Below are 72,089 nucleotides of genomic sequence, written 5' to 3' on the forward strand. Positions count from 1 at the left end.
CCGCCGGCTCACGACGACGAGAGCATGGCGCAACCACTGCCGGCACCATCAGAAGCCGAGCGACACCGCGACACCCACCGCCATACCGATAGGCGCGATGGCCCGGACATCGACGAGCCCGCACTCGCCGAAGGCGGTTACCTGCCTTTCGAGGTTGGGTCCCCTACCTTCACCCGCAAGCTGCGGCAAGTTTGTTGGCCATCCGCTCGCACGTTCAAGCCAAAGATACCAGAGAAATATGACGGAAGACAGAACCCGGCAGAGTTCTTGAGCATCTACACCATCGCTGTTCAAGCTGTCGGGCGAAGAGATGAGAAGGTGTTGGCCAAATACTTCCCTTTGGCGCTCAAGCCGAATGTGAGGTCTTGGCTGATGCACCTGCCGGAGAACTCTATTTCGTCCTGGGTTGACATGTGCCATGAGTTCATTGGCGCCTTCACGGGCGGCCATCAAGAACCTGGGCGGTCCAGCGACTTGCAGCTCCTTCCACAGAAAGAAGGAGAGACCCTGCGGAAGTACATGCAAAGGTTCACCCGAGTACACAGGAACATTCCACACATCCACCCGGTAGCTGTGATAGTTGCGTTCCAGTCCAACGTGCGCAATTGTCGAATACGTTCCAAGATGAACGTTCGATTGCCCAAAACTGTGAAGGGGCTTTACACTCTAGTGGACAAGTGTGCCGGGATAGAGGAGGGGAGACGGCTCCCCGGAGAAGGGGATGGCGTTGACATCGACTCGAAAGATGATGACGAGGCCACCAGTCAGAAGAAGAAGAACAAGAAACACAACAAAAGGCGCAAGGATAAGGCAGTGATGACCGTTGAAGGATCGGGCACACCTAGTACCGGCAAGAAGGCCAAGCCAGAGGCGTCCGGCAAGGAAGTTGCCACGTGCACTGATTTCCGGGAGGCCGCGATCACCGAGAAGGCTGGGAAAGGTGATGGGCCATACTGCAAGATCCATCGGACTAAGGGCCACGATCTCCAGGAGTGTCATCAGGTCGAGCAGCTCGCCAAGAAGCAGAGGGCTGAATATGAGATGCGTGATAAGGAAAAGGGATGGAATGGCACTGGGGGAAGGGCCGAGGCGGCGGAGCAGGCCGTCCCGGAAAAGCTCCTCAGAATCAAGGAAAACCCGCCAGGGGCCGTGAGAAAGATAATTGCAATGATGAGAGTGATGGAGGAGATGAAAAGGAAACCAGTGAGCAGGAGTTCCAGAAAGCCACTGACGCCCTATGCATTGACGGGGGTGCATCTTTGCACTCCTCTCACCACCAACTTAAACAATGGGCGCGTGAAGTCAATGTGGAGCCAGCGGCAGATTCTCGGAAGCCACTCAAGTGGTCGTGACGCCCATCATCTTTGATGGAGAGGACCACCCTGACCGTACCACCGGGGTAGGGTGCTTGCCGTTGTTGGTCTCACCAACAATCCGCAACCTCAAAGTCACGAAGATGTTGGTTGACGGCGGGGCCGGGTTGAATCTGATTTCTCCAAAGGTTACCAGCAAACTTCAGATAGCAAAGGAAGAGCTTGACGTTACCGGCATGTTTCAAGGAGTTAACCCCGGCAGGAGTTGTCCTAAAGGGAAGATCACATTGCCGGTGACATTCAGGGGAGAGTTGAATTAGCGAACTAATGTGGTCGACCTCCCCCTGCCGTACAATCTGATCCTTGGTCGCCCAGTGTTGTGGGAACGAGTCTGACAGTAAGAGTAGGGGGTACGTAGCAGGAGGCAGTGTCCTAGCTACAGCGAGGTTGTACACACAAGTTTACGAGTTCAGGCCCCTCTCGGAGGAGGTAAAAGCCCTACGTCTCGGTGTCGCTGAGCCTTGCCGACTGGATATGTGTTGAAGTTACAGGGGGTGTGAACCCTTGTGCCAGAGGGGAGGGGTGGCTTATATAGAGTGCGCCAGGTCCCTCGCAGCCCTTAGTTACACAAGGGTTCAATGTGAGTTATAACTTGAATGTTACTGGTAACGCCCGTAGTAAATGATCTTTATGACGACGAAGTGATTGCCTGACCGTTGCCATCCTGGGGTGACTTTAGGCCTTCTGTACTCCGAGTGGGTATTTGTATGGTCGAGTGGAATTGGGATATCCGAGTGGAATCTTCCGTCGAGTGGATTGCACTTCAGGGTGGTTTCACTCGGTATTTCCTGTTGTACTTTGTATGTCTCTGACTTTAGGGCAGTGTCCTTGGGTAGGGTGTCTAGGTCAGGCCTAAGACCCTACCCTAAGTACATGTCATCCTCATTAGCCCCCGAATGGATTGAGGACCGAGTGAAGAAGGGTTGAAGTTGGTACCGACTCGATTCAATGCTTTAGAGGCATTTCATCAAAATCTTGAAAGCATACTGGAATTTTAACCCTGCATCAGTTGCCTTGATCGATTCTGGTCTCTGAGATCGCCGAGTGAATTATGCTACAAGTCTTCGAGTGAGTTGGAATGTGATATCTTTGCCACGATCGACTGTCATGCGGTTCCCGGTGAAGGAAATATGCCCTAGAGGCAATAATAAAGTTGTTATTTATGTTTCCTTATATCATGATAAATGTTTATTATTCATGCTAGAATTGTATTAACCGGAAACTTAGTACATGTGTGGATACATAGACAAACATAGTGTCACTAGTATGCCTCTACTTGACTAGCTCGTTGAATCAAAGATGGTTAAGTTTCCTAGCCATAGACATGAGTTGTCATTTGATTAACGGGATCACATCATTAGAGAATGATGTGATTGACTTGACCAATTCCGTTAGCTTAGCATTTGATTGTTTAGTATATTGCTATTGCTTTCTTCATGACTTATTCATGTTCCTATGGCTATGAGATTATGCAACTCCCGAATACCGGAGGAACACTTTGTGTGCTACCAAACGTCACAACATAACTGGATGATTATAAAGGTGCTCTACAGGTGTCTCCGATGGTACTTGTTGAGTTGGCATAGATCAAGATTAGGATTTGTCACTCCGATTGTCGGAGAGGTATCTCTGGGCCCTCTCGGTAATGCACATCACTATAAGCCTTGCAAGCAATGTAACTAATGAGTTAGTTGCAGGATGATGCATTACAGAACGAGTAAAGAGACTTGCCAGTAACGAGATTGAACTAGGTATTGAGATACCGACGATCAAATCTCGGGCAAGTAACATACCGATGACAAAAGGAACAACGTATATTGTTATGCGGTTTGACCGATAAAGATCTTCGTAGAATATGTAGGAGCCAATATGAGCATCCAAGTTCCGCTGTTGGTTATTGACTGGAGATGGGTCTCGGTCATGTCTACATAGTTCTCAAACCCGTAGGGTCCGCACGCTTAACGTTTGGTGACGATCGATATTATGAGTTTATGTGTTTTGATGTACCGAAGGTTGTTCAGAGTCCTGGATGAGATCAGGGACATGACGAGGAGTCTCGAAATGTTTGAGACGTAAACATCGATATATTGGAAGGCTATATTCGGACATCGGAAAGGTTCTGAGTGGTTCGGGTTTTTATCGGAGTACCGGAGAGTTACGGGAATTCGCCGGGGAGTATATGGGCCTTATTGGGCTTTAGGGGAGAGAGAGAGGGGCTGCTTAGGGCAGGCCGCGCGCCCCCCAAGGCCTAGTCCGGATTGGACTAGGGGGAGGGGCTGCGCCCCCTCCTTCCTTCTCTTCTCTCTTCCCCTTCCTTCTCTCCTACTCCTACTACTTGGAAAGGGGGGAATCCTACTCCCGGTGGGAGTAGGACTCCCCAGGGCATGCCATAGTAGAGGGCCAGCCCTCCCCCTCCTCCACTCCTTTATATACGGGGGAAGAGGGCACCCTATAGACACACAAGTTGATCATTGATCTTTTAGCCGTGTGCGGTGCCCCCTCCACCATAATCCACCTTGGTCATATCGTCGTAGTGCTTAGGCGAAGCCCTGCGTAGGTAGCTTCATCATCACCGTCATCACGCCGTCGTGCTGACGAAGCTCTCCCTCGAAGCTCTACTGGATTGTGAGTTCGTGGGACGTCACCGAGCTGAACGTGTGCAGATCGCGGAGGTGCCCTACGTTCGGTACTAGGATCGGTCGATCGTGAAGACGTACAACTACATCAACCGCGTTGTCATAATGCTTCCAATTTCGGTCTAAGAGGGTACATGGACAACACTCTCCCTCTCGTTGCTATGCATCACCATGATCTTGCGTGTGCGTAGGAATTTTTTTGAAATTACTATGTTCCCCAGCAGTGGCATCTGAGCCAGGTTTATGCGTAGATGTTATATGCACGAGTAGAACACAAGTGAGTTGTGGGCAATACTAGTCATGCTGCTTACCAGCATGTCATACTTTGATTCGGTGGTATTGTTGGATGAAGCTGCCCGGACCGACATTACGCGTACGCTTACGCGAGACTGGTTCTACCGACGTGCTTCGCACACAGGTAGCTGGCGGGTGTCAGTTTCTCCAACTTTAGTTGAATTGAGTGTGGCTACGCCCGGTCCTTGTTGAAGGTTAAAACAGCACATACTTGACGAAATATCGTTGTGGTCTTGATGCTTAGGTAAGAACGGTTCTTGCTCAGCCTGTAGCAGCCATGTAAAACTTGCAACAACAAAGTAGAGGATGTCTAACTAATTTTTGCAGGGCATGTTGTGATGTTATATGGTCAAGACATGATGCTAAATTTTATTGTATGTGATGATCATGTTTTGTAACGGAGTTAGCGACAACTGGCAGGAGCCATATGGTTGTCGCTTTATTGTATGAAATGCAATTGCCATGTAATTGCTTTACTTTATCACTAAGCGGTAGCGATAGTCGTAGAAACAATAGTTGGCGAGAGGACAACGATGCTACGATGGAGATCAAGGTGTCGCGCCGGTGACGATGGTGATCATGACGGTGCTTTGGAGATGGAGATCAAAGGCACAAGATGATGATGGCCATATCATATCACTTATATTGATTGCATGTGATGTTTATCCTTTATGCATCTTATTTTGCTTAGATCAACGGTAGCATTATAAGATGATCTCTCACTAAATTTCAAGGTATAAGTGTTCTCCCTGAGTATGCACTGTTGCGACAGTTCTTCGTGCTGAGACACCACGTGATGATCGGGTGTGATAAGCTCTACGTTCACATACAACGGGTGCAAGCCAGTTTTGCACACGCAGAATACTCGGGTTAAACTTGACGAGCCTAGCATATGCAGATATGGCCTCGGAACACTGGAGACCGAAAGGTCGAGCATGAATCATATAGTAGATATGATCAACATAGTGATGTTTACCATTGAAAACTACATCTCACGTGATGATCAGACATGGTTTAGTTGATATGGATCACGTGATCACTTAGATGATTAGAGGGATGTCTATCTAAGTGGGAGTTCTTAAGTAATATGATTAATTAAACTTTTAATTTATCATGAACTTAGTCCTGGTATAGCATATCTATGTTGTAGATCAATAGCTCGCGTTTAGCTTCCCTGTTTTATTTTTGATATGTTCCAACAGAAAACTAAGTTGAAAGATGTTAGTAGCAATGATGCGGATTGGATCCGTGATCTGAGGACTATCCTCATTGCTGCACAGAAGAATTATGTCCTTGATGCACCGCTAGGTGACAGACCGATTGCAGGAGCAGATGCACACGTTATGAATGTTTGGCAAGCTCGATATGATGACTACTTGATAGTTTAGTGCACCATGCTTTGTCGGCGTCCGGGGAACGGGGGTCCCCAGACTTGCCTGCCTACGGCCCACGGCGTGGCTCCACCAGCGGCCCCGTACGGCCCATCTTCACCAACAAACACTCAAGACCCTCGCGAGGGGCCAAGCCTCGCGAGGCGGACGACACAAGACCTCCTCAGTAGCGGCCTCACCAGGTTGGCTCGCGAGGGGTGGAGAGATCAAGGCAAGGGACACCTCGCCAGGTTCAACTGACGCAAAGCCATGACGACTGGAGCCAGGCTGGCGCCAGGCGGGCGCCAGCGCGCACAGTGTCCTTGTTTCCTCTTTGGTGCTAAAGGGGCAAGCGCAGGCGAGGAGTCCTGAGGCATCAGGCAAAAGTTTTCATATCAGTGCAACGAGACCAAGACTAGTAGGACGGCAGGACGAAGGTCACTGTGGAGCCCAAGACGGCGTCACCACCAGAGCCTTTGGCAGGCGAAGACCACCTTTAGTCAGGATAGCTTGTACTAGTTGTCCCCCTTCAAACTGTCCGTTGTGGCATCCCTTCCCGCTCAATATTTGGGGAGAGGACCAGGGCCTCTATAAATAGGACTAGCCACCACAGTAGGAGGCAACGGATTCAGATCATCCTCACCCACACAAGTCCGCCAAGCACAAGAACACCTCACCTCAGGAGGCTGTTCTTCCCTTGTACTGTTCATCCTCAGCCCAAGAGGCAATCCACCACACCACACTGGAGTAGGGTATTACACCACAACGGTTGCCCGAACCAGTATAAATCTTGTGTCTCTTGTGTTGCGGGTTCGTCGAGCTAGGCTTGATTAGGCAGGGGGAGATATTCGTGTGCACCCCAGTGTTCGAACCTCGTGGGTTTTGCCGGAACCCGAAATCCGACATTTGGCGCGCCAGGTAGGGGTGCGCCGAAGCTTTCCTTCCGTTGATCCGCGTCCTGTCACTTCGTCGCATCCATGGCGGACGCTCGTCGAGCCCGCGCTGAGCGTTGGGCCGCCCTCGCCGCCCACGTCGCTCAGACCGCTCCTGTCGGCGGGCCTCCCCATCGTTCCCCGTTGCCTGCCGCCAACGCCGCCACCGGCCCGGCGGGAAACGAGCAGCAAGCGTCCTCGCTGCACCCCTCGGTGCGGCGGGACGGCCGCACCGCCACTCCGTCGCTGACCCCGGCCGGCTCGTCGTCTCACGCTCATCGCGCTCCCACGGACGCGCAGGCCGCGCTGCTCATGGCACGCGAGCTCCTGCGCTACCGCCCCGTCGACGACCTCTACGAGGACTGGCTGGACCGCACGCCGAGCTCATGAGTGCCCCAGGGGGCTCCCCTGCGCCATCTCTCTCGCTGCCTCACCCTCCGCCAGCTGTGGGCGACGTGGCGCATGGGGCGCCTCCACCGCCCCTGCACCAAGACGGCGTCCTGGCGCCAAGGCGTGCAGCCCCCCGGCGTGACCCACCACGCCGGGCACCTGTGCAAGAAGAGGGAAGCTGCCAAGAAGTTCCTCGTCCGCAAGAAAATGCTCCCGCGCTCCCAGCACCACTACAACAAGACACCAAGGGCAGGATCCACATCAACAAAGGGTCCCCGTGGCCACCGCGGGCTGCCGCGCCTTCACCCCTGAGCTGCGTAGCGTCGCGTGGCCGGGCAAGTTCAAGCTAGACCTACCTCCTCGCTACGACGGCACCCCGGACCCCGCAGAGTTCCTGCAGCTCTACGAGCTGAGCATCGAGGCGGCCAACGGCGACGAAAAAGTCATGGCAAACTGGTTCCCCATGGCTCTCAAGGATGGCGCTCGCTCGTGGCTCCTGAACCTGCCCCCGGGATCGATCTCCTCCTGGAACGAGATCGCGACCGCTTCGTCGCCAACTTCCAGGGCACTCGCGACCGCCCTCCGGCCGCGGGTGACCTGCGCCGCATCAAGCAGCAGCCAGGAGAGACCCTCCAGAAGTACATCTAGCGCTTCAACAACGTTCGCCTCAAGATCCCCAAGGTAACGGACGAGGCCATCATTTCCGCGTTTTCTGATGGCGTCCGCGATGTCAAGATGAAGGAGGAGCTCGCCATCCACGAGGAGCTGTGCACGACCTTGGAGCTGTTCGACCTGGCAACCAAGTGCGCAAGAGCTGAGGAAGGGCGCCTTCCCCTCCTCGAGCTCCCGGCTGCCGACCCTGAGGAGAAGAAGGCCAAGGCCAAGGACGTGAAGCGCAAGGGAGTGGTCGTGCTTGCAGCGGAGCCGGAGATGAAGCGCGGCCGGGACATTCCCGAGTCGTCCAAGAGCAGTCGTCCGTTCTGCGCCTTCCACAATGTCCACAGCCACAACACTAATGACTGTCAAGAGCTCAGGGACATTCGGGACGGACGCCTCGGTCGACGCCCCGAGCGCAACGACCGGGGCTACGGCCGAGGAGGAGGACGTGGCGGAGGACGCTGGGACGATCGTGGCCCTCGACAGGAGTGGCACGACCGGCCTCGCGAGGACCGCTGGCAGGACCAACCTCGTGAGGGCGCCTGGAGGGATCAGCCTCGCGAGGACCGCACCCAGGGCAACGCTGGACTTCCTCCGCTGCCGCCACCACCAAGAAGGAACGATGACCACCATCAGGATGAGGGGGCTGGGGGCTTCCAGGAGCCGCGTGCTATCGCCTGCATCTTGGGCGGAGCTCAGGCCCCAGCCTCTTAGCGTATCTTCAAACAGTTTGCTCGCAAGGTGAACATAGTCCTCCCCACGCTCGAGGCCACACGCCCGCTTAGGTGGTCCAAGTGCGCCATCACCTTCAGTTCGGTAGATCAGCTCAAGTGCGCGGCCACTGCTGGCGCCCTCCCGATTCTTTGCTCACCCGTCATCAGCAACGTGCAAGTCACCAAGACCCTCATCGACGACGGCGCAGGGCTTAATGTCTTGTCCGTCGAGACGTTTGACAGCCTCCAAGTGCCATACGATCAGCTTCAGCCTACCAAGCCTTTCTCAGGAGTAACCGACGGCTCCACCACCCCGATAGGGCAGGTCCGCCTCCCTGTCACCTTCGAGCAGCGCGACAACTACCGCACCGAGCTCATCGACTTTGACGTAGCCCACATCCGTCTGTCGTACAACGCCATCCTCGGGGACCCGGCCCTGGCCAAGTTCATGGCAGTGACACACCACGGCTACAACGTCCTCAAGATGCCAGGGAGCGGCGGAATCATCACAGTCCCCTGCGAAGAAAGAGATGCGGTGTGCTCCCTCGAGCATGCCTTCCAAGCAACGTTAATCGAAGACCCCGACAGCAATGCAGCAAAGTACCCTCCTGAGGTCGCCCCCAAGAAGAAGAAGCAGCTACTCCGCACAGGGCCTCAGGAGAGCGGCACCGCAAGTGGAGCCACGTCAGGATCGGCGCCCGCGCCTGGGGCGCCTCCCTCCCTCGCATAGGAAGGCGCGCCCGGCGCCCTCCTCGGGCAGGGTTCGGGGGCTCTCTTCTGGAGGGCCTCCGACCTTGCCAATATCACGAGGGAGGCGCTCGGGCACCACGTGGAGGCGTGCTTCGCAGCACGTTTCCCTCAGGAGGACATCGGACGAGGAGCGGCCGATGCTCAGGAGTTCATTGCCAAGACCACTCAGGAACTGCAGGATGCGAGAGCCATGCGCGGCGACCGCCGCTCACCTGGCGCGGCTCCCCATCCAGGCAACATCCCAGGGCTCAACAGGGCCGCGTCTCAGGAGCTCTTCTGGCCTTCACGCGTGGGACGCTGCGAGTTCCCACCTCACAGCTACGTTCGCATGCCTTTTGGCCTGCCGAGCGTGGCGTCCGCCTTCTAGCGCAACCTGCGGAGCATCCTGGCGGCTCAGGAGGCCAGGCATCACACAGTCCTGGCGGAGATGGAGACGGTCAAGGAACCGCCTAGACCCCCAGAGCCTCCCGAGGCTCAGGGTCCCGGTGGCTCGTGAGGAGCGACCCCTTCACTATGCGTCTTCAGCTACCCCAACATTCCTTCAACGGCAGAACCAGGTGACATTTTCCAAGTTTATTTAGCTGGGAGCGCCCCACGGGCTGCATCATTCCCAGGCCGCGTAGGTCCATCCCTGCGGCATGTATATCTTTACATCTTTAGCTTACTCTGTTGGGGCGCCCCTCGGGCTGCATCATCCCCAAGCCGCTCGGGTCCGGCCCAGCGGCACGTATCGTTCTTGCGTTTACCTAATCCCATTCGCTTTCCATGCATAATCTGTCTATGGTTATCACCTGCTTGATTGTCACCCACCACGGGAGCTACACACTCTGGCACGGCGCCTGTGCTCGGGTCCGTCCCTGTAGCGCCGACAAATCTGAGTGGTCGAGCTCTGGCTCGCGGCACGCCCCGTGCATGTCACCTCACCAGGCCCTCAGTGCCTTCATCTTCTTGCAGGGCGACCTACGGCAGACCGGCAATCATCGTGGCAATCTGTGTTTTCCCTCGTGCTGACCTGCAGGAACCTCCCGAGACGACATCGGGCGGTACCACGGGCTCCTACTTCTTCTCCCATGCGATTCACTTGTGCGTTAAAAGGGGGGCTCCTGAGCATCGTGACTCAGGAGCTCTTACTGGCTCTCCAGCCCTCACCCCCCGGCCTTGACCATGGCATCGCGACCTGGCATACCAGCGGCGGCTGAGCTCGCTTGAGGGCCGGGACCTGAGGACGTAGAGCACAAAGGAGAGCATGGAGAAGAGGGGGAAGCACGCATGGGCCTAACCTAGCTGCGCCACGGCCGCCGAAGCACGAGTCTGGCGCAACACAAGGAAACGACTCCAGACTACCAAGATAAGTTTCACGCTCGGATCAACCAATCGCCACAACAAAGGATTCTCACTTGCTGCAGCCCTGTCATGGCAACGTCGCCTCCCTTTCTTACCTCCCGGTGGCCGCTTGCGCGCTAAAGGGGACCTCCTGAGCATCGCGTCTCAGGAGCTCTTACTGGATCTTGGGCCGCTCACCTCCTGGCCTTGACCACGGCATCGCGACCTGCCATACCAGCGACGGCTGCAGCCTGCCTGGGGACCGGGACCTGTCAGCGTAGAGCACCAAGCCATCGCAAGGATAGAAAGGGGAGACTGAGCTGAAATAGGACACGCACCCGCACAATTTCATAATAAGGATAATATCAACAAAAGGTGTTACACGCCCTTTACACACCCCCACGGGGTTCGTTTCGATTCCTCGCAGGGAACAAAAGAGGGGAGTTCCTAGGAGCCCTATCTACATGCGCCAGCGCAACCGACGCCATCGTCAATAGTGGGACACGGGAGGCCGGCGCCAACCCCATCTAGATCAGCGACAGCGACGGCCGGACACCGCAGCCTTGCTCCGGGCCCGGCGAGAGCTCGGAGGCACATAGCTGTCGTCGCTCATCTCCGGGGTCTCGTAGAGCTCGGGAGAGTCGCTGGACTCTCGAGCGCCGACGCTGCTGCTGGAGGAGCCACTGGAGGAGCCAACGGCGCGCCCGGCGCTGGCCGCTGCACCGTCCCGACGACCCCCTACGGGGCGGCATTCCAAGCGGCGGCCTTCCGCGTCGAAGACCTTGAAGAACATCGTAGAGGCGACGTCGTACCTGAAGTGGATGGCGAGGGCGCCTTCCGCGCGGCAGACCCGGGCAACCTCGCCCCAGCCGCGGGTCATGAAGATCTTGCCTGGGGAGACGGTCTCGACTTCCGCTCCAGTCGCCGGGGCGTCGCAGTCGGCGTGCTGCAGCCAAAGCTCCAGGGGCCCCTCGGCAGCATCTCGGTGGAGAAGAACTGCGGGAAGCGGATCCAGGTGCGCGGGGGCATCGCCGCCCACATCACGAGCTCGCGCAAGGAGTCCGCGCGTGGACTCCTGGGGCGACAGCGTGCATCACCGCGGCGCGGCAACCACGGCCTCGGCGCGGGCGGCGGCGCTCGTCGCCTCCTTCTTCGGAGCCCTCCTCTTGGGCGTACAGAGGCAGCGGGTACCCGGGGGGAGGTCGCTCGTACCAAGGCCTCGTCACCTCCGGCCACACGACCATATCGCGGCGGTGGCTCGGCCTCTTCTTTGGCGGAAGTGGCCCGGGCTCGTCGCGGGGGGTTTTCCCCTTCTCGGCGGCCGAAAACCTCCGAATAGGCACCATGGGAGTCACCACTAGCAATGGAGCAAGAAGGAAGGAGAAGCGAGTGGAACAAGAAGAGATGAGCAACGGGGGCTTTGCCCCCCTCCTCATTTATAGCAAGAGAAGGCCAACCGGCGATCCCCACGATCACAGGTAATGATGGTTTTCTCTGCATGCAGTAGGGACTCGTCAAGTCAGGCAGTTGCCGAGGCAGCATGGGGAAGCGGAGACGCCCATGTCCAATCAATCACCACGTGTCGACCAAGGCCACAGGTGTTGGGCCCGTGGCGCTCCGCACTTGCGCTTTGGCTTCGCCTTGAAGCTAAGTCCGAGCGCACCTTGGGCCCGGGGGCTATTGTCGGCGTCCTGGGAACGGGGGTCCCCAGACTTGCCTGCCTGCAGCCCACGGCGTAGCTCCACCAGCGGCCCCGTACGACCCATCTTCACCAACAAACACTCAAGACCCTCGCGAGGGGCCAAGCCTCGCGAGGCGGACGGCACAAGACCTCCTCAGGAGCGGCCTCACCAGGCTGGCTCGCGAGGGGCGGAGAGATCAAGGCAAGGGACACCTCGCAAGGTTCAACTGATGCAAGCCGTGAAGACTGGAGCCAGGCGGGCGCCAGCGTGCGCAGTGTCCTCGTTTCCTCTTTGGTGCTACAGGGGCAAGCGCAGGCGAGGAGTCCCGAGGCATCAAGCAAAGGTTTCCATATCGGTGCAACGAGACTAAGACCAGCAGGACGGCAGGGCGAAGGTCACCGTGGAGCCCAAGACAGCGTCACCACCAGAGCCTTTGGCAGGCGAAGACCACCTTTAGTCAGGATAGCTTGTACTAGTTGTCCCCCTTCAAACTGGCCGTTGTGGCATCCCTTCCCGCTCAATATTTGGGGAGAGGACCAGGGCTGTTGATAATATGCCCTAGAGGCAATAATAAAATGGTTATTTATATTTCTTTGTTCATGATAATTGTCTATTGTTCATGCTATAATTGTGTTATCCGGAAATCGTAATACATGTGTGAATAAATAGACCACAACATGTCCATAGTAAGCCTCTAGTTGACTAGCTCGTTGATCAACAGATAGTCATGGTTTCCTGACTATGGACATTGGATGTCATTGATAATGGGATCACATCATTAGGAGAATGATGTGATGGACAAGACCCAATCCTAAGCATAGCACAAAAGATCGTGTAGTTCGTTTGCTAGAGCTTTTCCAATGTCAAGTATCTTTTCCTTAGACCATGAGATCGTGTAACTCCCGGATGCCATAGGAGTGCTTTGGGTGTACCAAGCGTCACAACGTAACTGGGTGACTATAAAGGTACACTACAGGTATCTCTGAAAGTGTCTGTTGGGTTGACACGGATCGAGACTGGGATTTGTCACTCCGTATGACGGAGAGGTATCTCTGGGCCCACTCGGTAATGCATCATCATAATGAGCTCAAAGTGACCAAGTGGTTGGTCACGGGATCATGCATTACGGTACGAGTAAAGTGACTTGCCAGTAACGAGATTGAACAAGGTATTGGGATACTGACGATCGAATCTCGGGCAAGTAACGTACCGATTGACAAAGGGAATTGTATACGGGATTGATTGAATCCTCGACATCGTGGTTCATCCGATGAGATCATCGTGGAACATGTGGGAGCCAACATGGGTATCCAGATCCCGCTGTTGGTTATTAACCGGAGAGTCGTCTCGGTCATGTCTGCATGCCTCCCGAACCCGTAGGGTCTACACACTTAAGGTTCGGTGACGCTAGGGTTGTAGAGATATTAGTATGCGGTAACCCGAAAGTTGTTCGGAGTCCCGGATGAGATCCCGGACGTCACGAGGAGTTCCGGAATGGTCCGGAGGTGAAGAATTATATATAGGAAGTCCAGTTTCGGCCACCGGGAAAGTTTCGGGGGTTATCGGTATTGTACCGGGACCACCGGAAGGGTCCCGGGGGTCCACCGGGTGGGGCCACCTATCCCGGAGGGCCCCATGGGCTGAAGTGGGAGGGAATCAGCCCCTGGTGGGCTGGTGCGCCCCCCTTGGGCCTCCCCCTCCGCCTAGTGTTGGAAACCCTAGGGGTGGGGGCGCCCCCCACTTGGCATGGGGGGAAGCCACCCCTTGGCCGCCCCCCCTTGGAGATCTGATCTCCCAGGGCCGGCGCCCCCCCAGGAGGCCTATATATAGGAGGGGGAGGGAGGCCAGCACCACCACAGCCCCTGGTGCCTCCCTCTCCCTCCCGTGACACCTCTCCCTCTCGTTTGAGCTTGGCGAAGCCCTCTCGAGATCCCCGCTACTTCCACCACCACGCCTTCGTGCTGCTGGATCCCCATCAACCTCTCCTTTCCCCTTGCTAGATCAAGTAGGAGGAGACGTCTTCCCATCCGTACGTGTGTTGAACGCGGAGGTGCCGTCCGTTCGGCACTCGGTCATCGGTGATTTGGATCACGACGAGTACGACTCCATCAACCCCGTTCACTTGAACGCTTCCGCTCGCGATCTACAGATGTAGATGCACTCCTCTCTCTCGTTGCTAGATGACTCCATAGATTGATCTTGGTGATGCGTAGAAAATTTTAAATTTCTGCTACGATCCCCAACAGTGGCATCATGAGCTAGGTCTATGCGTAGTTTCTATGCACGAGTAGAACACAAAGCAGTTGTGGGCGTAGATGTTGTCAATTTTCTTGCCACTACTGGTCTTATCTTGTTTCTGCGGCATCGTGGGATGAAGCAGCCCGGACCGACCTTACACGTACGCTTACGTGAGACAGGTTCCACCGACTGACATGCACTAGTTGCATAAGGTGGCTAGCGGGTGTCTGTCTCTCCCACTTTAGTCGGAACGGATTCGATGAAAAGGGTCCTTATGAAGGGTAAATAGAAATTGGCATATCACGTTGTGGTTTTGGCATAGGTAAGAAACGTTCTTGCTAAGAAACCTATAGCAGCCACGTAAAAACTTGCAACAACAATTAGAGGACGTCTAACTTGTTTTTGCAGCATATGCCTTGTGATGTGATATGGCCAAAAAGGATGTGATGAATGAAATATATGTGATGTATGAGATTGATCATGTTCTTGTAATAGGAATCACGACTTGCATGTCGGTGAGTATGACAACCGGCAGGAGCCATAGGAGTTGTCTTTATTTTTTGTATGACCTGCGTGTCATTGAATAACGCCATGTAAATTATTTTACTTTATTGCTAAACGCGTTAGCCATAGAAGTAGAAGTAATCGTTGGCGTGACAACTTCATGAAGACACGATGATGGAGATCATGATGATGGAGATCATGGTGTCATGCCGGTGACGAAAATGATCATGGCGCCCCGAAGATGGAGATCAAAGAAGCAAAATGATATTGGCCATATCATGTCACTATTTGATTGCATGTGATGTTTATCATGTTTTACATCTTATTTGCTTAGATCGACGGTGGTAAGTAAGATGATCCCTTATAATAATTCAAGAAAGTGTTCCCCCTAACTGTGCACCGTTGCGAAGGTTCGTTGTTTCGAAGCACCACATGATGATCGGGTGTGATAGATTCTAACGTTCGCATACAACGGGTGTTGACGAGCCTAGCATGTACAGACATGGCCTCGGAACACACGCAATACACTTAGGTTGACTTGATGAGCCTAGCATGTACAGACATGGCCTCGGAACACGGAAGACCGAAAGGTCGAGCATGAGTCGTATAGAAGATACGGTCAACATGAAGATGTTCACTGATGTTGACTAGTCCGTCTCACGTGATGATCGGACACGGCCTAGTTGACTCGGATCATGTTTCACTTAGATGACTAGAGGGATGTCTATCTGAGTGGGAGTTCATTGAATAATTTGATTAGATGAACTTAATTATCATGAACTTAGTCTAAAATCTTTACAATATGTCTTGTAGATCAAATGGCCCACGTTGCCCTCAACTTCAATGCGTTCCTAGAGAAAACCAAGCTGAAAGATGATGGCAGCAACTATACGGACTGGGTCCGGAACCTGAGGATCATCCTCATAGCTGCCAAGAAAGATTATGTCCTATAAGCACCGCTAGGTGAAGCACCAATCCCAGAGAACCATGACGTTATGAACGCTTGGCAGCAGCGTGCTGATGATTACTCCCTCGTTCAGTGCGGCATGCTTTACAGCTTAGAACCGGGGCTCCAAAAGCGTTTTGAGCAACACGGAGCATATGAGATGTTCGAAGAGCTGAAAATGGTTTTCCAAGCTCTTGCCCGGGTCGAGAGATATGAAGTCTCCGACAAGTTCTTCAGTTGTAAGATGGAGGAAAACAGTTCTGTCAGTGAGCACATACTCAGAATGTCTGGGTTACACAACCGCTTGACTCAGCTGGGAGTTAATCTCCCGGATGACGCGGTCATTGACAGAATCCTTCAGTCGCTTCCACCGAGCTACAAGAGCTTTGTGATGAACTTCAATATGCAAGGGATGGAAAAGACCATTCCTGAGGTATATTCAATGCTGAAATCAGCGGAGGTGGAGATCAAAAAGGAACATCAAGTGTTGATGGTGAATAAAACCACTAAGTTCAAGAAAGGCAAGGGTAAGAAAAACTTCAAGAAAGACGGCAAGGGAGTTGCCGCGCCCGGTAAGCGAGTTACCGGGAAGAAGCCAAAGAATGGACCCAAGCCTGAGACTGAGTGCTTTTATTGCAAGGGAAGTGGTCACTGGAAGCGGAACTGCCCCAAATACTTAGCGGACAAGAAGGCCGGAAACACCAAAGGTATATGTGATATACATGTAATTGATGTGTACCTTACCAGTACTCGTAGTAGCTCCTGGGTATTTGATACCGGTGCGGTTGCTCATATTTGTAACTCAAAACAGGAGCTGCGGGATAAGCGGAGACTGGCGAAGAACGAGGTGACGATGCGCGTCGGGAATGGTTCCAAGGTCGATGTGATCGCCGTCGGCACGCTACCTCTACATTTACCTACGGGATTAGTTTTAAACCTCAATAATTGTTATTTAGTGCCAGCTTTGAGCATGAACATTGTATCAGGATCTCGTTTAATTCGAGATGGCTACTCATTTAAATCCGAGAATAATGGTTGTTCTATTTATATGAGAGATATGTTTTATGGTCATGCCCCGCTGGTCAATGGTTTATTCTTAATGAATCTCGAACGTGATGTTACACATATTCATAGTGCGAATACCAAAAGATGTAAAGTTGATAACGATAGTCCCACATATTTGTGGCACTGCCGCCTTGGTCACATTGGTGTCAAGCGCATGAAGAAGCTCCATGCAGATGGACTTTTGGAGTCTCTTGATTACGAATCATTTGACACGTGCGAACCATGCCTCAGGGGTAAGATGACCAAGACTCCGTTCTCCAGAACAATGGAGCGAGCAACCAACTTATTGGAAATCATACATACCGATGTGTGCGGTCCAATGAGTGTTGAGGCTCGCGGTGGCTATCGTTATGTTCTCACTCTCACTGATGACTTGAGTAGATATGGGTATGTCTACTTAATGAAACACAAGTCTGAGACCTTTGAAAAGTTCAAGGAATTTCAGAGTGAGGTTGAGAATCAACGTGACAGGAAAATAAAGTTCTTACGATCAGATCGTGGAGGGGAATATTTGAGTCACGAATTTGGCACACACTTAAGGAAATGTGGAATAGTTTCACAACTCACGCCGCCTGGAACACCTCAGCGAAATGGTGTGTCCGAACGTCATAATCGCACTCTATTGGATATGGTGCGATCTATGATGTCTCTTACCGATCTACCGCTCTCATTTTGGGGCTATGCTTTAGAGACTGCCGCATTCACTTTAAATAAGGGCCCCGTCGAAATCCGTTGAGACGACACCGTATGAATTATGGTTTGAAGAAACCTAAGCTGTCATTTCTAAAAGTTTGGGGATGCGATGCTTATGTCAAGAAACTTCAACCTGAAAAGCTCGAACCCAAGTCAGAGAAATGCGTCTTCATAGGACACCCTAAGGAAACCATTGGGTATACCTTCTACCTCAGATCCGAAGGCAAGATCTTCGTTGCCAAGAACTGGTCCTTTCTGGAGAAAGAGTTTCTCTCGAAAGAAATGAGTGGGAGGAAAGTGGAACTTGATGAGGTGATAGTCACACCTTCCGAACTGGAAAGTAGCGCAGCGCGGGAAGATGTTCCTGTGGTGCCTGCACCGACTGGGGAGGAAGTTAATGATGATGATCATGAAGCTTCAGATCAAGTTACTACTGAACTTCGTAGGTCCACAAGGACACGTTCCGCACCAGAGTGGTACGGCAACCCTGTCTTGGAAATCATGTTGTTAGACAACGGTGAACCTTCGAACTATGAAGAAGCAATGGCGGGCCCAGATTCCGACAAATGGCTAGAAGCCATGAAATCCGAGATAGGATCCATGTATGAAAACGAAGTATGGAGTTTGACTGACTTGCCCGATGATCGGCGAGCCATAGAAAATAAATGGATCTTTAAGAAGAAGACAGACGCGGATGGTAATGTGACCATCTATAAGGCTCGACTTGTTGCTAAGGGTTATTGACAAGTTCAAGGGGTTGACTACGATGAGACTTTCTCACCCGTAGCGAAGCTGAAGTCCGTCCGAATCATGTTAGCAATTGCCGCATTCTATGATTATGAAATATGGCAAATGGACGTCAAAACGGCATTCCTTAACGGCTTGGTAAAGGAAGAATTGTATATGATGCAGCCGGAAGGTTTTGTCGATCCTAAGAATGCTGACAAAGTATGCAAGCTCCAGCGCTCAATCTATGGGCTGGTGCAAGCATCTCGGAGTTGGAACATTCGCTTTGATGAGATGATCAAAGCGTTTGGGTTTACACAGACTTATGGAGAAGCCTGTGTTTACAAGAAAGTGAGTGGGAGCTCTGTAGCATTTCTCATATTATATGTGGATGACATACTATTGATGGGAAATGATATAGAATTCTTGGAAAGTATAAAGGCCTACTTGAATAAGTGTTTTTCAATGAAGGACCTTGTAGAAGCTGCTTATATATTAGGCATCAAGATCTATAGTGATAGATCAAGACGCCTCATTAGTCTTTCACAAAGTACGTACCTTGACAAGATATTGAAGAAGTTCAATATGGATCAGTCCAAGAAGGGGTTCTTGCCTGTATTGCAAGGTGTGCAATTGAGCACGGCTCAATGCCCGACCACGGCAGAAGATAGAGAAAAGATGAGTGTCGTCCCCTATGCCTCGGCCATAGGGTCTATTATGTATGCCATGCTGTGTACCAGACCTGATGTAAACCTTGCCGTAAGTTTGGTAGGTAGGTACCAAAGTAATCCCGGCATGGAACACTGGACAGCGGTCAAGAACATCCTGAAGTACCTGAAAAGGACTAAGGATATGTTTCTCGTTTATGGAGGTGACGAAGAGCTCGTCATAAAGGGTTACGTCGATGCTAGCTTCGACATAGATCTGGATGACTCTAAGTCACAAACCGGATACGTGTATATTTTGAATGGTGGGGCGGTCAGCTGGTGCAGTTGCAAGCAAAGCGTTGTGGCGGGATCTACGTGTGAAGCGGAGTATATGGCGGCCTCAGAGGCAGCACAAGAAGCAATCTGGATGAAGGAGTTCATTACCGACCTAGGGGTGATTCCCAATGCGTCGGGCCCGATGAATCTCTTCTGTGACAACACTGGAGCCATTGCCCTTGCCAAGGAGCCCAGGTTTCACAGGAAGACCAGGCATATCAAGCGTCGCTTCAACTCCATTCGTGAAAGTGTTCAAAATGGAGACATAGATATTTGTAAAGTACATACGGACCTGAATGTAGCAGATCCGTTGACTAAACCTCTCCCTAGAGCAAAACATGATCAACACCAGAACTCTATGGGTGTTCGATTCATCACAATGTAACTAGATTATTGACTCTAGTGCAAGTGGGAGACTGTTGGAAATATGCCCTAGAGGCAATAATAAAATGGTTATTATTATATTTCTTTGTTCATGATAATTGTCTATTGTTCATGCTATAATTGTGTTATCCGGAAATCGTAATACATGTGTGAATAAATAGACCACAACATGTCCATAGTAAGCCTCTAGTTGACTAGCTCGTTGATCAACAGATAGTCATGGTTTCCTGACTATGGACATTGGATGTCATTGATAATAGGATCACATCATTAGGAGAATGATGTGATGGACAAGACCCAATACTAAGCATAGCACAAAAGATCGTGTAGTTCGTTTGCTAGAGCTTTTCCAATGTCAAGTATCTTTTCCTTAGACCATGAGATCGTGTAACTCCCGGATGCCATAGGAGTGCTTTGGGTGTACCAAGCGTCACAACATAACTGGGTGACTATAAGGGTACACTACAGGTATCTCTGAAAGTGTCTGTTGGGTTGACACGGATCGAGACTGGGATTTGTCACTCCGTATGACGGAGAGGTATCTCTGGGCCCACTCGGTAATGCATCATCATAATGAGCTCAAAGTGACCAAGTGGTTGGTCACGGGATCATGCATTACGGTACGAGTAAAGTGACTTGCCGGTAACGAGATTGAACAAGGTATTGGGATACCGACGATCGAATCTCGGGCAAGTAATGTACCGATTGACAAAGGGAATTGTATACGGGATTGATTGAATCCTCGACATCGTGGTTCATCCGATGAGATCATCGTGGAACATGTGGGAGCCAACATGGGTATCCAGATCCCGCTGTTGGTTATTGACCGGAGAGTCGTCTCGGTCATGTCTGCATGCCTCCCGAACCCGTAGGGTCTACACACTTAAGGTTCGGTGACGCTAGGGTTGTAGAGATATTAGTATGCGGTAACCCGAAAGTTGTTCGGAGTCCCGGATGAGATCCCGGACGTCACGAGGAGTTCCGGAATGGTCCGGAGGTGAAGAATTATATATAGGAAGTCCAGTTTCGGCCACCGGGAAAGTTTCGGGGGTTATCGGTATTGTACCGGGACCACCGGAAGGGTCCCGGGGGTCCACCGGGTGGGGCCACCTATCCCGGAGGGCCCCATGGGCTGAAGTGGGAGGGAATCAGCCCCTGGTGGGCTGGTGCGCCCCCCTTGGGCCTCCCCCTCCGCCTAGTGTTGGAAACCCTAGGGGTGGGGGCGCCCCCCACTTGGCATGGGGGGAAGCCACCCCTTGGCCGCCCCCCCTTGGAGATCTGATCTCCCAGGGCCGGCGCCCCCCCAGGAGGCCTATATATAGGAGGGGGAGGGAGGCCAGCACCACCACAGCCCCTGGTGCCTCCCTCTCCCTCCCGTGACACCTCTCCCTCTCGTTTGAGCTTGGCGAAGCCCTGCCGAGATCCCCGCTACTTCCACCACCACGCCGTCGTGCTGCTGGATCTCCATCAACCTCTCCTTTCCCCTTGCTGGATCAAGTAGGAGGAGACGTCTTCCCATCCGTACGTGTTTTGAACGCGGAGGTGCCGTCCGTTCGTCACTCGGTCATTGGTGATTTGGATCACGACGAGTACGACTCCATCAACCCCGTTCACTTGAACGCTTCCGCTCGCGATCTACAAGGGTATGTAGATGCACTCCTCTCTCTCATTGCTAGATGACTCCATAGATTGATCTTGGTGATGCGTAGAAAATTTTAAATTTCTGCTACGATCCCCAACAAGGGCCTCTATAAATAGGACTAGCCACCATAGTAGGAGGCAACGGATTTAGATCATCCTCGCCCACACAAGTCCGCCAAGCACAAGAACACCTCACCTAAGGAGGCTGTTCTTCCCTTGTACTGTTCATCGTCAGCCCAAGAGGCAATCCACCACACCACACTGGAGTAGGGTATTACACCGCAACGGTGGCCCGAACCAGTATAAATCTCGTGTCTCTTGTGTTGCGGGTTCGTCGAGATAGGCTTTGAGATCGCAGTGAGGCTAAGGGCGTGATTAGGTATGGGAGATCTTCGTGCGCACCCAAGTGTTCGAACCTCGAGGGTTTTGCCGGAACCCAAAATCCGACATGCTTTATGGCTTAGAATCGGGGCTTCAAAGACGTTTTTGAAACGCCACGGAGTATATGAGATGTTCCAAGAGTTGAAATTAGTATTTCAGACTCATGCCCATGTCGAAAGGTATGAGACCTTTGACAAGTACTTTGCCTACAAAATGGAGGAGAATAGCTCAGCTAGTGAGCATGTGCTCAGGATGTCTGAGTACTACAATCACTTGAATCAAGTGGGAGTTAATCTTCCAGATAAGATAGTGATTGACAGAGTTCTCTAGCCACCATCACCAAGTTACTAGAACTTCGTGATGAACTATAATATGCAAGGGATAACGGAAACGATTCCCAAGCTCTTCGTGATGCTGAAATCGACGAAGGTAGAAATCAAGAAAAGCATCAAGTGTTGATGGTTGAAAAGACCACTAGTTTCAAGAAAAGGGCAAAGGGAAGAAGGGGAACTTCAAAAAGAACGACAAGCATGTTGCTGCTCAAGTGAAGAAGCCCAAGTCTGGACCTAAGCCTGAGACTAAGTGCTTCTACTGCAAAGGGACTGGTCGCTGGAAGCGGAACTTCCCCAAGTATTTGGTGGATAAGAAGGATGGCAAAGTGAACAAAAGGTATATTTGATATACTTCTTATTGATGTGTACTTTACTAGTGTTTACAGCAACCCCTCAGTATTTGATACTAGTTCAGTTGCTAAGATTAGTAACTCGAAACGGGAGTTGCGGAATGAACATAGACTAGTTAAGGGTGAAGTGACGATGTGTGTTGGAAGTGGTTCCAAGATTGATATGATCATCATCGCACACTCCCTATACTTTCAGGATTAGTGTTGAACCTAAATAAATGTTATTTGGTGTTTGCGTTGAGCATTAATATGATTTGTTCATGTTTATTGCAATACAGTTACTCATTTAAGTCAAAGAATAATTGTTATTCTGTTTACGTGAATAAAACTTCTGTGGTCATACACCCAAGGTGCATGGTTTATTGAATCTCGATCGTAGTGATACACATATTCATAATATCAATGCCAAAAGATACAAAGTTAATAATGATAGTGCAACTTATTTGTGGCACTGCCGTTTAGGTCATATTGGTGTAAAGCACATGAAGAAACTCCATACTGATGGGTTTTTGAATCACTTGATGCTTGCGAACCATGCCTCGTGGGCAAGATGACTAAGACTCCGTTCTCCGGAACAATGGAGCGAGCAACTAACTTATTGGAAATAATACATACTGATGTATACGGTCCGATGAGTGTTGGGGCTCGCGGTGGGTATCGTTATTTTCTGACCTTCACATATGATTTGAGCAGATATGGGTATATCTACTTGATGAAACATAAGTCTGAAACGTTTGAAAAGTTCAAAGAATTTCAGTGAAGTGGAAAATCATCGTAACAAGAAAATAAAGTTTCTACAATCTGATCGCGGAGACGAATATTTGAGTTACGATTTTGTCTTCATTTGAAACAATGCGGAATAGTTTCGCAACTCACGCCACCTGGCACACCACAGCGTAATGGTGTGTCCGAACGCCATAACCATACTTTATTAGATATGGTGCGATCTATGATGTCTCTTACCGATTTACCACTATCGTTTTGGGGTTATGCATTAGAGACAGCTGTCTTCACGTTAAATAGGGCACCATCTAAATCCGTTGAGACGACACCATATGAACTGTGGTTTGGCAAGAAACCAAAGTTGTCGTTTCTTCAAGTTTGGGGTTGCGATGCTTATGTGAAAAAGCTTCAACCTGATAAGCTCGAACCCAAATAGGAGAAATATGTCTTCATAGGATACCCAAAGGAGACTGTTGGTTACACCTTCTATCACAGATCCGAAGGCAAGATATTCGTTGCTAAGAATGGATCCTTTCTAGAGAAGGAGTTTCTCTCAAAAGAAGTGAGTGGGAGGAAAGTAGAACTTGATGAGGTAACTATACCTGCTCCCTTATTGGAAAGTAGTTCATCACAGAAATCTGTTCCTGTGACTCCTACACCAATTAGTGAGGAAGCGAATGATGATGATCATGTAACTTCAGATCAAGTTAGTACCAAACCTCGTAGGTCAACCAGAGTAAGATCCGCACCAGAGTGGTACGGTAATACTGTTCTGGAGGTCATGTTACTTGACCATGACGAACCTACGAACTATGAGGAAGCGATGATGAGCCCAGATTCCACGAAATGGCTTAAGGCCATGAAATCTGAGATGGGATCCATGTATGAGAACAAAGTATGGACTTTGATTGACTTGCCTGATGATCGGCAAGCCATTGAGAATAAATGGATCTTCGAGAGGAAGACGGACGCTGATAGTACTGTTACTATCTACAAAGCTCGAATTGTCGAAAAAGGTTTTCGACAAGTTCAATGTGTTGACTACGATAAGATTTTCTCACTCGTAGGATGCTTAAGTCTATCCGAATCATGTTAGCAATTGCCACATTTTATGAATTCTGGCAAATGGATGTCAAAACTACATTCCTTAATGGATATCTTAAAGAAGAATTGTATATGATACAACAAGAAGGTTTTGTAGATCCAAAAGGTGCTAACAAAGTGTGCAAACTCCAGCAATCCATTTATGGACTGGTGCAAGCCTCTCGGAGTTGGAATATACGCTTTGATAGTGTGATCAAAGCATATGGTTTTATACAGACTTTTGGAGAAGTCTGTATTTACAAGAAAGTGAGTGGGAGCACTACAACCTTTCTGATAAATATATGTAAATGACATATTGTCAATCGGAAATGATGTAGAATTTTCTGGAAAGCATAAAGGAGTGTTTGAAAGGAGTTTTTCAAAGAAAGACCTCAGTGAAGCTGCTTACGTATTGAGCATCAAGATCTATAGAGATAGATCAAGACGCTTGATAAGTTTTTTCAATGAGTACATACCTTGACAAGTTTTTGAAGTAGTTCAAAATGGAACAGTCAAAGAAACAGTTCTTGCCTGTGTTGCAAGGGTGAAGTTGAGTAAGACTCAAAAGCCCGACCACGGCAGAAAATAGAAAGAGAATGAAAGTCATTCCCTATGCCTCAGCCATAGGTTCTATAAAGTATGCCATGCTGTGTACCAGACCTATTGTATACTCCGCCCTGAGTTTGGCAAGGAAGTACAATTTTATCTAGGAGTAGATCACTAGACAGCGGTCAAAAATTATCCTTAGAGGACTAACACTACAAAAAAAATACACTTGCGTGATGATACGTGTTTGTCACAGTAGGTCGCGTTTTCTGTCATGCATGTACATCCATGACAAATTTATGACAGAATCAAGATAGTCATACCTGTGCCGTCGTAGAAGTGTTCCATGACATTGCCAAAATTATCATCACGGAAGTGTCCACTTCCATGACGATAAATCGCGCGTCACAGAAGTGCTTTCGTCAAGGGTGACCGACACATGGCATCCACCGTAACGGAACGCCGTTAAGCTATCGGGTCGGATTTTGGAACCGATAACCCGTTAACAGCCACGACCAATGCCGATTTTCCACGTGTAAAATTCTCATTGGCTGACGGATCCACGCGTCAGCTCTGCGTTGGCACAGGTGTCACTCATCCAATGGTCGAGATGGGCCTACGATATGTTGACATGTGGACCGGCCCAAAAGTGGCCCACAAAGTTTAAATGGGCTGGCCCAACCAAAGGCCCATAAGATTTAGCGGACCATAATGGGCCGGCCCAGCTAAAGGCCCACACGATTTTGCAGACCATAATGGGCCGGCCCAGCTAAAGGCCCACAAGATTTTGCGAACCACAATGGGCCGGCCCAGCTAAAGGCCCACAAGATTCTGCAGACCATAATGGGCCGGCCCAGCTAAAGGCCCAACATTCTCTGTCAAATCGGCCCGTCAACGGCCTGTCCTAAACTTGTCATCAACGCGGCCCATGGTCACTTCTGGCCCGTTAACAGTCCGCTAAGTAATTGGGCCGAATTACGGCCCGGTGTATTTCCGGCCTGTTAAAGGCCCGGCTTCATTTCTGCCCTTTTACAGGCCATCAAAACTTTTGGCCCATAAACGACCGTGAAGGATTTGGGTCATATTCGGCCATGTCTGACATTCAGCCTGTTAGAGGCCCACTATAGCTTTGGGCCACTTTCGGCCTGTTGTCATTTTCGGCCTGTTAACGCCGGACGTAAACCATGGGCCATATGTGGCCCAACGTCATATCGGGCCCATTAACGGCCCATATATAAATGACGATAATCTAGCCCGACCGAAGTTCCGCCTGTTAAAGGCGCGTGTATTAGGTCGGCGCATTTACGGCCCGTCCGAATTTCGGCCTGTCAAAGATCCGCATCGTAAATGGGCCACCATTTCGGCCTGCTAAGTCCAGTGGGTTATTTGGCACAATCAGGGCCCAATCTCACTTTCGGTCTATTAAAGGCCCATGTTTTTTATGGGCTCGAGATATTTACACCTGTAAACGGCCTATTTTTACTGAGGGCCCAAATTATGTTTAGGCCTGTTAAAGGCCCACTATGGGCACAGGCCTACCAGAAAAATATGAAAGCTTATGCTGATTTAGGCCCAGATATTTTTAGTGGGCTACATGCCAATTTCGGCCCGTAATCGTTTTTAGCCCAATTGGAATGGGCCCGACGAATGTTGGCATGTTGGGCTCCTACGAAGCTTTCGGCCGAATACATTACTAAGATAAACCTACACTATACAAAAATAGCGTCGTAATTACTGCAGCCTGAGGCAGCATCATAAATGTTGTATCACAACAAAATAAATTCCAACCATACAACAAAAGGCCTGTTGGCATAAAGTTTACAGTCCTTCCAGATAAAAGCACCATCAGATGTATAGAAGCACAGATCATTTGACCTGAGTGCTAATGTTTCAGGCTGTAGAATCTGATGGAGCAGCACGATCTCCACCTTTTTTCCGCCATTGCTCTTGAACAACGAAGCGAATGTCTGATAGTCTGGTTTCAAAACCATTCATATCTTGACGACATTTCTCAACCACTATTCTTGTTTCCGAAACAACGTCCATTAGGGATTGGACTTGTGTCTGGAGCACAGATATATCACTCTGTCTAGCAGGAAGATTTTGTTCAGTAGGCGATTTGGACGAGGTTACCTTGACAACCAACCCAGAATTACGCAGGAAGGTGCTTTTTGCACTGTTAGTGGAGAGATACTGACGCACTGCAGCAAGAGGTGACATTGTGCCTGTAGTAGCCTCGTCACCTTCAGGTGGTTGTGGCTGTTCAATCATTTGTTCCATAGCTTCCTGAAAGTTTGAACTTGTAGATTAGTGTACCAGATAAGTTACTAATGAGACAAAAACAAACAAAGTAGGTTAAACGTTTATACATAACTTATTTTGGTGAACTACTGTAATACATTAGCATGTATTGTAGTGCCAACTACATAATAAAATCACTTTCGGAACATATGTCCATGTAGCATGCCTACTGTATTGTCTATTTCCTCACATTCGTTGACATCTAAGGATAAAGAGACATGGTTTAAAGTAGGATGAACATAGTATGACATCATTCATATCATGGGCAAACAGATATAAAACAAACAGGCTATTTTATCATTGTGTGCGCACGTGAACATAACAACTAGATTACAGATCAAGACCAAAAGAATATCCTTCATCTCTTTTAAACCATGTAAGGTGAAATGATACGTTAAGACAACTGTGAATAAAAGTGAACAGAGTAACTGACATTGGCTGCAAACCAAGTAGTTAAATGAACACATCACAGTACCAATCAGTTCAAGGCAGGAGGAGTAAGGACTTACAACAGCGGCTTGAACTGGTGTGCTCATGCCCTTCATCTTGCTGGTGTGGCAATCCTTGAAGATTTGCACTGCATTCGGTTCAGGTTCTTTTTGGTCCGCACGGGCTTTCCTCTGTATTTGGAACAAGTCAATATAGATACGATAATATGGCACAAAAAAAGAAGGAAGTAGCAGCTATTTACAAGAGCCTCGCAGTGTGCAATATAGCTACGAGATCCTGTTGTCTGTTGGAATTTCACTTTAGAACGGTTGGTTTTGTTCTTCAAACAGTTAGCCTAGAAGAAGATACACTTGTAAGGCACATACATAAATACAAGTTCAATATGTGGTCTGATCAAATACATATAGCCTACCTGATACTTTGGATCAGACCAGTGTTTAACGAGGGCTGTCCAGTCTTCATCTGTAATATATTCCACTGGAGATGTTTGGGCGATTTCATTGTTAGCCTTGCCTTCAAAGTGAGATTTTCTAAGGTGGTACCGATACTGTCGCAGAGCAGACTGAAAAACATGAGTGCATGCTTGTTTAGTTGCATCATCTTTCGGATCCAACTTGAACCTCATCTGTTGAAAAAAGAATGTGAGTCTTATTAGGAGGAAGCTAGAAAGTATGGGACAGAGCAAGACAATATTACTAATTGCGATGAATAACATTACTTACGGATAAATGGTCAAGGAAGGTGTTAAACTGGGTATTGTCTTTCTCATTCCTGTACTGGATCCACGTTGGGAGGATACGTGCATGACACCTAACGGCAACGGCTGCCTCTGATACTAACTTGGCTGACTCTGTAGCATCACGTGGCCTTTTTAAACCTGCCTCAAAATGGATCTCCATTCTTCCTCCTTTAGATTTTGTTAATCTGTCAAGCATTATCCCTGATGTCTGTTTCCGCTTGCGCCGTGGTGCTAGTTCAACAACGAATATGGAAAGTGTTAGTGTACATCAAACTGTGAGAGTACATATAAAGGAGCATGCAACTGCAACTTGACTCGGTCAGGTACCGTCTTGGTGTTGATGCTCATGAGGTTCATCTGATCTTGCCAAGTCCTGTTGTGTCAGCAGTGCTTCGGAAGTAGTGTTAGGTGTGAAGGCAGCTTGGGAACTGGCCAGTTCCGGAGCAAACGAACGAGTAACTGGTTGAGATGCTGGTACAGTTGAAGCGGATGCTGCAGCTGGTGGAGCAGGTGATACTGTGTTTGTAGATTTAGCCGGTGGACTTGGACCTTCTACTGCACTATAAGTACCAGCAGAATCTCGACGGCAGAACCTTTTCCGTTTCACCCGACGAGTAACAGCACTCCCTACTATATTATTTTCCTTGCTCTTTTTTGACTTTGCCATGTCAAGCTGTACCCACAACACAAAAGAATAAAATCACTCTTCAGAACTCATTGATGCATGATACAGACAAGCAATACTTTGATGTAAGACAACCGTATGAGGATGGAATATGTAAGAAAAACAGGACGACATGACATATTCACAGCTACGATGTGCAAACTAAGCAGAAGGATTTTCAAGAAAATAGAAGTAATGCAAGCTAGACACCATATGAAAGATGCAACCAATATTACTCTGCCAAGTTAAAAGTGTCTTGTCATAAGTGGCAATTCGAAAAATTAGAAGCAGTACAACGTAGAAATCAATGCAAGATGCAACCACTATCAAACTGCCATGTTAAAAGCGTCCAATCATGAGTGACTGATGCGGGATACACAACAGCAGTACTTTGATGTAAGAACATGGTATGATAGATAGATGCAGTGTATTCTAGACACAGAAAGCCATGTCATATGCACATGTATAACGTATAAACTCAGCAGGTGCAATTTAATCAAAATAGAAGAAATACAGGCTAGACAACATATGCAACATGAAACCAATTATCACACTGTCAACTTAGAGCAAGCACCTGCGATGGTGGAGTACGGGAGATGAACTCATCATGTAGACTTGGGACTTCAACTTCATTAGCAGTAGCAGTGGCAAATCTAGAGAGTCTCTGTTTGCGTCGGTGCGGAGGACCACCAACATCCCCTAACTTACTCTTTTCCTTCCTATTTTCTGATATTGCCTTATGAAGTCAAAACCACAAGAAGATGAATAAAATTAGCTCTGCATAACTGGTTGATGCATGATACAGACGAACACTACTTTGATGTAAGGCAAGCGCAGGATAGGAGGATGGAATATATACAAAAAAAGACAGCGTTTCATATTCACACGTACGATAGGAGGATGGAATATGTATGAAAAAACAGTAAGCGGAAGGCATTTCAACAAAATTAGAAGAAATGAAAGCTAGGCACCATATGAACATGCAACCAATATCACTCTATCAGGTAAAAAGTGTCTCGTCGTAAGTGCCATTTCAAGAAATTAGAAGCAGTACAAGCTAGAAGACAATGCAAGATGCAACCTACATCACAGTCCCAAGTTAAATGTGTCTTATGGGTAAGTGATCGTTGCAGGTATAAGTTGTAAGCTACGCAGATGCAATTCAACATAATCAGAAGCAATACAAACTAGACATCATACGGAAAACGCAACCACGTATAACAGTTCCAAGTAAGAGCAAGCACCTGTGATGGTGGAGTAGGGGAGATGTGCTCATCATGTACACGTATGTTCTAGAAACAGGAACACGTGTCATATTCACAGGCATTATGTGTAAAGTAAGCAGATGCAATTCAAGTTAGAAGCAATACAAGCTAGACATCATACGCAACATGCAACCACATATAATAGTGTCAAGTTAGAGCAAGCACCTGTGATGGTGGAGTAGGGGAGATGTGCTCATCATCTACACAGCTACGTTGACTGTCCAGCCTTGTGTTGTCTTGCGAATCTTGTTGGGAGGATGGCGGAGTAGAATCTGTAGAGACCCCCTGTTTGAGTTGCTCCGAAGGACCACCATCATCCACTGCCGGACTAATTTCCTTCAGCTGTAATGATTTTGCATTGTGAAGTCAAACCGATAAGAAAAAGGAATAAAATTCGCTCTTCAGAACTCATTCATGCATGATACTGACGAACACTACTCGGATGAAAGGCAAACACATGATGCGAGGATGGAATATGTATGAAAAACAGGATGGTGTGACATATTCACACCTATGATGTGGTAACTAAGCAGAAGGCATTTCAACAAATTAGAAGCACTGCAAGCTAGACACCATATGAAAGATGCAACCAATATCACTCTGCCAAGTTCAAACTGTATGGCGTTTCAACAAATTAGAAGCAGTACATGCTAGAAATCATATGCAAGACACAACCAATATCACAGTGGCGACTTAAAGGTGCCTTATCATAAGTGACTGATGCGGGATATGCAAGAATAGTAGTCTGATGTAGAAACAGGAACACATGTCATATTCACAGGCATTATGTGTAAAGTAAGCAGATGCAATTCAACAAAGTTAGAAGCAATACAAGCTAGACATCATACGCAACATGCAACCACATATAATAGTGCCAAGTTAGAGCAAGCACCTGTGATGGTGGAGTAGGGGAGATGTGCTCATCATCTACACAGCTACGTTGACTGTCTAGCCTTGCGTTGTCTTGCGAATCTTGTTGGGAGGATGGCGGAGTAGAATCTGTAGAGAACCTCCGTTTCAGTTGCTCGGAAGGACCACCATCATCCAATGCCTTGCCAATTTCCTTCAGCTTTATTGATTTTGCATTGTGAGGTCATACCGACAAGAAAAAGGAATATCATTCGCTCTTCAGAACTCATTCATGCATGATACTGACGAACACTACTCTGATGAAAGGCAAAGTCATGATACGAGGATGGAATATGTACGAAAAAATGGACGGCTTGACATATTCACACCTATGATGTGGTAACTAAGCAGAAGGCACTTCAACAAATTAGAAACACTGCAAGACACCATATGGAAGGTGCAATCAATATCACTCTGCCAAGTTAAAACTGTCTCGTCATAGGTGGCGTTCATCAAACTAGAAGCAATACATGCTAGAAATCATATTCAAGACGCAAACCAATATCACACTGCCAACTTAAAGGTGTCCCATCATAAGTGACTGATGCAGGATACACAAGAAGAGTAGTTTCATGTAAGAACATGGTGTGATAGACAGATATAGTATGTACCAAAAACAGGAAAGCGTGTCATATTCACATGTATCATGTGTAAGCTAAGCAGATGCAGTTTACACTAATTAGGAGCAATACGAGCTAGACACCATATGCAACATGCAACCAGATATCACACTGCCAAGTTAGAGCAAGCACCTTGGATGGTGGAGTAGGGGAGCGGAGACTTGGACCTTGTAATGCACTATCAGTACAAGGAGAATCGGTACAGATGCTCCGTTTACGTTGCTGCAGAGGACCACCATCATCGCCTTCCTTACTCTTTTCCTTCCTCTTTCTTGATTTTGCCTTGTCAAGTCAAACCCACAAGAAAAAGGAATAAAATTTGCTCTTCAGAACTCATTGATGCATGATACTGACGAACACTACTTTCATGTAAGGCAGCCGCATGATAGGAGGATGGAATATGTATGAAAAACAGGACGGCGTGACATATTGACATGTATGATGTATAAAGTGTAAACTAAGCACAAGGTGCTTGAACTTGTTAGAATCGATGCAAGCTAGAAACCATATGAAAGATGAAACCAATATCACTCTGCCAAATTAAAAGGGTGCCCTAACAAATGTATTTGACCAAATTAGAAGCAATACATGGCAACAGGCTAGAAATAATATGCAATATGCAACGAATAAAGGTGACTCATCGTAAGTGATTGATGCAGGATACAGAAGAGAGGTAGTTTCATGTAAGAACAAGGTTAACACATAGATGTAGTGTGTACCAAAAATAGGAAGGCATGTCATATTCACAGGTATAGTGTGTAAACTAAGCAGATGCAATTTACCCTAATTAGAAGCATTACAAGCTAGACACCGTATGCAACATGCAACCACATATCACACTGCGAAGTTAGAGCAAGCACCTGTGATGGTGGTGTAGGGGAAGTGCGGTCTTCAGGTACAGAGCTACGTTCAATATCTTCATTTAGGCTTGCTGTTTCTTGAGAATCATGTGGAGAGGATGAAATTGCATTCTTTATAAGAGTATTGCGTCTCATATTAACCCACGCGCGTGACTGTCTCATCATAAGCGATAGACGCAGGATACACAAGAACAGTAGTTTGATGTAAGAACATGGTGTGATAGGCAGATGTAGTATGTACCAAAAACAGGAAGGCGTGTCATATTCACATGTATAATGTGTAAGCTAAGGAGATGCAATTTAACAAATTAGGAGCATTGATGAGGGATACACAAGAAAAGTAGTTTGATGTAAGAACATGGTTAATAGAAAGACGTAGTATGTACCAAAAACAGGAAGGCATGTCATATTCACAGGTATAATGTGTTAACTAAGCAGATGCAATTTACCCTAATTAGAAGCATTACAAGGTAGACACCATATGCAACATGCAACCACATATCACACTGCCAAGTAAGAGCAAGCACCTGCGATGGTGGTGTGGGGGAATTGCGGTGATCAACTAGAGAGCTACGTTGACTATCTTCATTTAGCCTTGCTGTTTCTTGAGAATCATGTGGGGAGGATGACACTGCACTCTTTAAACGAGTAGGGCGTCTCACAGTAACCCACTCGGGTGACTGTCTCATCATAAGTGATTGACGAGGGATACAAAAGAGCATTAGTTTGATGTACGAACATGGTTAATAGACATATGTAGTATGTATCAAAAACAGGAAGGCATGTCATTATCAAAGGTATAATGTGTAAAGTAAGCAGATGCAATTTAACCAAATTGGAAGCAATACAAGCTAGACACCATATGCAACATGCAACCACATTTGACAGCGCGAAGTTAAAGCAAGCACCTGGGATGGTTGTGTGTGGCAATTGAGATCATCAACTGCAGAGCTACGTTTACTGTCTCCAACTGCTGACACTGCACCCATTAGAGCGCTGAAACGCTTAGTGCTTATCTTCGAATTACACTGGAGCGACTTCTGTCTTTTCTTTTCTGCATTCATCAACACTGCGTCAGAGTCTGAAATACCCATGCATAAAAAACAATAGTGTGAGTATGGGTGAAGTGTGTGCACAATTAGTACAGTGTAAAGGTAGCAGATAGCAGGTCGGTGAGAAATAAATGACGGGAGACATATGATAGCTCTACAACATGCATGGCACACTAAATTACTACAGGATTCTATGAAAATAACAGTCGACTGAAAGCAAATAGGTCAGTCCATTTTTTCTGCACCGTCCGATGTACAAAGAACGGGCAGATCGCCTTCATCTACCTCCAGCCAGTCAGTGTTGACGATCTTCCTCGAAACGCCAGCGACCACCGGCCCAGTATTCCTCCCCTGCCTGCGCCCTCCCCTCGACCTCACCGCACCGCCGTGCTTGGCACCGCCCCCCGGCCATCCATTCAAGCCCCGCCGACCTCCAGATCGGGCGCAAGCAGCTCCTGCGCCCCACACCCCTATGATAGACACCGATGCGCCGCTTCCCCGGGGAACAGGCGGACTAGGTGCTCCGCGCGCCTAAGCGGGTGCTGCTTCTTTTAATTGCGGTTCGACTGATCCTGAATTGAAATCCAGGCGGGCTACTGACCTCTAGCAAAGGTGAAATAGTAAAAGGGAGGAAACCTTGTGCATTTAGTATCACGAAGAAGATGCAGTAAGAAGCGCTCAACTAGTTTCTTTCGTGGGATGAATATGGTGTGAGCGGAGACGTAAGATTTGCACGAATAAGGGAAGAGGAGTACCTCTTTCTGCTGGCAGTGTTGTGTCCTCCTTCTGTTTTTCCGACGATCTTCTTGTTGTTCGCCGGAAACCAGAAGTTGTGGAGGACGGTGCAGCCTTGGACGAACCCATGGCCAAGTTGTTGAGTGTGGTGCGGTGGCCGTCTGTCGGCGGCGGGGAAGCAGATCCGAGGCGGCGAACGACGGCGTAGCGGGAACAGCTCCGGTGCGGTGGACGGTTGCGACAGTGGAGCCGCAGCAGTGAGGCGCAGGACGGCGTGGTCGGAGTGGTTCTGGTACGGCGCACGTCGGCGTCGGCGTCGTGGAGGCAGCTCTGCCTCGGCTTCAGCTGCTAAGTCCTTGAGGGCGTTGCGGTTGCGGTTGCGTTGGACGACGACGTCGGGGTACCGGCTCCGGCGTGATGGAGGAGGGCGGCGGTGGATTGGCCGCTATGGGGTGGAGGACGGAGGAGGCTGGGGTTTCGCGGCTGGTGGAGAGGGCGTTTTCGCGCCCACGGAGTATGAATGGGGAAACGGAGGGAGGCGGGGAACTAAGGGGGAACAATGTTTCGGTTTGAGACGCGCTTGTTTGAAATTTGGGGAAAGTTACAAACTTTGCCCCCATCTAAAATTTCGGACATATTGCGGGTTGGGGGTAGGACAGTCATGTCAGGTGTCCCAAATGTGGGCGGGATAGATTTCGGCCGAGCGCATGGGTAGGCGCCCACGGCGTATGAATGCTTCTCGGAGGCGGTTGAGACTGGCGTCTTGGTGAAGTTACAAACCTACCCCGGTTTAGACCTTTGGACATCGGGCCGATAGGCTACACGGGCCAGAGTCAGGACAGTAATTTCCTGCCACCAAAACATTAGTCTCGCGCGGTTTCGGGTGACCAGAGGCCTATTTGGCGCTTCGTTCAATATTTGGGAGCAGAATCATTAACGTTTTCGGTTCTCTTGAATTGAACTTTCAGGATTTGTCAAACTTCACAAATCTTTACTCTTGAAAATCCTAAAGCTACGATTATTTTGGAATGGAGGGGGTACATTTGAATATACATTGTACACGAGTATATATGAAAAAATATGCAACTTACCTCAGTTCATGCATGGTTCCAGATATAATCTCCTTGGTTGCAAAAAAAAGTTAGATATGCGTATGAATATATAGCATGTTCAAACTCACAACAAAGATTGATGCCCCCTTTACATCTGATTTACAAATGCCATTATCTTGGGTTCAAATAGATGAATGCACTTCCTATGAATTCGAATCTTCGAAACCCCCTTTATGTTGAATTCGACATGTATTCTATTTCGTAGCTAGCAATTTGGAATGTATCCATGCAAGTGACAAATGTATAAAGTGCTTCACACTAACAACATGGAGTGCACTAATTAATGTTTATATATGAATTGCAAAAGCATCCATTGCCTGTATTTCAAACCGCTCTCACTCTATGGATCGATAATATGAAATAAACACATGCACATTCTAGAATTCAATAGAGTATGGGTGTCTGATAGACCGATTTTCGTCCATACGCAATTTGCAAAATTCATGATCTCATCCAAAAATAATAATGCCATTTATATTTTAATTTAATGCGTAGAACCGCCTTTTACACGTAGATGCACTATGCCTCGCCCCGTTCTCACAAACGCGTTATATATCTCTCTATCTAACGCATAAGTGCACACACTTTATATGCATCGGCATTTCTCTTTCACACATGCTCACAATCTCTCTCAGGGTGTCGGGGTGTCTCACGCACATGCTCTCTCTGTTTCTCTCTCTCTCTCTCTTTCTGACTACTATGTACCACTCTTTTCACTAATCTCAGTTGGAAAACACTATTTCTCTCACATGCATATATACACATGCACGGTCTCTACTAGCCCTCTATACGCACATATATGTGCCTACGTGTCTCCCGCACGCACATTATCTTTAGGCCTCTCTCGCACACATTGCCCCCCCCGACACACCTCTCTCTTAGTAGTTGGCAGATATGATTTCATCATATCATTCGGTAGGATATCCCTGGCTGTTAGGCTGGATGGTAATACGAGGCAAAGTTTTACCCTAGTTCGGATCGGACCCTTGCAGTTGAAGAAAGAGCCTACTCCTGGTACTGTATATTAGTGATAGGGGTGTGTACAAAGTACACGTGAATACGAGGCATTGTGCGTGTGTGTATACTATCGACGAACTAGCCCCCAAGCTTGTATAACATACTAAGGGCCTAGGGTTACAAATCATATATAGTCGGCTTATCACCAGTGGGGATAGAGTCCTCCGCGACTCTGGTAGCTTCGTGTTGTACGCCGAGTCCTCCACATGGGTCTTCGTATAACACGTCTTGGTCCAACCTATATGTGGCGCAGGATGGAACCGACCCATGAGTCTTCATGTTGACCCACCACAACTAGAAATGATGTGCCCACCACACCACACACGCAATCGACCACTAAGAAAATAAGCATATACAATAGTACAACGATATCTAGCTCACGATACGTCTCCATATTTTGTTGATGACAGTGACGGACTTTGCATTTGATGCGTGCTCCGTATTTTGTTGACGACACTTACGGTCATTGTATTTGAAGCGAAAGCACGATATGTGTCGGGGATATACCCCGCGGTATGACCCGGCCAGACTTGGCGACTCACCAGAGACCTGGCTGGAGCTTGGCGACTCACTGGTGATCCGCCCGAACATGGCGATTCACAGGTAACCCGCCTAGACATTGTGACTCACTGTAGACCCGGCGGGCGGATCAGACGGACGACAAGACCCAAGGCCCAACAGGCTGGCTTATACTCTGGTGGGCTGGCTTAAGGAGAAAGGGATGATGAATATTTCCTTTACGAGGAAGCAAGACCCGGACTTGTATTCAACTTGTAAGAAAAGATAGACTAGTCCTAGTCCTACTAGGACTCCGCATGTAACCCGCCCCTCTAACTTATATAAGGAGGGGCAGGGCACCCCAAAGAGGAACAAGCAACAAGAAACAATCTCTAGGGCTAGACACAAAGAGCCGGCTTACCGGCGACTCTCTCATGATCATAATGAGACCTAGCCACAAATAGCATGTAGGGCTATTACCGGATGATGTTTCCCGGGGCCCGAAGCTGTCTAAATCCTTGTCTTGTGTTGCGTCTCTCGATTCCGCCCAACCCCTCTCAAGCTACCGCATAGATGCGTTGGCCTCACGACTAAGTCCTCACACTAGGACATCTGTCGTGACAATTCCACGACAGTTGGCGCCCACCGTGGGGCCTGACGCACGGTGGTGTTGGGTTCTTGGAGGGATCACTTTCTGGGATCCCTCCAAGAACTCAACACCACCGTGCGTCAGGCCCCACGATGGGCGCCATGTGTCGTGGAATTGTCACAGCAGATGTCCTAGTGTGAGGACTTAGTCGTGGAGCCATCGCAACTAGGAAGCTTAAAGGGGTTAAAGCGGGACAAAGGACACGAGGGTTATACTGGTTCGACCCCTTATGGTGAAGGTAAAAGCCTACTCCAGTTGAGGTGGAATTACAAGGGTTTCGATGACCAGGGAGCGAATCCGCTATGCCTGGCTACCGATTCGATGTTACTTGCCTTAAGCCGCCGGCGGGTCATCCCCTTATATACACGGGTTGATGCCCCGCGGCCTACAGAGTCCCGGCCGGCTTATAAACAGTATCCGACTCGGTGACTAGTTAATCTTGCTTTACAACACAAGTCATGCCATTACGGCGGTTTATCACTACGGGCCTTAAGTCGCCTACGGGCTTTAAGCCCTTTATTGAACCGCCATCTTCAAGCTGGATATTGGGCTTCATATAATGAATTGCTATAGCGTAACCCGGCCCCTCCTGGGCGGGTTACACCAGTAGTTATATCCCCAACAATATGGTCACTGGACTTCAGAATAAGCTCATCACGGTCACCACATACATTTTGACGTGCTAACCAACATGTGGTTGGATGGTTAGAGGACAGTGGTTTCTCGAGCCCACCAAGGTTAAAGTCCTGGTGCCCGCATTTATCTTGTGTTAATTTCAGTATTTTCCGGCGATGTACGTTCAGTGGGAGGAGACGTTCCACTCGACTACGAGGCACCTATGGTGACTTCGTAAAATCTCAACATCATATATGCTGGCCCACTCTCTCGAAGGTGCTCATAGGGGTAGGGTTCGCGTGTGTGCGCTTATAGCGGTGAGTGCTTGCGCGTATATATGAGCCCTTGCGTCTGTACCGTGTTAAACAAATACATATCATGATTATACGGTCACTGGCTCACCCGTACAACTCCGTATTTTGTTGATGACACAATCAATTGACCAGTCAAACGTTCCACGCGGCGCAACTAGTGTTGCACCATCGGGGTGCGTAACCGTGGGGCCCACCTGTCAGCCCGTATATGAAAGAAAGAAATGGTAGTTTGAGTCTGTACTGTGTTAATAAAATAGGAGTACATTTTAGGGTGATCATACGGTCACTGGCTCACCATACAGCTCCGTAATCTGTTGATAACACGATCAATTGACCAGTCAAACGGTCCACATTCAGCAGCGCACATTACCATAGGGCCCACCCTTCAGCGCGTATATGAAGGACAGAAATGGTAATAAATTAGTGGTCGGTGGGTATTCGAAGTCGTGAGACCTCTGGTTGGCAGTCACCGGCGGTTGGGGGGGCGTTCATTGGGCGGTGGGGTGGGGATCCCCGGAGAAAAAGCTCGGCGGGGGGGGGGGCTAGAGGGATGGCCGGTGCGGCGGCGGATCGGCGGTGGGGAGTGGTTTCGGGGAGGGCGGGCCGGCCGCGGGCGGCGGGGGCTGGCGGTTCGGCCGGTGGTGGCTGGCGGCTCAGGGGGGTGGAGTTTGATGATAAACTGGAGGCCCTTGATTTCGTATCCAACGGCTGGAAAATCTAATCACCAGAGATGAAAAAGTCAGTCGACTGACGTGTAGCCTCACCCCGCTCGTACACATGCACGCACGCAAGACACGCACGCATGTAGGCGTGCAACACTGACACGTACACACGCACACATGCTGGCATGCAACACTGACACGTACACATGCACTCACGAACACACGCACGAACGCACCCATGCATGCAACACTGAAACGTACCCTTGCACGCAGGCAACACTCGCACGCCTGCATGCACACAACACACGACGCAATACACACGCTCAACCTATACGTGCATGCACCCTTTGTTAAGGACATGGATTGTTACGGGTATTAATCAATCTTATCTGTGATAAGCAGAACATTGATGTTTGCAGCGGTCTTTATGAATCACAACGTATCGAACGGGCTATCAACATAGTAGGCTTATCTACATGAAAAAGATGACGTCACACTCGATGAACAATCATCGGTTTATGAAATGCCCGCTTCTGACCGCCCTGGCGCACCAAAGGTTCCTCTGTTGTGCACTGCCTGCGTTGGGTCACTGACATGCAGGCAATGCACTCAAAGAGCCCACACGTTAGTGGAAGAACGGCGCGGTGTCCTAGGTCAGAGTCGAGGGCGCCACTCGCGGCACGCCCGGCTGAACACGCCTCCGTGCCGCATTCAGACGCCTCCATGAAACCCGCCCGTGTGGAAGCCGAGAAACCCACTCTGGACACACGTCCGTTCATGACCGGGCCGGCATTAAACGCAACGCCGGCCGAGCTCCTCCCGTCCGCCGTCTATTTAATCTCCTATTTAAACGAGGCCAAACACCGGCCAAGAATCGCACACCTCCGCCGCTCCCCTATGTCCTCCACCATTTTGTCCACTCTTACAATGGCTTACAAAGAGTAGTTATTCCGCATCCAAGCCGGCTGGGTAGCCCGCCGGATACGAGCTATGCAGCTCGCTGATCCACCTTCCTCCCCTCGCCCGACGGAGCCAGTTGCCGTCCCAAGCCGGCGCGCGGTTCAGCAACTCGCCGCTCCAGGCCAGCTCGACGAGGAGCGGCGCACGGGCGTCGTTGCTGCCGTCACGCCGCCGCCTCGTACTGCGTCTCCCATTTCTGTGGCCGAGACTCCCATGCCGGTGGCCGCACCATGCAAGCAGCGACAGAAGCCGGGTGCGCGGAGAGCGACGAGTCGGTGGCCAGCGCCTCCGCGTCCGCCGCCATCATCGAGGAGAAGTAGAACACGGGAGGCCGCCGCCGCTTGGGTCCCATGAAGACCACCGCGGAGGCGACGCCGGCGTACACATGAGGTGTCTTGCTGGATCCTTCTGTTGCGAGGACCTTCGTCGACCCCGCATGGGCTCCACGGAAGAGGGGAATGTTAGGATGAACTCGAGCCGGTGCCGGCCATGGCGAAGTAGTGGCCGGTGATGAACTCGAACCGGTGCCGGCCACCATCATCTTCGGCACCAGCCAATGATATCAGTTGGGCAGTGGGGAAGCGAGCCGTCCTTTGCGCTGAAGCATATACCTCCGGGGCTCCCGGCAGTCCGGTGATCGTGCTGCCGGACATGAGGAACACAAATCGATCGGCGAGCGACCATTTAGGCCAGGTATTATATACCTGTGCTATCCAGAACTAGCACCGCGTAGTTCATTTGAATGTAATGAAATCCGTCATGTTTGTATGAAAATCCGGTATTTTATATGATTTCCGTCGTTGTTTATATGAAATATTAGTTTGTCTACGTGTTTGCGTGAATTTCGTCCGGTTGGTTGAGTTGCTGTCATAATGTGTGCGGCTACGATTGGATGGCGTAATTTGCGGGTCGCCGGTCGGTCTGCGGGCGGCTCGGGCGGCGTCGTGGGACAAAAAAACACAGCTCGTGCGAGCTCGTCTCCAACGTGCGCGCTGGAGGATGCATGACAGCATGAGCACCCGAGCCATTCCTCGTTCATCGGTGGCAAAGGCACCGGTGGACAAAAGGGTCGCCAATATTTTGGCTACCCCGGGCAAGATCCAAACAGCCCCTCCCAACAGATTCAAATCCCTCGTTCGCCGTGGAATTTTGCCATGTGTTGTTTTCATGGACTAGCAAGATGCCCGTGCATTGCACGGAACATCAAGATGCATTTTTTTACAAACTCCCGCATGCATGCAAGGGATAATTAATGTCCTCCTTTGCTAGTACCACGAGGCAAACACCATTAATATTGCATCGATTAGTGTTAGTGGCCTTGTATATCTGCAAATTGTGATTTTGATAGTGGCCCCTTGTATATAAAAATGGAGGGAGAAAGATGAGAGATAAGGTGAGGAGGAGTGGGGCGTGGTGGTGACTGGTGGTCGGACTGGGCGGAGGCATGGGGATGGACGGCGCATTATGTCTAGGTTTGTATCTCTCTCACACACACCCACATAGGTGGGGGACGTGCACGAAGAGAAGAGGTGCACGCACGGTGCACGTACTCCCGTCTCTTTCCCAACCACACCCGCGCGGGTACACGGTGGAGCTCATTTCTGTACGAAAAAGGCAGCCCACGTGGTAATTTGGCACGTGTACTGGTTGTCCACTTGGTGGAGGGAGGATCATCTACCACGGGTGAACAAACAAATTGTGACTTGACGCGTTATGTTAAATTTAAAAAAGAGGCAAACCATGTGGGGCCTACCTTAGAGGCAAGGCTCTATACACTGGAGTACTTTTGATGTGTCTCATCAACTCGCAGAACGAGGAGAAGCTTGCTTAGTACGCCGTCTCCCCCGCCCACGGGCGCGGTGGCTCGCAGGATGAGGTGAAGCTTGCTTACGAGTAGTAGTAGTAGTAGTACTACTACTACTGTACGCCTTTACGCCCGCTCCCTCGCCCACGCGCGCGGTGGCTCGCAGCACGAGGAGAAAATTTTACTACTCCCTCCGTTTACTCCTCGTCCCTACTACGTACTTTGGTTAGTACTCCCTCCATTTACTTATACAAGGCCACTATAAAAAATACATTTTGCATCTATACAAGGCCACAAATAGTAATCGAGACAAAAGTTACTACTCCCTCCTTTCCAGTTTATGGCTCAATTTCAAAATCTCCCCAACCAAGGTAGACGGTGAGTGGTCGAATTAATTTCGTAGTTTGCACAAGTAATTAGTACGCTCGTTTTTTCAAGAAGTTATGTTTACCGAGGCATTAATTAGAACGAATGCATGAATGACCACTAAATTTCATGAACTTGTACATGCATTGGTTAGTTTCCTCTTGACACTGCTTGCGTCGGGTGATCTAACGCACCTCGAAATCCAACATGTAATGGTACTACTACTAGTATAGTAGAATTGAGACTTATCAAATGGAAAAACGAATGTTTTTTAGATGAGCCCTATAAACCCTAGTGGGTACGTACTCCGTAAAAACAGATTTTTCCAAAACTAAGTCGCTCCCTTTCATGAATTCTGTAGTATACTCCTCCGTCGACGCTCCCTTTCATGAATTCTGTACTTCCTGTCGCTGACATGTGGGACATATAGCAATGGGGTCGACGTGTCAAGCAGCAAATAACAGTGCAGAACAGCAGGGGGGACGCACCCCACTGTACCGGCCCAGTAGTAGTAATGAGCAATGAGACGTCAAATCACAATGTCGCACCTTCCCAGACGGGCGAAGCAACCATTATTTCACACTTCGGTTCGCCATCATCTCAAACCACGTAGTATTGCTTCTGCCTCAAGAGGGACACGCGCATCGCCTTGGTACATCATGACACGTGGGACCGCATGACAGGCCATGTTCCCCCGCCGATCGCTTGGTAAAATCACCTCATTTTTACTATACTTCCTCCGTATCGGTTTACTACATGGCATGCACGTCATTCTAGGTTGAGAATTGAACTGGCTATATATGTGATGAACAGTACTCTAGCCTTTTAAAAAATGTATACTTTTGTACAGTAGTACTATCGATGGATTGCGCTATGGAGCAAAAATTGAAATTAAAAAAAGGTGGTACATATACAGAGTGCTCGTCGCCAAATTATGCATATAGTACTATTAATAAAGCTAGTACGTGCTTAATTGGGGTGCTAAATTCTATTAAAGAAATACTAGTAGTATGTACATACTGAAGAGTTAAAGTAACGAGAAGAAACATAACATAGTTCTGCTGGGGGCTCAGCACAACACACCCCTCAAATTAAACTAAGCACACCTGAAATTAAACTATGCAACTAATCCGGTAGACACTGCATTAGAAGTTTAGAACCACCATGAGCAACGACACTGCCACCTTACTCGGAGTCCTCGTCCACGTCCACGTCCTCGACTTCGTCCTTGTCCCTCTTCCTCTTGGCCAATACTTCTTTGCTTGAACCGCACACTTGGCTGTTGCTCTTCATCCAACCCTTGTAGATATTGAAACAAAGGTAGCCATCCATTGCAGCGTAGTGGATGTGGTCTATATCTAGTACATTCCGCTGCCATGCATGACGATGAAACGTGTAATGAGGTTTCTCCAGTTTACGATACGAAGGATGAACCATGGCTCCTGCCAGGGTCAGCATTGAAGGCTGACGAGAGGGCACCAGCCGATTCTTCTGGAGGTCGAAGGGGTTGCCTACAACAAGGCCTATCCGACCCAGGACTTCTTTGTCGTTCTTAAAGTCTACAGTAACGAATTTCACTATTTTGTCCTTGAGGAAGTTCTTAAAATCCTGGCACTCAACGTCGGCATGGCATATGTGGTAGACCAAGCAAACGTTATGTACGCAAACCTGGATCACGGCGGGCTTCTTCCTCTCTTCGTCCTTTAGATCCTTCTCTCGTCCCAGGACTGTGGTGTACTCAACATCTAGCCCAGGGACCCACTCATCATTTGAGTTTTCGAACATGCGTCTGAAGCGAGAAAGGCATCCTTTCACCGTCGCGGAAGAACGGGTGTAGATGATGTCGAACTCATCGCCGGTGATGGTTCTAACCTTGTACTCATCGCCGATCATGGAGATTTGGGACACCATGGATTTGGGAGGATGGTTAGGATTAGTGGAACTGCTGTAATGTGAATGGACGGGACGACTAGGAGCGAACCGCCGTAGTATTGAAGGACGTGCGGGGACGAGTAGGAGCGAACTGCCAGTGTGCGAACGGCAGGGTAGTGGCTTTCCATTCTCCCATGATACGGGCTTCCGAGAGCCCTTGGATCTGAGATCGAACGGTTGCATGGCGTGATTCTAGACCTATGGGTGAATATCCTATCCTGGAGGGTTATTCTGCAAATTTTTAGCAACTTAGCATGCGACCGTTTGATCTCAGATCCAAGGGCTGCCAGCAGCCCGTATCATGGTCGCGCCTACCACGACCGTCGCGTCGCTCGCGCGGTCGCGCCCTTGGAGATTTAACACGGTGCGTTAGGCTATCTAATGTTGGCATGTCATACATACTCATCACTTAGTCACTCATACTACAACAAGGTTGGCTATAAGTGTAATTTTTTTACTCCTCTCTATCTCTTTCTTCGTACTCCCTCCGTCCCATAATATAAGAACGTTTTTGACACTAGTGTAGTGCCAAAAACGTTCTTATATTATGGCACACAGGGAGTACTAGTATTTATAGCATTTGCCAAGGAGTGACCTCTTCCAATAAAATGGTGTTGCTAAGTTTGCTTCATTTAATTAGCTATAAACTCAAAATTGTCTTTTCACCTAGGTACACGCGCTTAGCACCGTTTCTTCCTTGGGTCACCAAACTAGTCTCTCTCTTCTTGATTAACTTGCCACATCAGACTTTATGCCTATGTGGCAAGCTTAAGCACCTGTAGGAGCAAGTAAAAGTAAGTATAATTGTGCGCTTTACATGGCATTTTTGCATATGTGGAGGAAAGAGAGGCAAGGAAAAAGTGGAGAAATGGGCTCTCATGCAAGAGCCAGCCTCTACTACATGGTGGAGCATTGGGAGAGGCACCTGTATGGAGGTGGTCAGGAATCAGGAGACGCACGCCGGTCGTAGCGCCGCAGTTAAAATGATAATGGCAAGTCAAATCACGGGGCCCCACCTGTCCAGCAGTAACTCACTGTCAAATCACACAGCCCTACGTTTGCAGCAGCCTACTCCCTCGTCTTCTCGCGTCTCTGTCGAACCGACTAGGCGGAACTGCCCCGCCTACCGCGCAGGAAAAGCCCCGCCCTCGACTTTTAAATACAACTACATCCGCTTAAGAATCCAATGATATACTTTTTGTGACATAGTAACTCATATTTAGTTAGTCAAATGGATGACCTAGAACTACGTGCAGGCCTTATAAACCGAGACGCCTAAAAATAAAAGGGATAATTAGATTTATGCCCCTAGTTGTGTCCCACTCGTCTGTTTTACCCCTAATTCCCAAAAGTCACTGGTTCTGTCCAAGTCACTTTGCTCCTATTATGCTTTTGCCCTTTGACCGTTTGACCATCAGTTTGAAAACTTCATAACTAATTCATACTAAATCAGAAAAATGCAAATAAGATACCAAAATGTTTAGAAAAACATCACCTATATGTCAGTGTCATTTGCATTCATGAAAAAAGTGTTGGAAAGTGCCCATCCGAGTTTTAGCTCTTATGCTACCACCATGAATAGTAAAATCTTAAAAAGTTCAAAAAATTGAAAAAAAAATTGGTGGCAAAGAATGACAAATGTTTTAAGTGCCTGCCAAGTTTCATCAGGGAATAACATTCATGGGTGTCGTGGCAAAAAAAAACAATCAGCACTCCAAAATAGATTATTTTTTTGCCACGATTTCCACGAATGTCGTTCCCTAATGAAACTTGGCAAGCACTTAGAACATTTGTTGTTCTTCGCCCACCATATTTTTTTGAATTTTTTTGAATTTTTTTGAGTTCACTATTCATGGTGGTATCAAAAGAGTTAAAACTCGGATGTGCACTTTCCAACACTTTTTTCATGAATGCAAATGACACTGACATATAGGTGATGTATTTCTGAACATTCTGGTATCTTATTTGCATTTTTCTGATTCAGTATGAATTAGTTATGAAGTTTTCAAACTGACGGTCAAACGGTCAAAGGGCAAAAGCATAAGAGGAGCAAAGTGACTCGGACAGAACCGGTGACTTTTGGGAATTAGGGGTAAAACAGACGAGTGGGACACAACTAGGGGCATAAATCTAATTATCCCAAAATAAAAAAACCGAGACGGAGAGGGTAGTTCAGCACGTATCTTTTTAGATCAATATAGTCAGGATTCATCAAGGAGCAAAACCAAGTGGTAGGCTGCTCCTGTCGTGTTGGCGTAGCAACTCAAGCAGGGTCAGTCCGCACACGAAATGGCGACACACTTAACATGACCCCTTTGGCCGACATGGCTCATCCACCGTCTTGTTCCACGTGTGATGCACCAAATTATAGTTCGGAGAAGCGGTTGGAATTGGAGGCACCCCGGTCGTAGCGCCGCAGTAGTAGAAAATGAGCGATGAGGGGTCAAATCACAAAGCCCCACCTTTCCCGCACTAAGCTGGACGGACGAAGCAACCATCATTTCACTCTAGGGCGCAAGAGCATAAAGAAAAGAGAAAACAATGATGCATGCGGCAGCTACCTAGGGCACCCTAGGGTAGGGGTCTCCACTACAGATCCTTTTTTTGAAAGCGCCTCCACTACAAATCGGCTTCTCCCTCGTCCTCTTGAAGAAAACCGATGATGAGTGCGGCGGTAGGGTTTGTAGGAGTACTACGGCGTGCGGGGCCATGTCGTACTAAACGGGTTCGAGTCGACGCCTTAAATATGTGTGGGCCGCTTGGTTTTACGGGAACGAGGCAGCATTTCGGGTTCGGGACCAGTGGAGATATAGTACGTACAAAAAATTGTGGACGTAGGTTCGACCGAAAGGCAATGATGCATGGGCCCTGCATTTTGATATACCCGGGGCCGCGTGAAATTTGCTACTCTACTCAAAACTAGTAAGGTACACATGTATTGAACGCATGAGATTTCGAAACCAAATTACGAATAAATACACAATATAGCATGTAAAGCTTTGAGTCATATATGCATGATGTAGATGTTCGTTTAGTTCTTATAGTTCATCTCATTCAAAATCAATTAGTTTTATAAAAATGTTAAGATTCATGGGGTTGTGCATTGTAAATCATAAAGTAAAAAAAACAAATAATGGCAATTCATTTAAAAATAATAATCAATTATGATACAGAAGATTCTAGAACAAAGGAGAAGTGCTTGTGTTTTGAGGTTTGTGCATTATGCTTAAGTTCAACCATGGAGTCTTCTAAAATGTACATGTGGCAGACCTGGTGGAATGTTGATGATATCCAACGGCCAGTAGTGCTCGGATTTGCCTATCTCTGCACTGTCGGGTTAGCTTCATCCAGCGACCATCTTTCAAAGTTATTGGCACACTATATAGTTCTTGTGCCATAGTTGCATGTTTTGGAAAAAAGCTACTAGTGGGTTGTACTATCTATTTAGGAATAGAAGATGTATACATGGAAGTTGTAGGGAAAGAGATGACATGGAGCATCTCAATTCCTATGAGTAGGGATTGGAAAAGAGATGTCATTTGGTTCACATCATAGGAACTTTTCTATTGAATCTAGAGATGACATGTATCTCAATTCCTATGAGGAGGGATTAGAAAAGAGATGTAATTTGCTTCATATCATAGGAACTTTTCTATTGAATATACGCTAATGTTTATTTTCCTTTGAAATTAAGGGAGTATAGGAATCCATTCATATGAACCAAGTGGCTCTAAAGCTATAGAATGATATCATGTTTATTTCCTTTGAAATGTGGAGTATATGTATCTATTCCTATGAACCAATTGGTTCTAAAGGAAAAAATCCTATAAAAATCATATCATATAGAGTTCCTATGATATTCCTCGACACTAAAGGATGCTTGAAATTGCTGTGGGTGATACGATGGTCTTTCTTTGTAGACTCCTCACCCATCTTTATAGTTACCTCTCGAAGATGAATGAAATGATATATACATGGTATTCTACATGTGCAATTTGGTACACGAAAACTCGGTAAAAGTTTGCGAGGTTTGAATTTTCAATAAAGCTATATGCACTGCATTTCGGAACGGAGGGAGCATACGGCAGTTGCTAACACTCACGTGGAAGATTTGTGTGTAGGAGGAGTGGCTGTTCTGTTAAATGACATGGCAAAACTGACACTGTCGGATGCCGATCTAACGGTTCTTACGGCGTTCGTCAGGAAAAGGCTTGTGGCGAACGTTTGTCGGATAATGATTTACGGACACATGCATTGCATTGATACGTGCCCCCCTCTCTCTCACGCACACGCACCCTCACGAGTCACGACTCTCCTGAGTCCTCTCGCAGACTCGCACGTCGCACCCACCGTCTATCTGCAGGTAGACGTCACACACATATGTTCTCTTCACACCCTACCCTCAGAACTTCTAAAAAACAAAAGACGGCGCGCACATTTTATTTTAGCTCACACGTCACACACTTATACTATTACACTTGCTTTACTAGGGTTCCTCTCATTCACTCTCTCATGCTCTCCAGATCTAAGCAACACATAGGCGGCCACACTCTCTCTCAGCTCACGGCTGGTCACAAATCCGGCCGGACAACCTCGACCGGGGCAGGGGTGTAGGTGCATCCTTCACGCTGTCGTCTGTGGCGAGGGAGGAGACCAACGGCTGCCCGCGCGTCCCGATCGGCGGCCGTGCCGTTCTCTTCGAGAGAGCGCCGGCTCGGGAGGGCCTCCGACCCCTTCTTCCTCCCTGCGGTATTGTGGCCAAGATGCGGCCTCCCGACGCCGTCTTTGCCACATGCCGACGACCCTCAGGTATATATTCCTTCGAAACCTGCCTTGCTCTACTGCCCCAGCTCCCTTCGTGTGGATCCTTTTCTACTTCCGTCCGCTGTTCCAAAGCCACCTAGACTTCTACTATTATTAGAAGTAAAGCTAGTTCATACAGTCGACTCAAAGCGTTGGTTCAAACAGGGAAGAAAGTGGGGAAGCTGTAGCATGAATCTAGGACTTGGTTCTAAGAGGAAACGGGGAAAAGTAGTAATATGTGTCACTGTTTAAATAACTGTATTTCGTATTTCGCAAACAGGGATGTTTGTCTCCATATCGTTTCGGGATGTCTGTCTCCGTATCGTTTCTATCCGCGCAATCAAAAGCACACACCTCAGTTTTAGTACAACTGCGCAAAATGAGATGGCTATCCCTCGTTGCCGTCGTCTGACCTCCCGTCTTCAAGGTATCCCTACATTGGTACTAGTAACTAAGGTAGAATGACCAACGCAATCTAAAAGAAGCCGATTCGTACGTTTTACTTCCTGATTGTAGTGCAAGGACGAGCGAAAACAACTGCATCCTAGTCCGGAATGCACTTTCTACCAGTTCATCCATGGACCGAGGACTAGGTGGCACGGCTGCACGGCGGTTTTTTGGACAGGTGCGCGGACGAGAGGCATTGTGGTCTGCTTATTTCTGCAAATAGCGGTGCATAAATTTAGTGGAATGCACAAGCATTTCAGCTGGTCAGTACACTGCATGGTTCAGTTCAGCATTCCAGCTGATACCACAATTATAATTGGTTATTCTGGAATGAGAGAACCTAACCCTGAATGGTGGCAACAAGAAAAAACCAGAGTGAACTCCAGGAAATTTAAGCCTGCCGGGAGGCCCTTTGCTCAGAGAAGCCTTGCTTGTTTTTTCCTGATTTGTAAACCTTCTCACAACTTTGTCTTTTGCTATGAACTAGTATATGTTTGTTATGTTCTATGAATCATTGAGATGTATAAAATTGCTTAACTTATGCTTTTCAAGTTTTTTATGAAGACGAGTTTAATGTGAGTGTTCCACATGAGCGCGGACTAGCGTGTGAACGTTTGGAATTTATTACATCGTGGCCTCAATTAACTGCATGAACCACTGTAACAAGATACATAGTTGATTATATGTCAGACAGCAGATTGTTGATTGTTAGCTGGTCGATAGCCTAGTGTTGAAGCGAGCTGAGCCAATGTGCCATGTTTTGCACAACTGCTTACAAGTGGGGTAGCACCAACAGTGTTTACAAGTACTTATGTATACGTCGGCGCACGGTTCTCGAACGAGTGCTCTATTTCATCAAAACACACACTGCTCGTATGATAAACCGTGACAACTTATGTGTTACCATGCCATATTCATGAAAAAACTAGTGAGGACGCATCTGTTTCGGCAACAATTACGATGGTTCTCACATGATTCACAGGCACACAAAAGTAGCAGCAGTTCCCATAGACGGATTCAAACAGAGTACTAGCCCCAGAGGGGTCGATAACAGGCAAGGTTCGGATAATTAGACACAATCCAAACTACTATTAAACACTAGCTGGGGGCAACTATTTCATGCCTCGATCTAATTTGGGCTGGACACAAGACGGACCTTGCCATGAACATCATCAAGGACGTCCCGCGGCAGCTCAATCCTGTGAACCTTCATGAAGACAACCTTGTGGCCTTGCGACTGATAAACTTGTTTGTGGAGGCATGCCACGTCATCTTCCTGCGTAAGCTTGACAAGAACAGTATGCCTCACAAACGAAGGAGTAGCTTTGAACTTCTTGTGCTTCAGTACACCCTGGACAACACGCCTGACAACAGTGAGGCTGGAATACAACTCTTCATTGGTATAACCGCAAATGGCTTCCAGGATCCAACAGCCTAAGAACTCTGTTTTCCCAGTGCGTATATTCAGGTCGTCCGCCTCATAGCGAGTGACATGTACAACCACACAATCCTTGTCTGCATCAGGGCTCTAATTGAAACATAAACAAATTCTGAATTACTTTTCAGTATAAGAAACACAAGTTATTTAAACCACTATGTATAGCATGGCATCGAAGCTAATAAAATTTTGCATTATTAATCACCACATACTTCCTTTTCTAAAAAAATCACCACATACTTAGATGAAAAACCACGATCGAGATCGGCAAAGAAGGAAATCACCTTGGGCAGCTCAGCGGGGGGGGGGGACACATCCTCGAAGGGCAAAAACTGCTCCTGCAGTGCCACGGGGGCTGTAACCTCAAACGGGGCATTGACCATCTCAGTAGTGGCCGTGAGCGTATCTGGGGTCAGCTCGGTGGTTGCCTCCATCTTCTTGGAGCTCTCTGTCTCGTGGGGATCATCCTCCCGCGTCTGCTCCAATATCGGTAGATCTTTGCCTGGTTCTCCTTGGTCCATCATGAAACTGACGAATACTAGGAGACCACTGAAAGGAAAACACAATCGCAATGACAATGAAACAAAAAAGAGAGTGAGGATCGGTTACTGCTTTGCAAAAGTTCTTTTTTTTCTCTGAACAAAAATATACCAACATCACGAATCCGCTTACCTTCCCTTCGTTCGGAGAGAAGAACAGTGGCAGATGCGAGTCTTGCCTTTCTTGAAGACGGTGAGGGAGAAGGGGATTCAGCGAAGAGTGAAATGATGGTTGCTTCGTCCGTCAAACTTAGACTGCAGGGAGGTGGGGTTTTGTGATACGACGGCTCGTTACTGCCGCGCTACGACCGGGGTGACTCTCCGCCTGCATACTGCCTTCTAATTTGGTGGATGGCATTTGGGCCCGCGCGCTGCATGGCCCGCATGTCGGTGAACAAAAGTATAACGGCATTCAGTAGAGGGAGATGTTTCAATGACCTAGGAGGAGCCAGAAGCGGTAGAGTGTCTCCACTGTACTAGTAGTAATTGTTTTTCTGGGTAGTTGTAGAGTGTCTCCACTGTACTAGTAGTAATTGTTTCTCTGGGCCCAAGACAAAACAGCCCATCCACACTAGTAAATAGTAAAATCAATTCAAAAGCCCATCCACACTGGGTGCTCTTTATCCTCCTCGCTCCCACCCACCTCACGTCAGCTCGCTCCACTCGTACCCCCAAATTCCTCACCTCACTCCTACAGAAAACCCCAGCTCCCCTTCTTCCTCACTCCTACAGAAAACCCCCAGCTCCCCTTCTTCTTCGCTCGCACTACAACTAGGCTCGTCATTCGTTACTCTACTCAAATCCGTGAGTGTGACGTGACGCCCTCGAGGAAAATGGAGTCGGCTGACCCCACCGCCAAGAAGATGAGGCTCCCGCCAGCGGCGACGCCTGTTGTAGATCCCGCACCCGGCAGCGCGGGGAGAAGCGGCGACCCCGCCCCCACCGGATCCCAGGAACCCGTAGAATCTCGGGTGGACCGCATCAGCGATCTCCCGGATGCCGTCCTTGGGGAGATCATCTCGCTTCTCCCCACCAAGGACTGCTGCCGGACCCAAGTCCTCTCAATTCGGTGGCGCCCTCTATGGCGCGCCGTGGCCCTTAATCTCGACTGTCGTCAGCTATCTCTCTTCAATGATTTTGAAATCCCCAGAGCCATCATCTCCTCCCACCAGGGCTCCGTTCAAAGCCTCTGCATCCCGTCATGCTACCTGAGCAAGCATACCATGCCCTGCACGGTGGACGCCTGGCTGAAATCCCCTGAATTCACAGAACTACAGCTGCTAGAGTTCTACTATTCTCCTGGAAATCACATACCACATACCGAATGCCATGAACTTGTGCCCTCAGCACCGATGTCCATCTCGTGGTTTTCGTCCTCTCTCCACACCGCCACCTTTGCGTCGTGCTACCTACTAGACAATCTGGTACTAAACCTTCGAATCCCATTTCTCAAGAAACTTTCACTTCTGCGGGTTCGTATATCGGAGGCCTCATTGCATAGCATCATCCACTCCAGTTGCCCTGCGCTGGAGTGCTTGGTGCTTGTTTTCACAGTTAGAATCGGTTGTCTCCAAATAAAGTCGCCTAACCTTGTAAGAATTGGAATTTCTTTTGACGGAAGGCAGCTCATCATCCAAGATGCCCCTTCACTTCAAAGGTTGATCCTTGATTCTAGTTATTCACCGTTGCAAATAACCATCCTCTGTGCGCCTAAACTGGAGACCTTGGGTGTAATACATGATCTCTGTGCTCATTTCAATATGGTGTTTGGCTCCACAGTTCTTCAGGTACTTTATATTATCATCTACACTTGTAACCATAAGCTGCATTTTAAATTTCTGCGCATAATTTATATATCATCTTGGAGTACACATTTTGTACTAATATTATGTTCTATGCTCAATGAAGAGTTTCTCCATGGATGGCCTATCAATGGTGCTGGATTCTGTCAAGATCTTATATATCTAAATGAATAGTTTTGATCTGAACAAGATTATTGGCTTGCTGCAATGCTTTCCATGTCTGGAGAAGTTGTATATAAAGGTGATAATTTCACGCACATTGGAAGCCCGCATATAGTGTACTAGAACTAACCGTTCAGCTGTTGCTCTTTCGACACTCTTCTTTTAGACCTTAACTGTTTTCAATCTTCATGTCTATTTAGGCAACAAGACGGGGTAAGAAAGTTATAACCAATCGGTGGATTCGTAAGCATCGGGATTTTCTCACTTCTCATGAGATTCGATTGAAGACAATAACGCTAGAACGATATGTAGCCAACCGTGCAAACACAAGATTTGTCACATTGTTCCTGCTGAATGTTAGGTTACTATTGTCCATCAGGCTTAAATTTATCAGCAGCATGGTTTTGACGGATGGGTATGTCGAAGAGCAAAAAAAGGAGTTTCAGGTGGGCAAAAGAGCTTCTGAACGTGACGGGCTTCTATTTACAACATATTGTGGTCATAATCCAGTAAATTTTACAACCCAGGATGTTCATTCTGTGGACCTGACCGATCCATTTGACTGTGACTGCCGAAAACAGTGCTGGAGTTAGATGTTGTTGCCCTTTTCAATCTGGTTTTTTTGTAAACCTGATGAACAATTAACCCTCGTGCTTCTGTACAGTTTGTAAGCTGGAGTTAGATGTTCCTGCCCTTTTCAACTCGGCTGTGACTGTCATATTTTCTTTGAAACAAGGCAAATGGCTTGCCATTCGTTTAATTTAGAGTGAAATATTGTAACAAATCCGAACCAAGGGAAATAACATCACTCTCGCCGGCTGCTTGAGCTCACTGTGCATTACAGAAGCCAAGTGATTAGCCCCCACCAGCACCCACAAACTTATTTCGAACTAGCACATCAAATGGGCTATAAATTTTCATAGGAAATGCTGCATGACCGTGACAGATTTGGATTCTGACATTTGGGACCCGCGAGGAAATAGCCTATCCAAGGTGGTGTCGACTTACTAGCCAGTCAACAAACGATTCTGCCTACCAGCCGTTGGATTGACATCCAACACCTGTCGTGTATCTTCTATCTCTTGTCTTCTTCTTCCTCCAGCCGCCCAAACCAAACCACCCCGTCGGCTCCGCCTGCTCCCGCCTCCCATGGCTGGCTGCGCCTCCGCCGCCCTACCGTACGTACCCTCCAACGTTGGCCAGTCCCTCCCTCTATTCCCCCACACGTCTTGTTATTCTCCGGCGACGTCAGCCCCAACACGCACCCGCGCCCGAACCAGTCAACCCTCGTACTCCCCTCCGCCTGCGACTGGACCGGCGCATCTTCAACGACTCCTGTTCGTTCCGTCCGAGGCCTCGCCGTCGTCCTCTGCCTTGCGGCCTTGGTTCGCTCGCCATGCGCGGTGCGCCGCCCTCTTGCGTTGTCAACGTCGTCAACAACCGAGAGGAACAAGGAGATGACTGTACGTGGAGAGGATGACAGTAGGGACCCACCAGCGTCATGGCAGTACGCAAGCAAGTGCCTCTATATTACAAGCCCAAAAATATGGTTCCTCCTAATAGTTGGACATCTGGGGCTCACGCCATTGTCAACGTAGTCAATAAACGAGAGAATTACACTACGAGCGGCTGACACCAGGGACCCAGCAAGTCGCGCAGTTTTTTTTTTGAGGAGCAAGCAGTTGTTATTTATACTAGTTTTAGCGACGGATCAGGGTAACAACGGGGCTGTGCGGGGGCTGTGGCCTGTCTAGCCAGGGTTTTATTTATGTTTACCATATCATGAGCCCAGTTGTGTTTTTTTCTTGCTGAAAATGGCTAGCCCAGTTCTATTTTTTTTAAGAAATACCCAAACAAGGCCTACTTGCTTTATCGGCCCTGCTGGGCTGCAAATCTTTCAAGACGAGGAGAGTTTCATTCGGTTTGCCCAGAAATGGGCTGTACATTTTTAAAACGCATCAAACCGGGAATTAGTTTCAATTTTTTTTCATTACAAGATCTTAAATTCCATTGATTTTTATGCATGGACAATTATTCGGATTTTATATTTATATAAATTATTTTTCAAAATAGTTTGAATGTGAATCGATATTTCTGGATTAAAAACAGTTGACCGCACCGAAATATGCAAAATTTCGTATACTTTTTAACCGTGGCCACAATATGGGGTGTAATGCTAACAAAAAGAAGATGGGCTCCAAAAAAATTCTTAAGAATTAGCAAATGGGCTGTACAATATTGGAAATAATGGCAGATGGGTTGTATGCTGTTTTCCACAGATTTGAGGCTGACTTGTGCGCCTACTACAGGTTGACGTGTATACTTTCATAAAAAAAGGTTGACGCACACGCAACGCCCTGTCAACTTAGTCAACACACGAGAGCAGTGATTGTTGGATGTCCATCCAACGGCTGTCGTGCTTCTTCAATCTCTGCTCTTCATGCTCCAGCCGCTCAAACAAGCGCCGGCGGGACTGCCTGCTCCCTCCTCCTGCGGCCGGCTATGCTGCCGCGCAGGCCTCACGGCCCCACCATACTCCCATCGCTGGCCTAGCCATCCCTCTACTCACCCACACATGCTGTTATTCTCCGGCGACGGCAGACGAACCAGTAAACCCTCGTACTCCTCCGCATGGGAAACAACTGCCGAGTATTCCCTGGCTCCGTGTCGTTCCCTTCCTAGGCCCCACCGTCGTCCACCGCCCTGGTGCTCTCGGCGCGGCCTGGTCAACGTGGTCAATGAACGACATCCATCGGAAGTGGACTGTACGTGGAGAGGCTGACAGCTGGGTCCACGGCCGCACGCAAGGAAATGCCTCCTTATTACGTGCAAAATAATGATTCCTCCACCTGACAGCTAGGACCCACAGGAAGGGCCTTTGTTTTTCGCGAAAAAAAATGTTCCCCCCGCTGACAGGTCGGACCCACCAGCTATATCTTCGCACGCAAGGAAGTGCCTCCTTATTACGCCCAAAAAAATGAATACCCCCTGCTAGCTGGGACCCACCATATTGTTGGGCTGACTTGTGGGCCTACTAAGTTGACGGGGACGGAGGGCTTTGTCAACTTAGTCAATACTCCAGTGACCGTATGATGTCCATCCAACGGCCATAGTGCTTCTTCAACCTCTGGTCTTCTTGCTCCAGCCGCCCAAAGCAGCGTCGGTCGTGCCGCCTGCTCCTGCCTCCCGTGGCCGGCTGTGTTACCGCGGAGGCCTCACCGCCCCCATACTACTCCCACCACTGGCCAGGCCATCCCTCCACTCACCCACACCCCATGTTATTCTGCGGCGACGGCAGCCTCACACCACAGCCGAACCAGTGAACGCTCGTACTCCTCTCCGCGTGGGCATCCACTGCCGCGTCTTGCCCGGCTCTCCGTCGTCCCCTTCCTAGGCCTCGCAGTCGTCCACCGCCGTGGTGCTCTCGGCGCGGCGTGGTCAATGTGGTCAACGACCGACTTCCATCGGAAGAGTACTGTACGTGGAGAGGCTGACAGCTGGGTCCACGGCAGCCGCAAGGAAGTGCCTCCTTATTACGCGGAAAATAATTATTCCTCCACCTGACAGCGGGGACCCACCGGACGGGCCACCAGTATTTTGCGAAAAAATCATTTCCCCCGGACTGTTGGGACCCACCGGACGGGCCACCGTATTTCGTGAAAAAACGTTCCCCCCGCTGTCAGCTCGGACCCACCGGAAGTGCCTCCTTATTACGCACAAAAAATGAATACTCCCCCGGGTAGCTGGGACCCACCTTGGTGGGAGGCTGACTTGTGGGCCTACTAAGTTGACGGGGACGAAGGGCCTTGTCAACTTAGTCAATATGAACGATTCTAGCTCCGGTGACCGTACGATGTCCATCCAACGGCCGTAGTGCTTCTTCAACCTCTGGTCTTCTTGCTCCAGCCGCCCAAAGCAGCGCCGGTCGTGCCGCATGCTCCTGCCTCCCGTGGCCGGCTGTGCTGCCGCAGAGGCCTCACCGCCCCCTACTATTCCCACCGCTGGCCAGGCCCTGCGGCGACGGCAGCCTCACACCGCAGCCGAACCAGTGAACCCTCGTACCCCTCTCCGCACGGGCTTCCATTGCCGCGTCTTCCCCGGCTCCGCGTAGTCCCCTTCCTAGGCCTCGCCGTCGTCCACCGCCGTGGTGCTCTCCGCGCGGCGTGGTCAACGTGGTCAAGGAACAACTTCCATCGGAAGAGTACTGTACGTGGAGAGGCTGACAGCTGGGTCCATGGCCACAGCCCAGTTTTTTGTGATTTGCCAAGTAAGTCGCTTTGTCAGGACTGTTGGGCTGCAAATCTTTCAAGACGAGGAGAGCTTTCATTCGGCTGGCCGAGCAAATGGCCCATCAGTAATGAGAAATGGGCTGTACATTTTTAAAACACATCAAACCGGCAATTAGTTTCAAATATCTTTTTTTTCATTTCAAGATTTTAAATTACATTAATTTTTATGCATGGAGAATTTGTTGGATTTTATATTGATATACATTTATTTTTAAAATCAGTTTGAATGTGAGTCGAAATTTCGGGATTAAAAACAGTTCAGACCGCACCGAAATATGCAAAATTTAGTATAATTTTTTAACCGTGGCCACAATATGGGCTGTAATGCTAACAAAAAGAATATGGGCTCCAAAAAAAACCTTAAGAATTAGCAAATGGGCTGTAAATTATTAGAAATAATGGCAGATGGGTTGTATGCTGTTTTCCACAGATTTGAGGCTTTCCTAAAAAAAGGTTGACGCACAAGCACTGACTGTTGGATGTCCATCCAACGGCCGTCGTGCTTCTTCAATCTCTGCTCTTCCTGCTCCAGCCGCTCAAACAAGCGCCGGCGGGACTGCCTGCTCCCTCCTCCCCGCGGTCGGCTGTGCTGCCGCGCAGGCCTCACCACCCCACCGTACTCCCATCGCTGTCCTAGCCATCCCTCTACTCACCCACACCTGCTGTTATTCTCTGGCGACGGCAGACGAACCAGTAAACCCTCGTACAGTCGTACTCCCCTTCGCGTGGGAAACAACTGCCAAGTCTTCCCTGCCTCCGTGTCGTCCCCTTCCTAGGCCTCGCCGTCGTCCACCGCCGTGGTGCTCTCGGCGCGGTGTGGTCAATGTGGTCAACGACCGACTTCCGTCGGAAGAGTACTGAGCGTGGAGACGCTGACAGCTGGGTCCACGGCTGCAGCAAGGAAGTGCCTCCTTATTACGCGCAAAATAATTATTCCTCCACCTGACAGCGGGGACCCACCGGACGGGCCACCGTATTTCGTGAAAAAAATGTTTCCCCCTGACTGCTGGGACCCACCAGCTACACCTTCGCACGCAAGGAAGTGCGTCCGGGCAAAAAAAACAAAATGATTCGCCCCCCTGACTGCTGGGACCCACCAGCTACATCTTCGCACGCAAGGAAGTGCCTGACAGTCGGGACCCACCTGGTCGAAGCATACGTAGCGTTGTCATTCTGGTCGCGAACGTGTACGTACATATATACTGGTGGATGTAGAGGCGCGCATGTGTCGTAGTAGAGGTGCGCACGTAGCATGTACACGTACGTACAGCAGCCAGGGTGCAAGAAAGAAAATATGGCCACGTATGTGTACATGCGGGCGGGGTCTCGAACGCCTACTCGCGCATACATACGGCGAGGGCTCATTGACATGGCTGGGTCGGAACGGAGAAACAGCGTCGTTGTCGTGTTCATGGGGAGGCAACAGAATGCGTCGTGTTCATGGGGAGGCAACGGAATGTGTCGTGTTCATCGGGAGGCAACGGAACGCGTGGGAGCCAACCGGCTGGGTCGGAACGGAATGCGTGGTCGTGTTCATCGGGAGGGCTTGGACGGAACAGGCGATGGAAACGAGGCCTGGCGTACTGCAGAACGGAGGAAACGGCCTTGTGTTCGACCGGCCACATTCGAAACGGGATCCTGTTCATCGGGAGGGGTCTGGCGTACCGCAAAACGGACGAAACGGACCTCCTACGGTCGAAACGGGGGTCCTGTTGATCGGGAGGGGTGTGGCGTACCGCAATTCGAACGAAATGGACCTCCTACGGTCGAAACGGGGGTCCTGTTGATCGGGAGGGGTGTGGCGTACCGCAAAACGGACGAAACAGACCTCCTACAGTCGAAACGGGGGTCATGTTCATCGGGGGTGTGTGGCGTACCACAAAACGGACGAAACGGACCTCCTACGGTCGAAACGGGGGTCCTGTTCATCAGGAGGGGTGTGGCGTACCGCAAAACGGGACTCCACGGGATACTGTTCATCTCCACCGTCGACCTCCTCCAGCCTCCACGGGCTACCGTCGACCTCCTCCAGCCTCCACGGGCTCCTGTTCATCCAGCCTCCACCGCGCGCTACTCCACCGGCTACTGTTCAACCACCCCTCCACCGTCTACTGTTCATCCAGCCCTCCACACCACGGGGTCCTGTTCAACCACCCCTCCACGGGAACCCCTCCACCGTCTACTGTTCATCCAGCCCTCCACACCACGGGGTCCTGTTCAACCACCCCTCCACGGGCACCCCTCCACCGTCTACTGTTCATCCAGCCCTCCACACCACGGGGTCCTGTTCATCCAGAGACAACGCCACCACTCATTGTTCATCCAACCCCCCCTGCAACGCTCACTGTTCATCCAATCGATCGGCTTCAGTTAGCAGCAGTAGCGAAGGAATCACTCGATCGGGTTCAGTTAATAGCCATCGATCGATCGCTCGGGTTCAGCAATGCGTAGCCTGCAGTGCAATCACTCGGGTTCAGTTAGAGCCCAACGCCTCGCTCGGGTTCAGTTAGAGCCAACGCCTCGCACACACGCGTGTACGTGTACGAGAGAAACGCGCATCGCTCGGCCCCCGACCTCCCACCGTAACCGGGAACTCCCCGAAATTTTCCTCCCCCTCGCTTCTACCACGTTTTTTTCCGTCATGGACGGCCCAAAGAATGTCATGCAGCTGCGTCTCCAGCCCGCTCAGGACGAAAAGCTCATTTTCTGTCATGATTTTTTGTCATAGAAGTAGGAGCCCACCACATCTATGATGATACCGGGTTTTGTCACAATTATTGTCATAGAAGTGTCATATGTATGACAGAAATTTTTTTCGTTCGGCCCAAAATGTCACGGATGTGTCTTTTTTTTGTAGTGTAAGGAAATATTTCTCGGTTATGGAGGTGATAAGGAGTTCATCGTAAAGAGTTACGTCGATGCAAGCTTTGACACCGATCTGGATGACTCTAAGTCACAGTCCTGATACATATTGAAAGTAGGAGCAATTAGCTAAAGTAGCTCCGTGCAGAGCATTGTAGACATAGAAATTTGCAAAATACATACGGATCTGAATTTGATAGACCCGTTGACTAAACTTCTCTCACAAGCAAAACATGATCACACCTTAGTACTCTTTGAGTGTTAATCACATGGCGATGTGAACTAGATTACTGACTCAAGTAAAACCTTTTGAGTGTTGGTCAAATGGCGATGTGAACTATGGGTGTTAATCACATGGTGATGTGAACTATTCGTGTTAAATCACATGGCGATGTGAACTAGATTATTGACTCTAGTGCAAGTGGGAGACTGAAGGAAATATGCCCCAGAGGCAATAATAAAGTTGTGATACGTCTCCAACGTATCTATAATTTTTGATTGTTCCATGCTATTATATTATCTCTTTTGGATGATTAATGGGCTTTATTAAACACTTTTATATTATTTTTGGGACTAACCTATTAACCCAGAGCCCAGTGCCAATTTCTGTTTTTTCCCTTGTTTCAGTGTTTCGCAGAAAAGGAATATCAAACGAAGTCCAAACGGAATGAAACCTTCGGGAGAGTTATTTTTGGAACGGAAGCAATCCAGGAGACTTGGAGTACACGTCAGGGAATCAACGAGGAGACCACGAGGCAGGGGGCGCGCCTACCCCCCCCCCCCCCCCAGGCGAGCCCTTCACCCTCGTGGGCCCCTCGTGGCTCCCCTGGCCGACTTCTTTCGCCTATATATATCCATATACCCTAAAACCTTCGGGGAACAGAATAGATCGGGAGTTCCGCCGCCGCAAGCCTCTGTAGCCACCAAAAGCCAATTGGGACCCTGTTCCGGCACCCTGCCGGAGGGGGGATCCCTCACCGGTGGCCATCTTCATCATCCCGGGGATCTCCATGACGAGGAGGGAGTAGTTCACCCTCAGGGCTGAGGGTATGTACCAGTAGCTATGTGTTTGATCTCTCTCTGTCTCTCTCGTGTTCTTGATTCGGCACGATCTCGATGTACCGCGAGCTTTGCTATTATAGTTGGATCTTATGATGTTTCTCCCCCTCTAGTCTCTTGTAATGGATTGAGTTTTCCCTTTGAAGTTATCTTATCGGATTGAGTCTTTAAGGATTTGAGAACACTTGATGTATGTCTTGCATGTGCTTATCTGTGGTGACAATGGGATATTCACGTGATCTACTTGATGTATGTTTTGGTGATCAACTTGCGGGTTCAGTGACCTTGTGAACTTATGCATAGGGGTTGGCACACGTTTTTGTCCTGACTCTCCGGTAGAAACTTTGGGGCACTCTTTGAAGTTCGTTGTGTTGGATGAATAGATGAATATGAGATTGGGTGATGCATATCGTATAATCAAACCCGTGGATACTTGTGGTGACATTGGAGTATCTAGGTGACATTAGGATTTTGGTTGATTTGTATCTTAAGGTGTTATTCTAGTACGAACTCTATGATAGATTGAATGGAAAGAATAGCTTCGTGTTATTTTACTACGGACTCTTGAATAGATCGATCAGAAAGAATAACTTTGAGGTGGTTTCGTACCCTAGAATAATCTCTTTGTTTGTTCTCCGCTATTAGTGACTTTGGAGTGACTCTTTGCTGCATGTTGAGGGATAGTTATATGATCCAATTATGTTATTATTGTTGAGAGAACTTGCACTAGTGAAAGTATGAACCTAGGCCTTGTTTCCAAGCATTGCAATACCGTTTACGCTCACTTTTATCATTAGTTACCTTGATGTTTTTATATTTTCAGATTACAAATACTCATATCTATCATCCATATTGCACTTGTATCACCACTCTTCGCCGAACTAGTGCACCTATACAATTTACCATTGTATTGGTTGTGTTGGGGACACAAGAGACTCTTTGTTATTTGGTTGCAGGGTTGCTTGAGAGAGACCATCTTCATCCTACACCTCCCACGGATTGATAAACCTTAGGTCATCCACTTGAGGGAAATTTGCCACTGTCCTACAAACCTCTGCACTTGGAGGCCCAACAATGTCTACAAGAAGAAGGTTGCGAAGTAGACATCAAGCTCTTTTCTGGCGCCGTTGCCGGGGAGGTGAGTGCTTGAAGGTATATCTTTAGATCTTGCAATCGAATCTTTTAGTTTCTTGTTTTATCACTAGTTTAGTTTATAAAAAAATGGAATTGAGTTTGTCTCATACACTTCATCTTTTTAATATCTTTCGTGAGAATGACGGAAAGGAAAATTGTGCTCAAGTGCTAGAAGAAGAATTATATAGAATGCTTGGCATAAAATATGTGAATGATGAGCATGATTGCAATGTTGTTAGTATGAATTCCTTGAATATCCATGATGCAAATGATATGCAAAGCCACAAGCTTGGGGAAGCTATGTTTGATGAAGATGATATTTTTTGTCCCCCAAGCTTTGATGAGCAAATTTACTATGATGAAAGCATGCCTCCTATCTATGATGATTATTGTGATGACACGTATGCTTTAAAGAATAATGATAACCATGAAACTTGTCATCTTGATCTTAATTTTCAATCATATGATAGTTATTTTGTTGAGTTTGCTCCCACTACTATTCATGAGAATAAATTTGCTTATGTGGAGAGTAATAAAAATTATATGCTTGTAGATCATGAAAAGAATGCTTTAGGTGCTGGTTATATTGTTGAATTCATTCATGATTCTACTGAAAATTATTATGAGGGAGGAATATATGCTTGTAGGAATTGCAATAATATCGAGTTTCCTCTCTATGTGCTTAAAGTTTTGAAGTTATGCTTGTTTTGCCTTTCTATGCAAGTTGATTCTTGTTCCCATAAGTTGTTTGCTCACAAAATCCCTATGCATAGGAAGTGGATTATACTTAAATGTGCTAGTCATATTCTTCATGATGCTCTCTTTATGTTTCAATTCTTATCTTTTATGCGAGCATCATTGAAATCATCATGCCTAGCTAGGGGCATTAAACGATAGCGCTTGTTGGGAGGCAACCCAATTTTTATTTTAGTTTCTTGCTTTTTGGTTCTGTTTAGGAATAAATAATCTATCTAGCCTCTGGTTAGATGTGGTTTTATGTTTTAATTAGTGTTTGTGCCAAGTTAAACCTATAGGACCTTCTTGGATGATAGTTATCTGATCTTGCTGAAAATTCCAGAAACTTTCTGTTCACGAAAACAATTGTTAAAAATCACCAGACTGAGATAAAATACTGATTCCAATTGCAGTAGATCAATAAACAAATTATCTAGGTCTTCCTATTTTGGTAGATTTTTATGAGTTCCAGAAGTTTGCGTTAGTTACAGATTACTACAGACTGTTCTGTTTTTGACAGATTCTGTTTTTCGTGTGTTGTTTGCTTATTTTGATGACTCTATGGCTAGTAAAATAGTTTATAAACCATAGAGAAGTTGGCATACAGTAGGTTTAACACCAATATAAATAAAGAATGAGTTCATTACAGTACCTTGAAGTGGTGTTTTGTTTTCTTTCGCTAACGGAGCTTACGAGTTTTCTGTTAAGTTTTGTGTTGTGAAGTTTTCAAGTTTTGGGTAAAGATTCGATGGACTATGGAATAAGGAGTGGCAAGAGATAATATTCAAGGATAACCAAGCGTCTAAGCTTGGGGATGCCCTAGAGTGCATCCCCTCTTTCGTCTTCGTTCATCGGTAACTTTACTTGGAGCTATATTTTTCTTCACCACATAATATGTGTTTTGCTTGGAGCGTCATTTTGTTTTTTTTTTGCTCGCTGTTTGAATAAAATACCAAGATCTGAAAGTCTTAAATGTTAGAGAGTCTTCACATAGTTACATAATTATTCAACTACTCATTGATCTTCACTTATATCTTTTGGAGTAGTTTGTCGTTTGCTCTAGTACCTTACTTATATCTTTTAGAGCACGACAGTGGTTTTATTTTGAAGAAATAGATGAACTCTCATGCTTCACTTATATTATTTTGAGAGTCCTAAACAGCATGGTAATTTGCTTTGGTTATGAAACTAGTCCTAATATGATAGGCATCCAAGATAGGTATAATAAAAACTATCATAAAAAGTGCATTGAATACTATGAGAAGTTTGATACTTGATAATTGTTTTGAGATATGAAGATGGTGATATTAGAGTCATGCTAGTTGAGTAGTTGTGAATTTGAGAGATACTTGTGTTAAAGTTTGTGATTCCCGTAGCATGCACGTATGGTGAACCGTTATGTGATGAAGTCGGAGCATGATTTATTTATTGATTGTCTTCCTTATGAGTGGCGGTCAGGGACGAGCGATGGTCTTTTCCTACCAATCTATCCCCCTAGGAGCATGCGCACAGTACTTCGTTTTGATAACTAATTGATTTTTGCAATAAGTATGTGAGTTCTTTATGACTAATGTTGAGTCCATGGATTATACGCAATCTCACCCTTCCACCATTGCTAGCCTCTCTAATACCGCGCACCTTTCGCCGGTATCATACACCCACCATACACCTTCCTCAAAACAGCCACCATACCTACCTATTATGGCATTTCCATAGCCATTCCGAGATATATTGCCATGCAACTTTCCACCGTTCCGTTTAATATGACACGCTCCATCATTGTCATATTGCTTTGCATGATCATGTAGTTGACATCGTATTTGTGGCAAAGCCACCGTTCATAATTCTTTCATACATGTCACTCATGAGTCATTGCACATCCCGGTACACCGCCGGAGGCATTCATATGGAGTCATATTTTCTTCTAAGTATCGAATTGTAATTCTTGAGTTGTAAGTAAATAAAAGTGTGATGATCATCATTATTAGAGCATTGTCCCAGTGAGGAAAGGATGATGGAGACTATGATTCCCCCACAAGTCGGGATGAGACTCTGGACTAAAATAAAGAGAGGCCATAAAAAAAGAGAAGGCCCAAACAAAAAAATGAGAGAAAAAGAGAGAAGGGGCAATGCTACTATCCTTTTAACACACTTGTGCTTCAAAGTAGCACCATGATCTTCATGATAGAGAGTCTCCTATGTTGTCACTTTCATATACTAGTGGGAATCTTTCATTATAGAACTTGGCTTGCATATTCCAGTGATGGGCTTCCTCAAAATGCCCTAGGTCTTCGTGAGCAAGCGAGTTGGATGCACACCCACTTAGTTTCTTTTTGAGCTTTCATACACTTATAGCTCTAGTGCATCCGTTGCATGGCAATCCCTACTCACTCACATTGATATCTATTGATGGGCATCTCCATAGCCCGTTGATACGCCTAGTTGATGTGAGACTATCTTCTCCTTTTTGTCTTCTCCACAACCACCATTCTATTCCACCCATATAGTGCTATGTCCATGGCTCACGCTCATGTATTGCGTGAAAGTTGAAAAAGTTTGAGAACATCAAAAGTATGAAACAATTGCTTGGCTTGTCATCGGGGTTGTGCATGATTTAAATATTTTATGTGCTGAAGATAGAGCATAGCCAGACTATATGATTTTGTAGGGATAACTTTCTTTGGCCATGTTATTTTGAGAAGACATGATTGCTTTGTTAGTATGCTTGAAGTATTATTATTTTCATGTCAATATTAAACTTTTTTCTTGAATCTTATGGATCTGAACATTCATGCCACAATAAAGAGAATTACTTAGAGAATTATGTTAGGTAGCATTCCACATCAAAAATTCTGTTTTTATCATTTACCTACTCGAGGACGAGCAGGAATTAAGCTTGGGGATGCTGATACGTCTCCAACGTATCTATAATTTTTGATTGTTCCATGCTATTATATTATCTCTTTTGGATGATTAATGGGCTTTATTAAACACTTTTATATTATTTTTGGGAGTAACCTATTAACCCAGAGCCCAGTGCCAGTTTCTGTTTTTTCCCTTGTTTCAGTGTTTCGCAGAAAAGGAATATCAAACGAAGTCCAAACGGAATGAAACCTTCGGGAGAGTTATTTTTGGAATGGAAGCAATCCAGGAGACTTGGAGTACACGTCAGGGAATCAACGAGGAGAGCACGATGCAGGGGGGCGCACCTACCCCCCCCCCCCCCCCAGGCGCGCCCTCTGATACGTCTCCAACGTATCTATAATTTTTTATTGTTCCATGCTATATTATATTCTGTTTTGGATGATTAATGGGCTTTGTTATACACTTTTATATTATTTTTGGGACTAACCTATTAACCGGAGGCCCAACCCAGAATTGTTGTTTTTTGCCTATTTCAGAGTTTCGCAGAAAAAGAATATCAAACGGAGTCCAAACGGAGTGAAACCTTCGGAAACGTGATTTTCGGAACGAACGTGATCCAGAGGACTTGGACCCTACGTCAAGACATCAACTAGGAAGGCACGAGGTAGGGGGCGCGCCTACCCCCCTAGGCGCGCCCTCCACCCTCGTGGGCCCCACGTTGCTCCACTGACATACTTCTTCCTCCTATATATACCTACGTACCCCCAAACTACCAGATACGGAGCCAAAAACCTAATTCCACCGCCGCAACCTTCTGTACCCGTGAGATCCCATCTTGGGGCCTTTTCTGGAGCTCCGCCGGAGGGGGCATCGATCACAGAGGTCTTCTACATCAACACCATAGCCTCTCCGATGATGTGTGAGTAGTTTAACTCAGACCTTCGGGTCCATAGTTATTAGCTAGATGGCTTCTTCTCTCTTTTTGGATCTCAATACAATGTTCTCCCCCTCTCTTGTGGAGATCTATTCGATGTAATCTTCTTTTTTCGGTGTGTTTGTTGAGACCGATGAATTGTGGGTTTATGATCAAGTTTATCTATGAACAATATTTGAATCTTCTCTGAATTCTTTTATGTCTGATTGGTTATCTTTGCAAGTCTCTTCGAATTATCAGTTTGGTTTGGCCTACTAGATTGATCTTTCTTGCAATGGGAGAAGTGCTTAGCTTTGGGTTCAATCTTGCGGTGCTCGATCCCAATGACAGTAGGGCAAACGACACGTATTGTATTGTTGCCATCGAGGATAAAAAGATGGGGTTTATATCATATTGCATGAGTTTATCCCTCTACATCATGTCATCTTACTTAAAGCGTTACTCTGTTCTTTTAACTTAATACTCTAGATGCATGCTGGATAGCGGTCGATGTGTGGAGTAATAGTAGTAGATGCAGGCAGGAGTCGGTCTACTTGTCGCGGACGTGATGCCTATATACATGATCAAACCTAGATATTCTCATAACTATGCTCAATTCTGTCAATTGCTCAACAGTAATTTGTTTACCCACTGTAATACTTATGCTCTCGAGAGAAGCCACTAGTGAAACCTATGGCCCCCGGGTCTATTTTCCATCATATTAATCTCCCGTCAAACAAGCTATTTCTGGCGCCGTTTTTATTTTGCTTTCTTTACTTTGCATCTTTATCACAAAAATACCAAAAATAGTATATTATCATATCTATCAGATCTCACTTTCGTAAGTGACCGTGAAGGGATTGACAACCCCTCTATTGCGTTGGTTGCGAGGATTTTATTTGTTTGTGTAGGTGCGAGGGACTCGTGCGTGGCCTCCTACTGGGTTGATACCTTGGTTCTCGAAAACTGAGGGAAATACTTACGCTACTTTATTGCATCACCCTTTCCTCTTCAAGGGAAAACCAACGCAGTGCTCAAGAGGTAGCAAGAAGGATTTCTGGCGCCGTTGCCAGGGAGTCTACGCAAAAGTCAACATGCCAAGTACCCATCACAAACACTTATCTCCCGCATTACATTATTTGCCATTTGCCTCTCGTTTTCCTCTCCCCCTCTTCATCTTTGCCGTTTTATTCGCCCTTCCTCCGTTCAATCTTGTGTTACCATGTGCCTTCTTTTTGCTTGCATCTTCGCTTGCTAAGAGTTTATGGATCCTCATCCACTTGCTAATCTCTTTAAGAGATCCAATTATGATGAACCTATTGCTAGTGAGTTGAGTGCACTAGATTATCTTTATGAGGTTTTGCTTGAAATTCGTGAATCTGCGATTCACGATAGATCTTTGAATAAAAAGCATGATTGCAATGATTTTACTATAAATTCTCTTGATGTCAATTGTGCTAATAATATGCAAAACCCTAAGCTTGGGGTGATTCTTCTTTTGATCTTGAAAATTTATTTAAGCCCCATGATGAATATGAGATTGATAATAGTGTTTGCAATATTATTGAAAGTGGGTTTGGAAGAGTGTCAACTTTAGATCCCACATATTTGGAGAATATTCAATCTTATGAAATTTTTGTTTAAAGTGGGTTTGGAGAGGTCATGACTTTAGTTAATGTTAATCCCACTATTTCGGAAGAGTGTCAACTTCGCATGCATGTGGATCATGTTGAGAATATGTTATATGATAGATATATTGTTGAATTTGCTCATGATACTTCATGTAATTATTATGAGAGAGGAAAATATGGTTGTAGAAATTTTCATGTTACTAAATTACCTCTCGTTATGTTGAGATCGCTATTGTTTCTTTCCGCTTCCTTGCATATGCTAGGTTTTGCTTGCCTTGATAATTTGTTTGCTTATAAGATGCCTATGCATAGGAAGTATGTTAGACTTAGATGTGTTTTTCATATACTATATGATGCTCTCTTTGTGCTTCAATTCTTGTCTTTCATGTGAGCATCACCGAAATTATCTATGCCTAGCTAAGGGCGTTAAACAATAGCGCTTGTTGGGAGGCAACCCAATTTTATTTTTAGTTTTTTTTCTTTTTGCTTAGGAATAAATATTTGATCTAGCCTCTGGTTAGATGTGTTTTTATGTTTTAATTAGTGTTTGTGCCAAGTTTAACCTATAGGATCTTCTTGGATGATAGTTATTTGATCTTGCTGAAAATTCCAGAAACTTTCTGTTCACGAAAACAATTGTTAAAAATCACCCGAACGTGATAAAATATTGATTACAATTGCTGCTGATCAATAAACAAATTGTCTAGGTCTTCCTATTTTGGCTGAATTTTTTGAGTTCCAGAAGTTTGCGTTAGTTACAGATTACTACAGACTGTTCTGTTTTTGACAGATTCTGTTTTTCGTGTGTTGTTTGCTTATTTTGATGAATCTATGGCTAGTAAAATAATTTATAAACCATAGAGAAGTTGGAATACAGTAGGTTTAACACCAATATAAATAAAGAATGAGTTCATTACAGTACCTTGAAGTGGTGTTTTGTTTTCTTTCGCTAACGGAGCTCACGAGATTTTCTATTGAGTTTTGTGTTGTGAAGTTCTCAAGTTTTGGGTAAAGATTTGATGGATTATGGAACAAGGAGTGGCAAGAGCCTAAGCTTGGGGATGCCCATGGCACCCCAAGATAATATAAGGACACCAAAAAGCCAAAGCTTGGGGATGCCCCGGAAGGCATCCCCTCTTTCGTCTTCGTCCATCGGTAACTTTACTTGGAGCTATATTTTTATTCACCACATGATATGTGTTTTTCTTGGAGCGTCTTGTATTATTTGAGTCTTTATTTGTTAGTTTGCCACAATCATCCTTGCTGTACACACCTTTTGAGAGAAACACACATGATTCGGAAATTGTTAGAATACTCTATGTGCTTCACTTATATCTTTTGAGTTATATAGTTTTTGCTCTAGTGCTTCACTTATATCTTTTAGAGCACGGTGGTGGATTTGTTTTATAGAAACTATTGTTCTCTCATGCTTCACTTAGATTATTTTGTGAGTCCTACAAAACAGCGTGGTAATTTGCTTTAATTATGTTAGGCATTCAAGATTAGTAAAAAAAATTCTTATGAGTGTGTTGAATACTATGAGAAGTTTGATACTAGATAATTGTTTTGAGATATGAAGATGGTGATATTAGCGTCATGCTAGTTGAGTAGTTTTGAATTTGAGAAATACTTGTGTTAAAGTTTGTGATTCCCGTAGCATGCACGTATGGTGAACCGTTATGTGATGAAGTCGGAGCATAATTTATTTATTGATTGTCTTCCTTATGAGTGGCGGTCGGGGACGAGCGATGGTCTTTTCCTACCAATCTATCCCCCTAGCAGCATGCGCGTAATACTTTGCTTTGATAACTTGTAGATTTTTGCAATAATTATATGAGTTCTTTATGACTAATGTTGAGTCCACGGATTATACACACTCTCTTCCTTCCACCGTTGCTAGCCTCTCTAATACCGCGCACTTTTCGTCGGTATCATACACCCACCATAAACCTTCCTCAAAACAGCCACCATACCTACCTATCATGGCATTTCCATAGCCATTCCGAGATATATTGCCATGCAACTTACCACCGTTCCGTTTATTATGACACGCTCCATCATTGTCATATTGCTTTGCATGATCATGTAGTTGACATCGTATTTGTGGCAAAGCCACCGTTCATAATTCTTCCATACATGTCACTCTTGATTCATTGCATATCCCGGTATACCGCCGGAGGCATTCACATAGAGTCATATTTTGTTCTAAGTATTGAGTTGTAATTGTTGAGTTGTAAGTACATAAAAGTGTGATGATCATCATTTTTAGAGCATTGTCCCAAGTGAGGAAAGGATGATGGAGACTATGATTCCCCCACAAGTCGGGATGAGACTCCGGACGAAAAAGAAAAAAGAAAGAAAAAAAGAGGCCATAAAAAAGGCATAGATCAAGATTAGGATTTGTCACTCCGATTGTCGGAGAGGTATCTCTAGGCCCTCTCGGTAATGCACATCACTATAAGCCTTGCAAGCAATGTAACTAATGAGTTAGTTGCGGGATGATGCATTACAGAACGAGTAAAGAGACTTGCCGGTAACGAGATTGAACTAGGTATTGAGATACCGACGATCAAATCTCGGGCAAGTAACATACCGATGACAAAGGGAACAACATATGTTGTTATGCGGTTTGACCGATAAAGATCTTCGTAGAATATGTAGGAGCCAATATGAGCATCTAGGTTCCGCTGTTGGTTATTGACCGAGATGATTCTCGGTCATGTCTACATAGTTCTCGAACCCGTAGGGTCCGTACGCTTAACGTTTGGTGACGATCGGTATTATGAGTTTATGTGTTTTGATGTACCAAAGGTTGTTCGGAGTCCCGTATGAGATCAGGGACATGACGAGGAGTCTCGAAATGTTCGAGACGTAAAGATCGATATATTGGAAGGCTATATTCGGACATCGGAAAGGTTCTGAGTGGTTCGGGTATTTATCAGAGTGCCGGAGAGTTACGGGAATTCGCTGGGGAGTATATGGGCCTTATTGGGCTTTAGGGGAGAGAGAGAGGGGCTTCCTAAGGCAGGCTGCGGGCCCCCCAAGGCCTAGTCCGAATTGGACTAGGGGGAGGGGCGGCGCCCCCTCCTTTCTTCTCTTCTCTCTTCCCCTTCCTTCTCTCCTACTCCTACTACTTGGAAAGGGGGGAATCCTACTCTCGGTGGGAGTAGG

Source organism: Triticum aestivum, chromosome 3D (assembly GCF_018294505.1).
Source record: "Triticum aestivum cultivar Chinese Spring chromosome 3D, IWGSC CS RefSeq v2.1, whole genome shotgun sequence".
In the NCBI taxonomy this organism is placed as follows: domain Eukaryota; kingdom Viridiplantae; phylum Streptophyta; class Magnoliopsida; order Poales; family Poaceae; genus Triticum; species Triticum aestivum.